Source organism: Nyctereutes procyonoides, unplaced genomic scaffold, assembly GCF_905146905.1.
Source record: "Nyctereutes procyonoides isolate TBG_1078 unplaced genomic scaffold, NYPRO_anot_genome, whole genome shotgun sequence".
NCBI lineage: Eukaryota > Metazoa > Chordata > Mammalia > Carnivora > Canidae > Nyctereutes > Nyctereutes procyonoides.
Window position 1 is genome coordinate 5,456,380 of NW_026575119.1, and position 72,089 is coordinate 5,528,468.

At 41.5% G+C, this 72,089-nt stretch overlaps 2 protein-coding genes across 2 annotated transcripts; one reads left to right on the plus strand and one right to left on the minus strand.

Moving 5' to 3' along the window:
* Positions 1–12,044: 12,044 nt before the first annotated feature.
* MFAP3L (microfibril associated protein 3 like) lies at positions 12,045–50,555 on the minus strand. The gene is made up of 3 exons (XM_055334517.1): positions 50,298–50,555; positions 29,117–29,541; positions 12,045–17,753 (listed from the first exon to the last, which is right to left on the minus strand). The coding sequence occupies exons 2-3, from the start codon at positions 29,409–29,411 to the stop codon at positions 16,822–16,824; spliced, it is 1,227 nt and encodes a 408-aa protein (XP_055190492.1). The 5' UTR covers positions 29,412–29,541; positions 50,298–50,555; the 3' UTR covers positions 12,045–16,821.
* Positions 50,360–53,959, plus strand: LOC129515573 (translation initiation factor IF-2-like). Its single transcript, XM_055334494.1, has 3 exons — positions 50,360–50,492; positions 51,284–51,723; positions 52,108–53,959. The coding sequence occupies exons 1-3, from the start codon at positions 50,360–50,362 to the stop codon at positions 52,180–52,182; spliced, it is 648 nt and encodes a 215-aa protein (XP_055190469.1). The 3' UTR covers positions 52,183–53,959.
* Positions 53,960–72,089: the final 18,130 nt, after the last annotated feature.

Below are 72,089 nucleotides of genomic sequence, written 5' to 3' on the forward strand. Positions count from 1 at the left end.
CTTCATTGTTTTGGGGACTTTTGAACAACAGTTAAGACTTCCTAGGAATTAATAAGTCAAGGTACTAAATAGGATGAGTTTTTATTTCCTATGGAAGACAAATCATAGATTCTATTTTTAAATGCTAGAAAATTCATTGTTGTTTGTATTTTATTTTCAGTATACAAAATGCCATTGCATATTCTCATAGCACAGCGGGCTCTTCAAGTCCTACTATGTGAGGGAGTCCTGTTACCCATGAGAGAGCCCATGTGATGTGTGAATGGAAGTCTTGGTTCTTGAATTCCCCACAAAAGGTTTATGCTCAACTAAAGACAGACAGAAGGAAGGTAGCAAGCACAAAGCAGTTTACAGTACACTCTCAACAACAGAGAGCAGGCAGGCCCATGGGTGTCAACTGCCTGAGGCTACAGAGGTTTTTTTCTTTTTATGTGAGCAGGATATTGGGTCATGGACAGGGGTGGTCTCTAATGAAGTCTGCTTCCAGTCATTGGGGGATGAGGACCTTCCACAGGTCAGGAGGGGGAAGTTCTTGACCCTCTAAGGTTTGTACCAGAACTCTCTGCAGCATTCCCCCAGGGGAATGGGAGCTAAAATCATAATACAAATGCATGATGATGAGTCTAGGGGTTACCCTGGGGCAGAGGTGGAAGAGGAGAGCACTTGCTCTGTGCCTGTGCCTCTTGGTGTGTTAACCCCTGGGGTCTTGGGAGCCACAAGACCAGGATGGTGAGTGGTCTTAGAAACCATAAAGTCAGGTTGTTTCTCCAGGTTTCTAATGTGTCACCTATTTATCACTGTTTTTGCCCCCAGCTCATATCTAACTAACTGCCTCCTCTCTCAGTCCAAGGACAAGAAGATATTTAATAATTCCAAGTGTACTGAAAGAAAACATTTCTGTCAAATTGCATGTTTATATGCTCATATACGTCAGCTTTGAGTTACTAAAAGGACTTTTAAAAATCACATTAATAATTATAATTGTTCCAAATGTTCTATTTTCTTTATGTTCTCTTTCCTATTTCTGCTAATGACACTGTAATTCTCTTAGTCATCCAGACTTAAAATCTCCAATTTATTTTTGGCTCCTCCTACTCTCTTACTCCAGAAACAATCTGTTGCCAAGCCCTCAATAATGCCATCTTAGAAATACTCATACATCCTTTCCATTTAACTTAGTTCATCTAAAGCCTTCTGAATTTCTTTGCAGAGAGCCTCTGTGTTCTCTCCATTTTTCTTTCTTTTTGTTTTTGTTTTTTTTAAGATTTTATTTACTTAGAGTGTGCAAGCAGGGGGAAGAGCAGAGAGAAAGGGAGAGAAAGAATTTCCAGCTGACTTGCTCAGAGTGTGGCGCCAGATGCAGGGCTCCATCCCACAAGTCTGAGATCATGACCTGAGCCAAAATCCAGAGCCTGAGGCTCAACTGACAGAGCCACCCAGATGCCTCTCCATTCTTCTTTCTAAAGCAGAGATCTGTCACGCTTACTTTCTTCTTAGTGAGTCCACATTGCACAAGGATAAGGTCCAAGCTCTACATGCTGGCATTCAAAGTCCAAAGAGCTGGCTCCAGCTGACCTCTCAACCATCCTTGTTACTGTTGTCCTCTTCACATTTTATGTTCTAGTCTGAGAGAAGGTTCTTTATTGCCCTTTTTTTTTTTGACGTGACCTTTCATCACACATGAGTTTCTTATCTTAATTCATTCAAATCCTAACTACCCATCACAGGTTATCTGAAATTGCCTTTTTCTTTATAAAGATCCCCTGATTTCTTCCAGTCAAAACTGTTATGCCCGTCATCCCTTGGATTTTACTGGGACTTCATTTCCCTATTAATTAAGGCATTTATTACTTTTTAACCATCTATATTACTATATATCTTATGTGCTTTTTACAAAGGTGGAGTTCTTGAGGACAGGAACCATTTCTTGTTCATTTTTGCGTTCATTTTGGGGCCTAGTATTTCCTTGATTGTTACAAATACCCAATAAATAGAGTTGAATTACTAACAAGTGACCAGTTTTCTGTTAAATCCTTTTCTTATCACTATCTGAACAATTAAAATATAATAAAGTTTTGGAAAAAAGAGAAACCATTTGGTTCAACCAGTCCGTAATGGACCACAAGAGGGAGAATTCTTTAAGAGTAATGAATTCAGGACTATATTAACTACAAACAGGATAGATTACTTAGTTTTTCATTTCAGAGATGTTCTTCATCTGGAAGAGAGCTTTAATAACATATATGCTTCAGCATTATTCTCCAGATTTATAAGTACTTTTTGGTCTTTCATCCAAATATGATTATTTGAATTTTACAAAAAGATGGTTGTTTTGTTTTATTGGAAAACACCACTTTTCAATGAGTCAAGAGTCACATGCACCAATACCAAGATGAAGGACACTTTTATTTTAAAAAATGCCTGGTTCTTCCCTAGGCAGACTTTTCTGTTTATCAAGGTTAGTACACTGTGTTTTACTAGTAGGTATTGTGATGAGATGCATAACTGCCTAGTTAACATTTAACATAAGGGAGATTTTATTGAACTTCTGGAATCTCTAATCTGCTGGTCTACAGAAAAACAATGCAACACGTACCCATGCTCGGGGGAATTCTGAGAAATATTTAGGATTACTCTCCACATATTCTCACCCTTAATTTTTTCCTGCTGTCTAGCTTAAATTTAATACACAGTGTAAAATAGTAGACCTAGAGGTTATTAGATCAGAGAAACTGTATGGTAAATGTACCCCATTCATTTCCAACATTGCTTATTGGGTAAGAAGATAATGTAACAGAGTACCACAGTAGGATTTATTCTGACTCAGCTTCCTGCATGCAGCCTGCTTCACCCTCCGCCTATGTCTCTGCCTCTCTCTATGTGTCTCTCATGAATAAATACAAATCTTAAAAAAATATTTGTCTGACTCAGTTTAAGGACAGATTACAAAGTAAGACTGTGATAATTGGTAAAATTAAATTCCTGAGTATTTAGCATGAACAATTAAGATTTTATTTGCATAATATTCTCATAAAAGTAAAAAGTAACTGGGCCCACCTTCAATCCATAGCTGGATCTAATAGTTCTTTTGTCAGGTGGTGACAAAGAGGTCAGGTGGGGCTCAGAGAAACACAGCAAATAAGTAGAGAGAAGTGATTTACAAAGAGAGTTCAAAAGGATTTCTACTCTGTCATTAAATAATATCAAGGGTCCAGCCTCTCATGACTCTGCAAATGCTAGAAAAGAGGATTTACAGTGAGATTGGGCAGACTGATGTTATATAAGAAGGCAGCAGCTGAGCCACCCTGCCAGGTGCCAGGTCAATGGAGCGCTCTGTGATCCCAGAACTTTCTCAGATTCATGTAGCAGTGATTATGGAACTAGGCCACTCAGAGGAGTGTGAAGAGTGGCCACGAATGGACTCTAGCTGAAACAAGTTTGGAATCTGTCTCTAGAATGTTATTAAACAAAAAAACAAAAACAAAAACAAAACAAAACAAAACAAAAAGAATGTTATTAAACTTTAGAACTGGGGATCCCTGGGTGGTTCAGTGGTTTAGCCTTCAGCCCAGGGCATGATCCTGGAATCCCAGGATCGAGTCCCACATCAGGCTCCTTGCATGGAGCCTACTTCTCCCTCTGCCTATTTCTCTGCCTCTCTCTTTCTCTCTGTGTGTCTCTCATGAATAAATAAATAAAATCTTTAGGACAAAAAATAAACTTCAGGACGGAGGGTAGTATTAGGACCAGGACAAATAACTGGCTGATTTGGTTATGATTGTGTTTCTGTCTGGATGGGGCATCAGGGAGGATGTGAGAGGGGATAGGTAGATTTTCATGGTTATAGATATCAGTCCTACTATTGCAAGATCACATGTGTATTGCATTGTGATGTGGTTCTGCCATTCTGAGATCTATCTTTTTAATGATCTATATTTACTGTTTCTGAGAATGCGCAGAATGGCTCACATCCCTGTTGGCACTTCTTTATCTTCCTTGTTTGCCTCTGGTTGCCAGTAGGGTGCTGGGATGTACATACATGTGTGTGTACGTACATGAATACATGTGCAAGTGTGATGGGGGAGATGGGGTGGCTAGGTACATAAGCAGTTAATCACATAGGGAAATAGTTCTGGGCCTAATAACTCAGGGCTTCTAAGACAAGTTTGCTCAGCATCCCAGAGAACAAGGATGAGCGATGATGATAAAATCCTGGAGGTGGTAACAATGTTCAGGGTGTGGGTCAGTGGAGGGTGGGCTCAAGAAGAGGAGAATGACAATGAATTTGTGAGGTCCAGGGATCAGGACAGTAAGGCGGAGTCAGGGTAGTGGAGATAAATGGAGCCTAATCAGTTAAGTTTGGAAAAAGAGGTGGGATTAAGGGAAATATGCAGCTTATCTTTCAAAGTCCTCTGTAATATATGGAGGAAAAGTTAGCCCACAACACAGAGCAATTCATGTTTGGACATTTTTATGTTGTAGTGGATACATATGGTGACCAAGAATGGGTGGAGGGGCCAGAGATAATTAAGGCGGAAATATGAGCAAATGCCCAGTACCTCTCGAAGTGTACTCAGGAGTCAGTCTCCTGTGTAAATGTGAGCAGCAGGCTCCCTGTGAAGCAGCTGGCTAACTTGAAGACAGGAGAAAAACAAAGGTGTTCATTACCCACTGGGGTTGAGGCCAGAGCTGGATAACTGGTCCAACTTGCAGTATAAAAAGACCAAGAGGCAGGGGCATAAAAAGATAAGGGGAAACTGGATTTCTCTGAGAAAAGAGAGGAGGTAGGGAGATCGTGGTGAGAAAATGAAGCAGCAGTGATCTTCGGAAGACCTTCATCTCCTCATGAGTGGTGCCATCCAACGGTGGCCCTTCACACAGACGCTGGCTGTGTATAGCGAGATGCATGTGGACAACACCAGAATGTACAGGCTCGGGATTTCAGAATCAGTATATGCATCAGTTGGTATATTGTGCCAGTTGTGTTTATATCCTCTGCCTTCTCAATCTTGAATTAGTTCCCTTACCTAATGCGTCAATTTTCTTGCTCCTACAATGAGGTCTGTGCTGCCCTGTTTGTGCCTTGAGGACAAATCGGGGAAGATAAACACCTTATCATTTAGGAAAGGAAAATTAAAAATATTTCTTTAAATATTTAATTTATCTATTCATGAGAGCCCTAGAGAGAGAGAGAGAGAGAGAGAGAGAGAGAGGCAGAGACATAGGCAGAGGGAGAAGCAGGCTCCATGCAAGGAGCCCGATGTTGGACTCCATCCCAGGACTCTGGGATCACGCCCTGAGCTGAAGGCAGATGCTCAACTGCTGAACCACCCAGGCATCCCAGGAAAGGAAAATTTAAACTCATCAGCTATTTGGGGATTATTTTTCCATCAGAGCTAGTCTGCCTTGGTGAAGATTTACGGAGGAGGTAGCACAAGCTCCAGGAGCTGGATTCTCTAATCCTATTTTTCACCAGAGCTTTATTTTGTTTTTTTTGAGGTGACAGAAATCTAGAGCAAAACCAGGGCAATCTGAACAGGTAATGTATTAACCTATAACTGGGATGCATTGACTGTCCCCACCACTCTCTGCACCGCAGAAAGGATATGGTTTTGTTCTGCTCTATCTTCCAGTGACTGTAAAGTTCTTGCAGAGAACAAGACGTGATGACATAGAAGTAATTTCAATGTCACAATTCATTTCTCTTGAATTCGTTGCAGATTTTTAATTGGAGAAAATTGTCTCACCATGACACCACTAGAGTGGACAAAAGACTTTTAAACAGCCCTTTTAAGTATTAAGTTAAAACATGAAAGAAGAGAACATGGGAAGAAATTTACAGCTGTATTCTGTTCACACAAAAAGAAAAAGAAATTTACCCAGAAAAACCATCCCGAGAACAGGGGAGTCTGTACAAGCATGGTTTTAGGTTCAAAGAGATTCTTCAAAATGAATTTTCACCCTTCACTGGGCCCTATAAATGAAGACATTTAATCCAAACCTAATAAATCCTAATTAGCTAGAAGACATATGAGTTTTTATTTGGTTAACATTTCCTAAAGACCAGTAATCCTTAAGGTTCTGTAGGAAGCATTGTGGCAATATGGCAATATGGGTGTGATTCCTGTTTGTATAGAGCTCAGCCTGAAGAATCTAGTATGGGCTTAGGAAAATTACTTTTTTTTTTTTTTTTTTTTTTAGAACACAGGATCATCTATTAAGGTAACTTGCCTGTAAGATGGAGGAAGGGTATGTATTGTTACAGAGGAGAACAGAGAAAATTCATTAGGATTTACCCTGCTTTATCTAAATGCTATGAAAAAAGAAAGAAAGGAAATGTTATATCCCACTGTTGATAAACAACTAGAAACAATTTCCTAAGACTGTGAAATCAAGCATGTGCAGAGAAAACAGAGTAAAATTTAGGTAGAACAGGATAAAATTGAACATTATGGTTAAAGTATTGTATGCAGATTCTGTGTCTAATCGTGGGGTTTGAGTGGAAAATACGGAGTAGTAATGTTACTGATCTGGCAATTGTAAAGAACATTCTTGAAATTGATTGAAATAAAGCATCCTAAATTAATGTATCACATTCAAAATAAACAAGTATTTGAAAGATGCTTTCATGTTGCTACTCAGCTGAAAGTTTGCCCTCCACTATCATTGAGAATAATTTAGAAACGACTTAATAACTTGTTGTTTTTTTTTTTATAACAGGACCCTACTGATTAGCCTAGAACAAAAATGCTTTAAGCACTGAGGTTCATGTCATTGAAGAGAGAACAAGGATTAAAACTGAAGGGGCTTTTTTTTTTTTTTACTAGACATTAGATGAGTATAATTTTTTATGATTTTAATGACTGATTTGTATAAGCTGATGCATATGTATTTGCCATATTAAAAAAACTTACTGGACATGGTTGGTCCTGGGGTAGTGTCAAATAGAAGTTATTTTTAGTTTTCTCATGCTTCTCTTGGGAAACTCCTCTTAGCTAGTGGTTAGGTAGAGTCATGGGATTAAATCAATTCCTACTCTGTATTCATGACAAAGGCTAGAAGTGATTATAAGCCTAGGGTATTTGTGTAATAAGAGAAACATGTTACTCTGAAGGGACAAAGTTTTCATGCTGCCTTTTCAGTGGTTCTGAGTGAGGACCTTTCAAGACTCAAGTGACCCAGCGTAGGAATCTGCCTCCAGCATGTTCCCTTGAGTTGGGTGGGCAGAGGATCTTTCCCTTCAACACTGTGGCCAGCTGTCTTCATTTCAGTACTTAAGATGGTAACTGGTCTTGCTAGGGTTTTACTAAGGCCCTTGATGCTTAATATAACATCAGAATCGATTTCTCATTATGGCCTAGGTGCTGGGCATTTAGATTCCAAGAGAGAAGAATACAAGGTTAACAAGACCACCAGTATCATAGAGGTCATTTGAATCTTTACTCATTATTTTCTACCTACTACCCTTAGTTTTAGGAAGTCTGGAGTGGTGGTGAGACTAGACATTTTCGATACTGGAGGGACTGCTTTTTCTTCTCTCTCTCTCTCTTTTTAAGATTTTATTTATTTATTCATGAGAGACACAGAGAGGCAGAGACATAGGCAGAGAGAGAAGCAGGCTCCCTGTAGGGAGCCTGATTCAGGACTCAATCCCAGGACCCCGGAATCATGATCTGAGCCAAAGGCAGATGCTCAACCTCTGAGTCACCCAGGAGCCTCTACCTTGTCTTCCCTTGAAACTTACCAAGACATGTAGAAATCATGCCTGTGTTCTATGTTCAGTGTCTTTTGGCTACAAGAATAGTTAGGGTGCCTATGAGATGTCCAAGAGTTCCCCCACCAACACACTGTGACCTATTGCTACTTCAAATTCCCAACTTCTCAAGAGTTTTCTAGAATTTCAAATATATGGCTATCCTTCCTTTGTGTTTCAGAAACCTCCTCTTTGTCTTCACTGTGTAAGTCCTTCAAAGGGGACAGGAAACCAGTTATCAAGAAACTGATAAATTTGAACGTATTTTTTTGGAAAAACACACTTATGATTGGTTCCAGACACATTTTGGTTATCAAATTGTTTACTGATTTAAAATAAATGTGTTCTGTGTTGGGATGGGGTAGCTGTGGTTGTAAGAGAGCAGCATAAGGGCTCCTGATGGTGATGGAACTGTCTTATGTCTTGGCTGTGGTGGCAGATCCAGAAATTACACACATGCAAATGAATACATGTGAACCTGGGAAAATTTGAGTAACACTGGGAATTATATAAATGTTGATACCCTGATTGTGATGGTGTACTATAGTTTTGTGAAATGTTACCATTGAGGGCCCTGGGATCTCTCTATATCATTTCCTACAACTCTAAGTGAATCTACAATTATCTCAAAATAAAGTCTAATTAAAATGTGTTTAATATTCTGGGCTCAGAGTATTTAGGAAGATAAAAGTCACACACGCAACATACAAGCAAACACACGTCACAAACGGTAGTCAAGGTTTAGCTTGCCATAGTGGGTACATAATATGTTTTTGCTACCAATTGGAGACAATTTTGTTTCAATAATTCTTGAATCTAAATTTGGTGTCATAAGGCATAGCCATCCTCTTTAGACATCACAGTCATGACTGTATTGTAATTTTCCTATCCTGGTGAATGCACATGTTTAATGAAGAAAAATAATCTGAAGCTCCGTAATTCTATATTTGTATTGATTTTTATAAGTAAGTGTTGAAAGAAACACTATAAGGAAAATGTTTGAATAGGCAATCCAAATCTGTATGTGAGGACTTGGAGGAACTAAGTGGCATGTTTTATATGTTCCTACATTGTTTTACACTATTTATCCTTAGTCCGTTCGGGCTGCTACAACATAAATACCATAGACTGGGTGGCTTAAACAACAAAGACTTTTCTTTTAATGTCCTGGATGCTGGAGGTCCAAGATCAGGGCATGAACCTTCCTGGTTCATAGACAGTTGAACTCTTTTGCTGTGTCCTCACATGGCTGAAGAGGTGAGGAAGCTGTGTGGTGTCTTTTTTATAAGGGCACTAATCCAATTCATGAAGGCTTCATCCTCCATGACCTTAATCCCCTTCCAAATGCTCCACCTCCATACACCATCACATTGGGGATTAGGATTTCAATTTAGGAATTTTGGGTGGACACAAACGTTCAGTCTGTTTGTAAGCATAGCTTAATAATGTCTTATTTTTGTGGTATAGCAGAAGGCCTTCCATTTTTAGCTTTAGATAAAGAGAAGCATTTATAGATCATCCAGCTGTTCTGCTTTTTAAATCATACTGTAAATTTCTCATTGACTCAGAATGATTAGGAGTAAAATGTTTGACTAATAAAGTAGTCCTGTTACTGAGAGATAGTGAGCTTGTATGAAACACAGCAATTTGCAATTTCAAAGGACTCAAAGAAAGTACAATATGTTAAACTCAATCACCTAAAATTCATTGTGGAATGAGAGAAGGTAACATAAAACAGTTAAATGTTACAAGAATAGTACTTATATGTTTTTAATTGGGGGGTTAAATTTTTATTCACAACCTGGCAGGGTTTCAGAAATCTCATTCATCACAGTAATTAATGTGATGACCAAAAAATTAGGAACGTCATATTCTGCACATCAAAAAATTTAATGATCACAGATGCTCTACATCAGTTGTCATTTTCCCCCATACAAATAGAATGTGTTTAAATCATCTGCGATTTCTAAGATCTTAACACTTTTCAAATTTATTTAGGTGAAGACGCTTCTAAAAAGATGCCAAGTCATAAGTTTTGTAATGTTTCAGCTTTAAAATAATTTCAAACATAACCAGCATTAACATTTACCTCTTTTATGTTAAACTGATGAAGTGTCTACTACATGGTAGATGAATTTTTTTCGTAGACCCTATTCTGTAATCAAGCATTTTACTTCAGGCATAGTAACTTGGTCTTTCGGCAGACCAGCGGAGGTAATGTGCCAGCAGGGACCAGAGTGCTACACATCATCCGACGATGGAGGCACTCTGTACAGCTAAGAGAGTTGTGCCTCTTTCTTTACACATGCTTGTCATTTTGTCCCTTGATGGTTAGAATTAGGAATCTTAGTTTGGGGACAACTTTGTTCATCTCACCATTTGCCTGGTTGGAAGAGGTGTGTAGCACCCCCAGATACGATAGTCAGACTTAAAACCAGAGGCGCCGATCACTTCAGGGGTCTCAATACCTATCAGCTTCATTTGAAGCACGAGGAATTTCAGGAAATAGATGCTGTACAGCATTTGCACTGAACACAAGGTCCCCTAATGTTAGGGTCCTATGTGTGGTGATTTTTCTACATAATTCACTGGGGACAGGATCCTATTCCATAATGAACTTTACAACATGAATAAGTATAAGGAAACCTACTCCACTGGTAGTAAGAAGTGTTTTTTGAAAAATTCATACTGTTATATCAATCTTCATTCATGTTTTTAGCTTGTTATTTACTATTTTAGCAGGGTTATTTTACTCTTGGTATCTTCATTTTACCTAATAGCATACATGCAATTGGGGCTAGCTCTAATTCAGTTGCTGTTTAAAAATACCTCAATATGCCTCCTAACACATAGACAGACTTCTGTCAGTAGTCTGTTCTGATAGTCCTTCAAAAGTATACTAATATACTGAGGCAATGAATCTGTTGTTTCACTTTTTTTTCTGGCTGCTGAACCATTCTTTTGTTTAGTGAACTTGTAGCCTTAGGACATGTCAGGAGCTGTGAGGGGGAGCACCCCATTCACCTGACTTCTGCCTCTACCACCCATCGGCAGAAACCGTTCACTCCAAGGGGTGTCTACCCCATGGCGTGTTAACGTAGTAGCATCAGGAGCACCCCCAATTTTTGTAATCCTTTTATGCAAATACATTTGTAGCTTTAGTTTTGTGTTGACGGTAAAAAGGCAATTTTATTGTGGCAGGACTCATTCACACTTTCAGCTCCAGGTAGCTCAAGGACAAGTGTGGTACCACTTTAACCGGCACTAAAACCCCAGCTGCAGTGGAAAATGCTACTGCATGAGGTAATGAACTCCCTATTTACCAGAAATTTTCAAGGAGAGCTGAATAGCTACTTGTAGGCACACTATAAAAAAAATATATGTACATCAGATAACTTCACATTTACTTTCCAACTCAGTGACTATATGCTTATTTGAAAATCACTGATTCATATTAATCCTTACATAGCTCCTTTGATTAAGGTCGATGACATTCCAAAACTTGCAAAAAAATTTGAGCAGCTCTTTGTTCTGGGTCTGAAAATATGTGCCAGTCAAAATAAGCTGGTTAGCACAAAACTTTCCTGTTTTCTCTTTCTTGATGACACAATTGTTAATTTTTCCATTAATGCCAGCATAATTCTCTTAGACTGTTTTTTGTTTGTTTTTTTGGGGGGTTTGCTTGGGAGAACTTGGGAATGGCTAGTTATATGTATAGTTTATTGGATAACTGTTATTTTGTGTGCCACCGTAGTCTACAGGAAATTACTTTCTGCCTTTTATATCTTGCTTTCCCATTTGGTAGTCCCCTTTCTTGTTTTGCTCACATGTCCCACATCTCATCTTGAGAGAGATTTAGCTTTAGAAGCTTACTGATTGCCAAAGGAACCTACTACTTAGCATGTTCCTAGATTTGGCCTGGGTTTGGTTGTCTAGGCGGTGTCTGGGCAGATCTATTACTCATACCTTCTGTGGAAACATGTTGAGCATGGGAGTTTCCTGATCTTTCTGGATTCTCTACAGAATGCTTGATGTTACATGTTAAAAATTATTTCTTGATATAGATAAAAATACATTGCTATAAGGTGTGTTAGGATGAAGTTAAGGTTACTGAATTTCGATAGATTTTGTAGTTTTATATACAAATTATTTCTTTTTTCCTTTTCTCCCGAGATATGTCGTGGATGCAAAAGGTAGGGAAAAGAATCGGTGACAGGTGTCCTATCATTGGAAGGAGTAAATCAGGCCACAGTTATGTGCCCTTTAGGAGGGACAGGACACATAATCCACACACCTGCGCAAATCCTTTATTAAAGCAACAATCAAAATACAGGATGGAGCACGTGGTTTTCTGTTTTGCTACTGTAACATCAACTTAAAAGTCATTTGTATATATCTTTAACGTATTTTTAAAAAGTGAACAATTGTAGTTCACAAAATAAACAATTTGACATTTCTGCCCGGATAACGTTTTTCATCTTATTTTCCAATTTTAACAAAGGACATTCAAAACTAGAGAGATAGCAAGCCAAACATAAGTGCAAGCAAGCATCTTCTTTGACCCTAACTCACTGTAAGCAGCTCTATGGTGTCCGACAGATACATTAGAAGGCTTCTGTTACTGGTTAAATAAACTGAATTTATGCCAGAATATTCTTAGAACTATTTGTTTTCTATTTTTACATTCTTTAAGAGCTTCACTTCTGATTGTGGTATTCTAAGGATTAGCTCCCTTAAAAATGATATCTCTAAAAAATTCTCAAAGATCATTATCACCCTCAGATGATACTTTCTTGTATAACAGACACACACTCAGTCCTTTGGAAAACATATTAAGCAATTCTGTTTTGATTTCCCCCCACACCATTGATTTGTTTAATCCAAACCTGATTAATCACTGTAGAAACTCTAAAAAAAAAGTCAGTAGGAAAATGAACTTTGTTATCTGCTGAGAGATTTTTAAATGAATAGGTGAATGTAAAAATGACTAGTGTCTTGAAGATATCAGGTGCTCAAAATATGTGTGTGAATATACAATGAGGTTTGGTAGGTTTAAAGAGTACCATAAATGAGTTTAAAAAGCAGGGGTAGAAACAGGGATTACACTTTTAAGGGAATGCCAAAAGGATCTGTGAAGAAGGGTACAGAATAGTAATGGAACTGCGCTGAGTATAAAATAGAGTATCTGAAAGATAAGCTAAACGCTCCATTTTCTTTCCACCTGAAACACTGAGAGGAAATCCCGTTTGCAGAATCATGGGGGGCTGCTATTACAAGACGTTTAGCACTGATCCAACACTGTATTTCAATCTGTGAATAAAAGGTGTCTGATTTGCCTTTCTAAAACTGTGTCTCCAGTGGCCGGGATGAGTGTTTCTATAATAGCTAAGCTGATCTATTTTGGCTGCACTACACGGAAAGGGTGCCTGCTCACAACATGCAAATACTCTTTGTGCCTTACATTTTCTTCATGTGCTGAAGAGCAGAGCAGGTCCTAGATCACCAATAAATAATAATCTAAGCATTAGACTTGAAACATATCATCAGTCTGTTAAATAATTTACATAGCCATAGCTCAATTCAGCCATAGCTCTTTTCATCAAACTGCTTTCTGATCTCACCTTTGCCCTTCAAAGGGACACTTAACATAGACTTCTGCAGTTAAAAATGAACCAAACAATAAAAAAGATGAAGGAAGGAGATTCCAGAATCCGTTGTGTGGGTTATCAGGCCTTTTTGCCTTACTTTTGAAAAGAGGAATGCTCATAAGCATCTGAGACAAACCATTCCAGATATAATGGCACAATAATGCTTGGAACGGGTGAGAACATTCAGATATTTTTAAAGCAGATTCTATCCATTATAGGTCATGTTTGGTTCCTAGAGATTTTAGTCAAGTATTAGTATTTCTTTTTGCAAAGTATGATATACAAAAAGATGATAACAGTAGATGTGCCCTAAAGATATGAAAATATAATATATAAAACAAAACCATTATAAATTACATAGATTTTCAGTATAAAATTTTTTTTCCATTTAGAATAAATACCGTCCAAGTTTACAGGTCATCTAAGTGAATTAAATATGCACACATATCTGAATCATTTTCAGAATTTCAAGAAAAGAAAGTTGCTGTAGATATGACTCAGAAACCAGAAACTGATATTGAGAATGACTACATAAGACCCACAGGAAATGGCTTGGGATTTAGTGTTAAGCTTTTAAACTGCCCAAAGGAGCCTGATGTGCATTCGTGCACACAAGCACACACACACATACAGCCATACTTTTATGAATTTCTATGAAGCTGGAGTTTATTTTGAAAAATCAGCTGAAAGTCACGAGGTCTTCTGCATTTTATATTCTAGGAGAGCCTTTCTTATTTCATAAAGAAGCTGTAAGATTGATAGGAAGAGCGCATAATTTCTGGAAGGAGAAATCTCCATTGTAAGCTGACCTCCTTTTAGGTTGGCTATTATTATATCAAGAGCTTTTTGATGCCTTAGAGGGGAAAAGTTTGGAAAACCTATATAATAATCTCCCCAGTCTTAAGAAGCTAAAACCAATCTGGAACATTCTTTGATCGCACATTTCTGCTCCTGCTTCGTAAAAAAATCTGACTTTACATTTTTTAAATCCCTAATCAATGTCTAGATGGAATTGATGCCTTCTTCTGTAATTTCCATGCAGAAATCTGCACATGGGTTTGGGTGGAATGAGAATTGAACACAATGGGGAAAAGTTCGCACAATATCGTAAAATGAGCTTAAATCTCTGTTATTGTTTTGGCCATATAGATCCATACTAGGAATTTGCTGATCTCCATAGTGAGTGGAAAATGTTTATATTCTGAGAAGTGGAGATAAAACTCTTCTGCAACCTGAATACCTAAAATCCTGGTCCAGAGAGCCCATATAGAAGTCATGGTTTCTCCTGACTGCCATACTACTACTTGCTTTATGTAACCACCTGAGACACTTCTAACTAGATGCCAGCAGTTCATTCTGGCCAAGTGATGTCTGACCAAACTCCATGTCTTGTTAGATTGCCTCTCACACTAGTTATCTATGAATAAAGAGGCCTGTCAGGCCACCCTTAAAGGCAAACCCACTGCTTTCAGGCTGCAGAGCCCGATACATTTGTGGTAAAATTTGGACAGCAAAAGCAACCAATCTCCTGTATCCATTTTTGCTTCCAATGTTGTCTGTCTCTTGCAGTGGGGCCATCTTGGGAGATTACAAACTTTCCATAAAGCAGTAAATGTCTGAGTTGGTAGGATCTTGTGACTCTTCAAGTACAACCCCCATATCGTGCAGATGAAAAAGATGTAACCTCCAATGTCCTGACCCCAACACCTGATATAGCCACGACCCTTACAACCACTTTAAGTTTACTCCCCCTGCTTCTAAGTGAAAATGAAATACCACTAATTCTCACCATTAGATTAAATTTCAATTATAGAAGTGGTCTTAATAATGTTTTGGGAAAGAAGATCCACAACTTGCTTAAAATGCTAGGATTATTTGAAATTGATCCTCTTTGGATAAGTAATGCAGCATAAGAAAATGTGAGCTGAATCCAGAGAGACAAGTGAAAATCTGTTAAGTAACTGGACAGAGAGAAAGCATGATGATATCAGTTTGGCTCTGTGAGAGAGTGAGACTCTTTAGATGGTGCTCAGAGTCCATCTAGTCTGTCTCCTCTGACAAATAAGGAAACCGACACCCAGACCTGCCCAAAGCCAGGCATTGGTCATTGGCACAGTTGGGTAACGTGTTGGGCTTTGCATAGACTGACTTCTGTCTTCTTTCCAAAACATCATTCAGCCTCGCATCTAACTGCTTTCCTGTGAGGCTAAAAGATGATTCCACAATCTGGCATGAAATTTGATGACACAGTTCCCCATGCCATTTTTCTAACCCCTCAGTCTCCCCTTCAAGACCAATGGTTAGCTTTGTAGTTCACAACAGTGGACCTGGTTATAGGGCTTCACAGATCTTTATTTTGCTGACCCAAATCCAGTGTTTGAATCACCCAATGGCATATGGCCCTGCAAAGCTCTTCTGGGAAGCCAATATTCTACAACCCACAGGGATTCATCAAATGCCTCTGTCTTCAGAAGCAATACATTTTCCACATTAAGAATCAGTTTGTTTGTAGGATGATGTTACTTAAACATAAAAAGAGCGGTTTTCATGGGTAATATCGGTATATTCAACCTTTTACAGTCTCCCTCCATACTTCAGTTGGGCTCATCAAAAGCCTCTCAGAATTGGACAGGTAAACACATTTTTATTTGGCTATTAAAGTGCTATTTCTGGGCAAAGGTTTTCTCAGTTTCACAATAGCAGCTTCATTGGAAACAAACAAACAAAAAAGTGATGTATGAACATAAGCCTGAGAAGTGACAAAAATAATGAGCCTAGTAAGTACTCTGGAACATTACAACTGACTTGTGGATATGAGCCCCAGTACTGGTGACTGATACCAAAGCCTCTGAGGTACACATTCTAGGGGGAAATAAGGACAAAGTGGCTATAAGGACTAAACCAAAGAGCAATTAGTATTAACATAACAACAACTACTACATTATAAAGGAACAGTGACAGGAATAAAAACTGAGAAGAAAGTGCAACAAACCCATGTACGTGCATTTGCTATTATAGCAGACCTATAGTTGTTGTTTTTTTTTTTGCAATGCAGTGTGCATTGGACAGGGAGGGCTCTTGAGCTCAGAATATCTTACGGTAATATTCTCTTTGCCGAAAGGGCATCACCCATTAAGATGTTTGGCAGAGAAGAGCCTCTAAAATTCGTATCATGTGGACAGACACCTTCTGCCCAGTATTATCAGTTCTGCACGCTGATGTTTCTCACATCCTTTCCTACTGGGGAAGTTCCAGGCTTATAATAAACTGCACTCAGGTGTTTCCCCTTTGAAAATGGCATCACTCCTACCTAAGGGATCAGAGTCTCCTGGTAAGGCTTAGCGGCAAGTGCGAACTACATCTGCACTACAAGGAGCAGCCCCTGATTTTCATGATATGCATAGCTTTTCATAGTTGATATTAGACATGGCTTTCATAAATAATGCAGGTGTTTCTGTCATGTGCCACTGCTGGCTCTGGAGTTTCCAGGTGAGCTGGTGGCAGAACTCTATCTAGTACCTCAACAGGTGTTGGCTCTTCAGATGTTAGCTCTGTGGATGTTATATCTGTAGAAGGTTCTGCAGTTTCTGGGGAATGTTCAGCAGACGGTTCTGTCTCCTCTTCGTCTTTGACCTCAAATTGTACAGCTTCCTGGTCACCCATGTGATCTTTTTTGGACTGTGGGTGAACAGACACCTTGATGGCGATTTGCTGGGGCTGCTCATGCAGTGATGAGGCATCCGAGTCCGCGGTGGGTGAGTCACTTCTTTTCAGGGAGTTTGGGATCGTGTAAACCTCATCCCTGTCGGAAGCCTCCTGGCCTTCTGGAGTATGCCGCACAAAATTCTGCCCCTGCTCCTCAAGTCCAACTACTTCCATGATTTCCTCCATGATAGTCCTACAGTTCATGATGAGTGGAGGCAGAGGCACACTCCTGGCAAGCTCTTCAATATAGCGGGCAAACTCCATGGTTTTGAACTGGGTGACTTTGGCAAGCTCTAGAGTTTTGGCTGAGGTGATGATGGGGATCCGCTTGGCAATCTCAAATGCCTTCTGCAGCTTCTCTGCACCTTCTGTCCTAAAGAATTCATTGATGGCTTTCTCAGTCTTCTTCAGGTGGCTGCTCATCATGCACAGGCGGGTGATATTGAGGATCATGACAACGGTGAAGGCCACAAGGCAGACGACCATGTAGTAGACGCCCATGTCTCCAGAGGTAAAGATGACTCTCAGGGTCACTGTGTTGTTCACAGTGCCATGGACGTTAGAAGCAACACATGTATATTTACCTCGGTCTGAAAAAGACACCTTGGTGATGTTCAGGAGGCCACTGTCGTGCATCTGCCATTTTCCTGTTGGAAGGAAGAGTGGAGAATTCAACCAAGAACATACAGCTCCCATCAAAGTGTCTACAAAATCTCACGTTACTAAAAACATCTATTACTGCTACTACTACCACCAAGGATAATGACAATGAATACTTACTGTGTGCCAGACAGTGACACATACTAACTTATTTGATCGTCACAACAACTCTGCAAGGTAGGTACTGATACCAGCTCTGTTTTACAGGATGAAGAAACTAAGGCACAGTTGGATTAGACCACCTTCCCAAGGTCACTAGTTTGGAAGTAGTAGAGCAAAAAGATGAACTCAAGCTAAAAAGGCTACACTCTTAAAGCCATAAACCATACTACATAATTCTGCAGCCTTGTGAAAAATAGGAAAAATAAACGATCTGGAAAATATTGTGTTCTTATTAAAGAATTCCATAAACATAGTGTCTGGTTTTCTAACCTGCCTGGGAGCATGACTCTGTTGAATACATGTTCATTGGGGAGATTAATGCTTCTCAGAAAGTATTTCAGGATCAATGTAAAATATGGAGTAAGGCAGTTAAATTATAATTGTTTACCTGGGTTTCTCCTATTTGAGGTTGGAGTTATCTCTGTATAACCTCAGTTAATTAAAACATTAGATGTCATTAATTTTGAGAACTTATAATGAACTGTTTATAGTACTTAAAAGTTACAAGCTAACAATGTGAACATTCAGAGGCTGGGTATGAATTACCATCAATTTGCTTTAGCCTTGCAAATAAATTATAGATCCATCAAGTTGAAAGGAAGCTTCACATAATAGAGAATGCTTGTTGATAAGTGCAGTTCTTATTTCCCTCCCTGGCCTGGAAAGGATCTAGTGTTGCTCTGGCAATGAGGTTCTAAATCAGGAGAAGCTCTTTAGTTGGGATTGATTCTTAGTCTGTCTGTATACGCACAGGTCAGAAGACCCCTGGGGAACATGGTAAAACATTTGGCTTCCAGGTCTTGTGTCTGAGCCTTTCTGAAATCCTACTACCACCCTACATTGTCCTACAGGGAAAGAAGGGGTCCAGATCAGGCCTCTTGGGAGTTCTGAGGAGCAGGCAGGCAGATATTTCTCCATAAAAGCACTCCAGTTCCCTAAGCCATCTACAGGAACCTTCCTAAGAGATGGGGCAATGTAACATTTAGTTTTCCTTTTAAGTATCTATTATTGACTTGTATTTTTTTCTTGTTTCTTCCCCTCTGGCAGTGACTTTTCATTCTATTTAAAGTCTGATATTTCCCCAAAGCAACAAGCAATGTGTCTCCTCCCCATTTTTTTTTTTTTTAACTTGTGAGCACCTAAATGACTCCTATCTCAAGGAACTATGGAATGAGGCAACAGAGGGCCTTCTTTTTTTCTAGCATCTTCTGCTCCAAGGAACCTTCTTAAGAAAGCTACATGAAGTAATGAGGTATCTTCCAAGGGCCTACAGTTCCTCCTACTTGCTAGCCACGCTGGATCTGGCAGGATGCCTCTTGTAGATGCCATCCTATTACTTTGCTTTCTCAAAGAACATCTGTGAAGAGTGGTTCCTGGTGTCCCAGAGTAACCCTTTTCTAACAATTCAGCCAGTGTATTCTCCCTAGGAGTAGAAAGCACTGGTTTGGAAAATCTAGTGAATTTTCAGTTACTTGTGAATGTTTCCTAACAGACAAACCTAAGTACCCAGTCTGTGGCATCTCTTGTTCAGATTGGGCAGGGACAAGCCTTCTACCCCTTTTGTTCCCTGAACATGGATTTAGATATTTCAGCTGCAGATCAATCCAAGTATGGAAATAATCTGAGGCAAGGGAAATTATCCATTCATTTTCTTAAAATTTGCATGTTTCATAAAAGTGGACACCAATAGGCACAGGAAAAAGAATCTAGTTGATTGGAAGCTTATAATGGATATGGAAGGTATATGGTTCCAGACTTACAGACTATACTTGTAGTAGTTTCTCAAATTTACCTTTCTTCTTTTGTTGGAAAATAAAATAGGTAGGGACACCTGGTGGCTCAGGCAGTTAAGTGTCTGCCTTTGGCTCAGGTTGTGATCCTGGAGTTCCAGTTCCAGATCAAGTCTCACATGGGGGAAATCCCTGCTCAGCGGGGAGTCTGCGGCTCCCTCTGCTCCTCACCCTGCTTGTGCTCTGTCTCTCTCAAATAAAGAAAATCTTAAAAAGAAAATATAATAGAGAATAGGATGGGAGAGGGTGAGGTATGGGGAATAATTAGGGTCAAATTGTCACCTCCTAACAACCCATGGCCTGTTATGGAGGAATTACCTCCAAAGTAGTCTGAACCTGGGTATAGGAGATGAAAAGCAGAAAAGAACAGCAAACTATTAAGGCAGGCATCCGATGGTACTATAAACAGCTTTTTCCTCATACTGAATAATTTCAGTGATAATTGTATTTTAATTGTTATGGGTCACAAAGCAAGTCTTTGGTAGCCAATACACACACACACAAACACACACACACACACACACACACACACCCATACTAAGACTGTATAATTTCCTCTCAATCTCAGTTTGACTTTTGATTAGTGAAAAATAAAGATTTCTGCATGTTCTATTACCATTTGCAGCCCTGAAAATAAGGAAGATGGCACAAATTGCACTGGGAGGGTCCTCCCACATCTTTGGGCCCAGTCTCACAAAGAATCTCCATATGTAACCCAGCAGCTGGGATCATCTTGAGAAAATTTTCTATGCTGCACATTGCCATTCACCTCAGGCTATAAATCCTTGCCTAGAGACTCATTCTGGAAGGGTCCTTTGACTTTAACTTTAGTTAAAGAAACAAATATAACCCACAATGCCTGTCACTCGAAGCCATCAGTGCTATACATATAGTGGGTATACAGGGCCGTTCTCGATGTTAATTGAGTGGGAATGTCAAAGTTATGTGTTGAATTTTCATTAAGCTGCATCACTTCAGCACAAATAAAACCCTAAAATGTCAGCAGCTGATGCCAAGTCAGTTCTACATGCGATGACTTTGGAGGAAAGAAAGAGGCGAATGTTTAACCATGACTTTCTGAATATATTACCAAAGATGACGTGTAAAATGTTTCTCCAACGCCCCTGATGGTGATTCGTTCATTCACATCCTGTGTCTTGCTCAGAGCATAGCTCTCCCCTGGGAAACCCCTTCTCCCACTTCCTCTGGTCCCACTGTGGTCCTGGTGACCCTCACCCGAAGGCTTCATGCTAAAGTACTGCCACACGCGGTAGAAGGGCTGCTAGAGTCTATGCTACTGGAGACCAGAGTTTGCCCAGGAATCTGTCACAGTCTCCCCAAGAAACTCCAGGCACGTGAAAATCTCCCATGTGTGAACAGAAGTAGTGTGGTGACAATCTCTCCTTTGCAAAGAAAAAGCTAACAGATGTTATTTCGTAGCTGTGTTGCTGTGTATATTATGCTGCACACACACAAAAAAAACTTGACATTTTTAGAAGGGCAGTGATCTTTTTAAATTTTGTTCACGCATTTAGTCAACAAATATTATTGAGCAAATTGCATTTGCACCAAGTTCCACTCTAGACTATGCAAATACAAAGATGAGTAAGACAAGATCCCCAACTGAGAAAACCATCCAGCCCAAGGAGGGACACAGATTGCTACAAACAACTGTGGATCACTTGGCAAGTGCGTTGGCCCAGGGCAGTGGGGTGGAGCACCAGCTTCTTAGAGAGGTGTGGGGTACTAGGCCAGGATGAGGGCAGGCTGGGTGGTGCAGGCAGGGAGGGGATGCCGGGAGTGTATGAGCAAAAGAGGGAAGCTGTGCTGCTCCAGCTGACAAACCATGTATAACACCAAGAAGGGCTAGGGTAGAAACAGGGCTGAAGGAATGCAGGGTCAGAATGTTCAAGAGCTTCATATTTATCCTGTGGGAGAATGATAAACCCTCATCCTGCAGGACTACTTTTCCCTTGACAAGCTGGCCTTATTTCATTTCTTAGAGCTGCCACAGGGCCTTGCCACATGTTTTCCTCAGCCTGGAAAGCTCTCCTCCCTCCCCACTCCAAGCCCTTACCTCACACATTCTTAGTCCAGTTTAGACTCCACCTCACATCTCATCGTATTCCCTGAGAAAGCCTTCTCCCTCTGATTAAACCAGTGAAGACAATCAGACCAGAAGCGGATGCCAGTAGGCATGGGAATTTTAAAAATAAGGAAGACATTTCAAAGCAGGGAAAGAAAAAGAAAATAAAGTTACACTCCTATTTTATATGATAGGTAAAAATAAATTCCATGTATTCTGAAGATCTAAGTGTAAATTAAAAGTATAAAACTAATAGAGGATATAAAAGCATTTTTATAAACTGTGGATAGGAGGGACTTTTTAAGCATTTCAAGAATCCCAGAAACTATAAAGGAAAACTGATGGAATTCAAAGAGATTAATTTTAAAAAACATAATTTTTTAGACTTTCAGAATGCCAGAAAAAGCGGGAAGGCACCGATTAGACATGACGTTGCTGAGAGAATGGAGAAAGGATGCTCACACACTGCAGGTGGGAGTGGGCCTGGTAAAACCTTTGGGAGGTTGATATGGAGGCATCTGTCAAAATTCAAACTGAATGTGATCTGTGATCCACTTTTAGATTTCTTGATATTCTTCAAATCAGATAAGCCAAAATTGACTGGAAAAATATTAATGAATGTAAGAAAATCAACAATGAATGTAACAAAAAAAATTCTCCTTTTCATGATAGTTTTTCTTCCAGGGATATAGTTCCAGAGCTTTCCTCTCCTGTCAACATTCTCTGGGAGAAGCCGTAACCTCAGTCCCAAGACAGAAGGATGGGTGACCTGGTACCATGGTGCTCACTGTGGGGTACACGCACACAAACACGGGGGAAGTCGCTCCAGAAAGCACAATGTCTTGTCAGTAGGATGGTGTCAGTCAGGTAGATCATCCAGTAATGAAAGAAGATCAATGGCATCACATGGCTATAGTCAACCTGCAGGATTACTGTGGCTCAGAGTCTAGCCACTGAATGGCACCAGATCAGAGCTATAGCTCACGCAAACAACTTCTAACCAAATTATTGCTGTGGAGAAATGAGCAGCATCGATACCTCCTGGGTCTAAAGGACCATAAAACAAGTGAGAGCACAACTTAAAAGATACTGTAATTACAGCTTCCTTCAAACATCATGTCCACTACAACCCTAAATTTCTCCAGCTTTTCCTGAAGATCATGGAGCATTTGACATTAACAATTAATGCCCAAATACTAAGTTCTTAGAATTTTCCCTCAATTACTTATTAGGCGATAAGGATTTCTTTTTCTTTGGAGATATCTTTCTGTGAATGTGCAAACAAGCTGATATATGGCTTGTCTATCTCTCCAATAAGTAGTATGAAAAGATTAAAAGTCTGTTCACAATCCCATTTAGATACGTAGGTTCTTGAGCCTTACATGCCCATGCCTTTTAGGAGGAGGGTTCAACTGGCCAAAATAAGTAGGCTACTTTCTTGAAACCAAGTTTAAACATTTTTATGCGGGAAGAGTTCCAATTAGTGTTTATGCAAACATAAATGGGAGGATGAGGTTCACTTGAAGGAGTATCACATTGAATTGACATTCAATAGGAAAAAAATGCCCGTGTGTGTAGTTGTCTATAAACATGGCACTCCTTTTCCAATATGTGAAATATAGACCACTGAAGAAAAAGGATCCATGCCTTTTTTACAAAACATAATTGAAAACAAATTTAGCACTGCATGGCTGCACCTGTTCCAGGGCTTCTGCAGTAGATGACAGCTCCTTAAAGCTACTGCAAAGACTCTGGTCATAACATTGCAGGCTGCAAGTGCTCTTGTGCCCTCCCTTACCCCCCGCCAACCTTCTGCCCCAGTCCTCCCAAGAGACCTCTTCAGAGTGTACTAGGGCAGCTCTAACAAGCTATTTCCTACATCATGTGGAGCAAAGGTAGCCTGGGATAATACGGGCTTAGCTCAGCTTTTGGTGCAGGAAGGTGGGGGTGGAAGGCTATGCTGTTCACAGCCTCCAGTTACACTCTGCTTAACGGTATAAATAATATCTGAAAAGAAGCTACTGTCTTTTCATTTCCTGGCAAAGGAAACATCTGACCCTCTAGCTAATTTGATCAGGTGATCCTATTTTTTAAAAAAGTGCCAAGCATGTAATTCCACAGAGGCTAGCAATGGTCTTTTCTGAGAAGAGCTACAGGTGGTTTTCCAAGACAAGAGCGCCCTTCGCTGGGTTCATATAAATAACTTCCATCTGGGGAATCTCAGCTGTCATCTTTATCTGAGATGGATCTGGAAGGGTCTTTTCACAGCTAAGACTAGAGCACTCTGAACTCATATCCCAAATGGAGCACACCTCATTAAAGAAAAACAATCAATGGTGGGTAGTTATCAGCTTGGCTCTTGATATGGCTCAGTGAACCAAAATAAATTAAATTAAACCACGTTTATGGGGAAATATAGAAGGTTCAAACAACTGACCTGAAGATCTACTTTGGAATGCTTCTTTGAGTTAGATCAGGGTTTCCCAACTTTGACACCCCTGACATTTTATGCCGAATAATTCTTTGTAGGGGGTCTATCCTGTGCACCGTAGGGTGCTTAGCAGCATTTCTTCCTTCTGCCCACCAGATGCCAGTAGCACAATTCCCACCTGCCTTTCCCTCCTCCCAGTTATGACAACTGAAAAATATCTCCAGACTTAGCCAAATGGCCTCTGGTGGAAAACAGACCGACCCACTGAGATCTACTCAGTTACACAAATATAAAGTTTATCTTGTGTATGCTAGCTATGCTTAGTAATTGCCACATATAGTGCCTTTTCAGAGATAGAAGCATATTGGATATCAGTGGGCCCTTTGTACCCAAGAGCAATGTTGGGGCAGGGGCAAGCCTCTGATGCAGAAGAGGCTTCCAAACCTGCTGTCAGAGCAGGAACAACATGGTCTTGAAATTTCAAATAAATTTTAAGGGATATAAAAGTTCTTATATCAATTAAAAGCTTTTAAGGTTGAGAAACTGAGCTAGAGAATAAGAAATTACCCTGAAACTTACTTCCTGTCTTTTCAAAACACACTGGATTCTGACATAGGGATTTAAGCACTTGGAATCTGTGACTGTGATGACACAGGACAGTATTACAGGTAACAGTAACAGCAGCTGCCATTTATGGACAGCTTGGTATGTTCCAGGTGACTATCCAAAACATCTCATACACAGTGGTTTATTCAAGACTCTCAGTCCCACCTGCTAGTGAAAAAGGATTGTCTCTATTTTACAGACATGAAAACTGTGGCTCAGGGAAGTTGATGCACTTACTCAAAGAAAAGACTCTTGTGTGGTTCTTCTGAATGCCCCACAATGCTGATCTTAGAGGCAAAGGATAATTTACATTGAATGTGGGAACTGACCTTCTCATGCAGGCAGTAAGTGGAGAGGTCATAAGCTACGGTCTGAGAACTGGGCTGGCACAGTGTGTTGTCCCTTGCAGAAGTACTTAATAAGCATTTCATCGTCTATTCAAAAAATTTGAAAACTGGAGGTAAAAACAATGCAGTGATGTGAAGTAAATGCAAAATTTAAAGCCATGAACCCCACAAAGCTTCAGTAGCAGTAGTGATTAATTGTGAACTTTGTGCGGTCCAGTTTACTCTGTGCGTGTTTACTTTGAAAGACCATTCATAATCATTTTTGGTGAAAAAATGCTGCAAGGGTATAGAGAACAAACCCACAGAAAAATCCCAAATCTAAACTTGAAGAATTGCAAATGTAATTGCTCACAAGACAGACATGTTTACCAAGGCCTGTGCCAGCTAACTTTCTTGAAATTCTTGTTATTTATCATCTGATAAAGGTGCTAATGTGCATTTGAATGGCTTAAAGTCAGAGCAAGAAGACATGGCAAAAATACACTGGCTAATTCATACCTGAAATAACTGGTACTTTTTTCAGAATACTTTCTGACAACTATATATTTCTACTCACCTCTCACAAAAGAAAAATTGAAAACAGTGCAGTTTGTGGCCATTTGTGGTTATGCATGTTACTTGAATTCTGAGTTATTTCTGTAATGTGGTTGATGGACCACCCCAAACACATCCTTTGGTGAACTACAAAAAAAAAAAAACAAAGCCCTTCTCCAGAAATAGATTATGCGTTAGCCTCTCCTGATCCTGTGGACTTGAAGTAACAAGCACCAAGGAAGCAAAGCAAAGCAGCTGCTGCTCCTGTCCGAGACAGGAAATAGCCCCATTCTTTCTAGGACTGCCAGTACTGGAATGAATAATAGCGATCTCACTTTTTCAGCATAACCAAGCAATGAAATTGTTCCTTTCCATGTTAATCACACAGTAAACAGTGTTGTGCTCCTGGAGAAAGTGACCGGACGATTCTGATAATGTGTGTGCGTGCCATGTATACACATGGCAGTACACATTCTAACACTGTGACTGGGATGTGGGTGGTCATCATGCATTTTCCATCCAGGAAGGCTTCTCTCATTTGCTCAGTCTGGGTTAGATGCTCTTCAACATTCTTCACCTAGAAGACCCAAAGAATGAGCAGATGCTGATCTGACACAGAGGGAAGGTAAACACTAGCTGGGCCACACTGGTTGTACAATATACTCTCTATTCACCTGGTTCCTCATCTGTATATATTACGATTAGTAATATCTACCCATCATGCTTATGGTAAGAATTAGAAATAACATCTGCAACTTGGTCCGGGGGCTTACTCAATGGTAGGCATTGTGAATGAAAATTACATTGATGTTGTTAGTAGTCTTCTATATCTAGGTAATGTTTCCGGGGTATTAGCACCATTTCTCACACTGTATTCAATTACCTCTTTGCTGAGTTATAAATGAAACATGGCTCCATTTAAACTTCTAGGCTGTCAACCTAAAAATTGAAAGTTTTGTCTATGGTTTTAATATGGGCATTTTTTTCCCATCAGAAAGGAAGAGTTAAAGACTTATGTGTCCTCTAATAGGCCATGTGAGAGCTAAAATTCTATTTCATGACCAGGAGTCTCATTTCTGCTATTTCTTATGTCTTGCTAGGTTGTTAGGCACAGTGTTTTGTGTATTACCCTGTGTTACGTATGTTCTGAGATTACTATTATTATGCATCATAACACAAAAGCTGAGATAGAACATCAAGTACCAGTATCATGAGTTCTTTTTAAAAATCTGCAGTGCATCTTTCTTATGAGATTTAAAAACAGCTAACTGACTTAGCAAGACTGCTGGCAGCACACATGACGCAAGCGCTGGGTTCTGATGGAGCAGTTGTCTGCGCCAAAGGCTCTCAGTGGCCACTCCTGGTTCCAGAGTCCTGGGGTAGGCTGCTACGTTAGGGCCACCCAAGCACCCGCAGAACAAAAGGAAATTGAGCCATGGGGCTTCCATCTAGTCCAGCCTCCCAGGACACAGACAGAGATGGCAAGGTGCAGGCTGTGCTTGCCAGACTGAGTTAACAGTTATAAGGACCATTTCAAAGGAGGCGATGCGTGATCTCTTTGAAGCAAAAAGGTGGGACTTCAGGACTGCACTTAAAATGTTGTGCCTGACATGCAGGCCCCTGCACCGCATGGCTCCCACAGTCCTCCTCCTCTCTAGAATTCTAGTTCAGTGCCGCAGCCCCAGGTCCTCCATATTGGGCATGACCTGGGCTTCACTGTCCATGTGAAAGGTAGGTTCAGGTCTGGAGTCCATGCTCCCCTGACTTCAGGTACCTTGTTATTCCTTGCAGTGGCCCAGGCTACAGAAAGATCTGATGAAGCACAGGCACTTGAGAGTCTATGTTACCATGGTTACCGCCCCCTTCACAAGTGTGCTATCACTTCCTTTAGACTTGTAGTCTGGGAGGAAGGAACGGGAGGAATGGAAACCAACTATGGGCTAGGGGTGGTAGTGGCCTCATCTTACTGCCAGTAGTGAAGGTTCTAGTCACTGCCACTTAACAGTAGGATCTCAGGGAAAATGTGGGTAAGAGAGGGATCTGGATGATGTTGTCTCTAAGTCCCTTCCAATTAAACATTCTATGGCCCCGTAATCGTACTTGGTCGGAAAAGAGTTCCACTCTCCTAGGTTAAACTGACAGGCACACATAGGATACGTAATTTACAGTATTTTCATTGAAGGGAAGAGGCTTTGTCATATTGCACAACCTTGAATGGTTAACCAAAAACAATGTAATAAGAGCACTACAAGGAACCCCACATCCCAGGCAGCTGGACTGCCAGCGGCCTTAACTATGAGGAACACAGCTGTGAGCCAGAAGCATGTAATTGCAAGAAAACTCCACTTGCTCAGCTCTTGGACAAGACATAAGGCATTAGCCTCTACTCTTTTTCAGAGTTAAAAAAGATGAAATGAGGGAAAGAGGCTAAAAATGTAGGTTTTCTAGGAGTAGAAAGTCTCTGGGGTTTATTCATTGGTCGAAGGGCTGTGGGACAGGAAGTAGGATCTGAATGAAAAGTGACAGAACCTCACAAGCTGCTACTTTAGAACAACAGTCTTTCTACTCCCCCACCCCCAGCTCCTTAACTTCGCACAGTAAATGCTTCAGAAAGCACCGTAACTCCTTAGGTCAATTAGGTTTAGGCTTGGCTTTTAAGACGAGTAGCTCTCACATCAGAAACAAGAAATGTGTTGATTCACAATGACCAACCAATCTTCTCTCTGGTTGGAGACTTCCCTGAAGCGAGCTTGGGGCTTGGGTAGGTGATTCACATTTTTTGGCCAGAAATGCACTCATTAAAAACCAAACATTCCCCTACTGCCACATGTTATTTTTGCTATTGAATCTTCCCTCCCTCTTGGCCTCAGCTGTAACAGGACAATCTAGAAACTTCAGCCAGGTCTTCAGGAGCACAAGGAACAATCTCTAGCCGGTGGCTGACAACCTTGCAGAGAGACTTCCTTTAAGAAGTGTGGTCCTTAAATCCATGGTCAATGAATTAAGCTGACATTTAACCATAAACAACTGCTAGATTGTTTCCTGGAGCCAGCTCCATGAAACAAAATAAAACTCCCTTATAAATGGAACGTATACTAATGGAAGATCCATTTTATATTCATCCCTGTAACATTTTATATGCATTATATTACAAAATTCCAAGAGGCCTTTTAAGAGACTTTTATGTTTGTCCTTTGTCTTCTGAGTCGAAGAGTGAAAACTATGAATTAATTAATGCTTTGAATCCTTAAGGATATATATTTCTCTCTTGCCTTAGAAAAGACGACAGAATGAGATCTTCAAATGACTTGCATAAAACCAACTAACATTCTCAGCATGGGTTCCAGAGTCTGGGTTTCTATTTTATGACATTTGACACAACTTAAAAGCCTACCTCCTCCTCTCTCCTTCTCCTCATCTTCTTTCAGCAGCTTGCCAACGGAATTATACCACTTGAATTGTGGATCGGGGATGCCATAAACACTACAATTAATCAAGGCACTGTTCCCTTCCTTGACTATGATATGGTCGGTTCTGGCAATGATTACGGGCACAGAGCCCAAGACCACGTCACTGCCATTTAAAGTGCTATTAGTCACAGTCTTAGCAGTGGCTAGAGTGGATACTAGGACTACAAAGGGCACAGTAGGTAGAAAGCACACAGGCAGATGGTTCTTCAATCGATCCATCTTCTTTGCTTGCTCTATAAGGCAACAGAGATGGTTTGCCAATGAAATCTTCTATCGGACAACACGCTTTCAGAGCAGACCATGGGACAAACCTGTCCTGGATCCATAGAGTTGGTTCTTGATTAAGAACCTGTTAAAAAAAACAAACAAAACCCACACACATAAATATTAGCACTTATTACTTTAACAGTATTATTTATAAAATGTTAGAAACCCAGCTAAAATACACACCTTCATAAGTTTTAAACACACAAATCAGAAGATGTTCTGAATGTTAAATGATATTTTTCGCAGAAATCGTAACAATATAATTTTATCATTTTTGCTACTGAAACATAGAGCTCTCTTAGTAGGAACAAATCTATATTTTGGAAGGCAGCTAAGCTCACCACTATACCACCAACGCCCAAATCTATATATTTTTTTTAATTTTTTAAAAATTTATTTATTTATGATAGTCACAGAGAGAGAGAGAGAGAGAGAGAGAGAGAGAGAGAGAGAGAGAGAGAGGCAGAGACATAGGCAGAGGGAGAAGCAGGCTCCATGCACCGGGAACCCGATATGGGATTCAATCCCGGGTCTCCAGGATCGCGCCCTGAGCCAAAGGCAGGCGCCAAACCGCTGCGCCACCCAGGGATCCCCCAAATCTATATTTTGTATGTGAAATTTGTAACACACAACTTCAGAGAGTTCCAAAACCAATTCAGGCTTCTTTCACTTAGCATTATAATAAGGTCTCCTCTATCCCATCACCTGTTGCTATTGCAGATGACCTGTTGACCTGGATCCTTCCTAACCTATTCTCTTTCCTTCCAGTTTACTTCGGTGGTCATGGCTTGGGTGCCGCCAGCATTTGGAAGGGCTCCACCAGCATCAGTCTGGCATTCTCCTTGCTCCCTTTATGGCTTCTAGATACGCCTTCCCTGCTTTGAAGCTACTGCCCATGCTCCTTTGAGCTTTGTACCATTTAGCTCTCTCTGTTCCCCGTAACCATTATCTACCAACTTGGGATCGCTTACGGAATTCCCTTGTTTCCGTCTCCATCTGACTCCCGGAGGCAGGGGGACATCAGTGTGAATGGGGTGACATTATGGTGGCTGTGCCTCTTATATACAAAGATCTAACTATCACCTACATCTCTATCCTCCATTTCATCCACCAATCACGCAGCCACACCCTGGACCTCTCATCTCTCCGAATTCTAAATTCCCAAGTTCCATGTAATTCTGAAGTTCTACCATCTTTAACTGCACCCCACCATTCTTCAAGATCTCTTACTCCACTCTCGCTGGACTTTCTAGACCTTCTATTTCCCTCAGTCTCTATCTCTACCTCCCCCTCTCTGCCACCCGACCTGCATGCTCCACTTCTGTCTCAGTCTAGACCCAGTCATGTAGACCACAACACCCTTCTCTTTCTGCCACAACTACTCTCCAGTATACACCTGTGATCAAGCTGATCACTTGTCATCCTGGCTCTTGTGCCCAGAAGGCTGAGCACCTACTGGAGAGAATCCTACAACTATATCTAAAGGAACCATCTCCAACCCCAGCCGGACCCTCGGTGACATATGGCAATCTGTGTATCCATGCTGAGTCAGTTCAGCATCCTCCTTTCCCCAAGATCCTTAGATACCTTAAGCTTTTGAATCAAGCACCTTAGCCCAGTGGCATCCTTATCTTTCTCAAAAGATAGTTTTCTCGTCCGAGGGCAGGCTGCCATGAATTCGCGCTTTCCCACCTTTTGGTAAGAATCCCCTGCATCTCATCCTAACTCTCTCCCCCACCCCGCCACTCCCTCCTCAGAAGACTACATTCTGTATTTTGCCTGCTCTTCACAGATACAGCTCTTGCTCAAGCCACCCGTCCCTCAGAGTTGCCAAGTTTTCAGTCTTTCTCTTGCCAGATCTCTGGCAACAGCTGCTGCTCTTAACTTGTGAGAAAAGTTCTTCCGTGGCTTCCACACTCTGCTCCTCCTAACTGCTCTCATCATTCTTCACTGGTTCCTCTTCTTCTTCCCAGTCCTTAAGAGGTACTTGACCCCTAGAGTTTCATCATTGGGCCTCTTCTCTTTTTACCCTCAGCTCTTACCAAAGTGCCACTCCCATGCCTTTATTTACCACCTACAGCCTAATGACTCTCAAATCCATGTCCTCGGTCCTCTTTCCTGAATTGCTGACTGGCATTACTAACTGTCCACCAAACCACTTTAGCAGGATGCTTTGCAAGTACCTCAGAATTAATATTCCCAAGCCAAACTCATCTGCTAACTGTGCTACATTTCCTGCATCCCTTATTTCAGTTCAGGACACCACCATTAACTCAGGTATGCACAGATATAATCCTCAATTCCACTATGACCCTGGTCCCCTCAGAACTATAGGTTGCTGATACCACCTCTTAAATGTTGCTTGGATTGTTCCAGCCCTTGTGTCCTCTGACTGAGCCTCAGTTTAGCCTCCTTACTTTTCCTTACCAGGAATGGTGTGGTAGCCTCCTGTATAATCTGCCTGCCTTCAATTTTACCCCAGTTCCCAATCCAACAATCCAATCCCTATAACCATTCTGCAATACAAATTCTATGATGCCGTTTCTATATTTAACAACCTTCAGTGTTTCTGCACTATCTACATAATAGAATCTGAATTCCTTACTCATTACTTTATATTAATTTTTTAAAATAATTACTGAACATCAACTATAAGGCAGACATTATTGTAGGGCCTAGAGACAGAAGAGTGGACAAGACAGATCTTCCTTGTTATGTGGATATTACATTGTCATGGAGGAAAACAGACAATAAATACCATGTAAATAAGAATTGCAGCTAGTGACACATGTACTCAAGTGGTGAGTTAGGCAATCAGGGAGGACTTCCCTGAGGAGGTGGGAACTTCACCAAGGAGGTGGCCCCTGAGCTGGAGTCTTTGGGAATCAGCCACATATAGATCTGAGAGAAGAGCATTCCAAGAAGAACTACAAAAGCAAATGAAGCACTGTAAGATGGGTCACAGGAGTACACAGGTCCAGATCACCTAGGACTTTGGATTCCACCTAATGTTCACTGGAACATTTTAAACAAAGGGGTGATGGGATATGATTTCTTTTTTAAAACCAACTTTATTGCTGTATAAGTTACAAACAATAAAATGTGCCTATTTTAGGTATACATTTTAGTGGGTATTGACAATTTATATATTATGTAACTACCACAATAAACAAAATATGGAATGTTTCCATCATCACCAAAAGTTGCCTTGGGCCCCATTTTTACACTGATCCACTCCAGTATTTTTTTGTGTGTAGATATATGGCATGAGGTAAGGATTGAGACTCCTTTTTCCCCCATATGGATAATCCAGTTGTTTCAGTACCAGTGGATTATCTTGCCTTTTTGTCAAAAGCAATTGAGTCTACTTCTGAACTCTATTCTGTTGTACTTACGTTTATGTCTATCCTGTGCCAGGACCACACTAACCATTCTGTCTGCCTCATTCATCTTGGCACCTGCAGTGTGTGAAGCTGGCCCTGACAATAAGTTACTGAACAAATGATTCTCTCTCCAAAGGCAGAAATAATTATTCCAGTTCTGGAGGCAATGAAACTGAAGAGGTAAATAAATTAGGGGTGATAAATTAGCTTCAGACCATATACTTTTTCAGTGGAAAGGACAAAGAGTTTTCTTGGTACTGCAGGCTTCCATTACTCCCCCGTGGACTTGAGCACCTTCCTGCCCCAGGAAGGCCAACACATTTTTCCACCAGCAGGAATCGTGGTCTAAGGGAGATAGCATAGGCTGCAACAGCATGACACATACCCTGTTATGACTTTGTAAATGTTTTCTTTACTTGGCTAACTTGTGGTTTCCTTTTAATAGGGAAGTTGTAAAACTGACCTATTCAATACAGAATGGTTGTTTAAGAGCATGGCCTCGAGTTGTAGGTAGACTGGGCCAGGATCTGGGATCTGACCACCCTTACTGGCTGTGTGTTTTTGGCCAAGAACTCAGGAAGTACAAGATAATTATAAGGATTCATGATCAAATGTTCATAAAGCACTTCTATAACGTTCAGCTTGAAAACAAGAATTATCAACTATGTATAAGGCATCCTTTGCTGAAATCAGGCCTCTCAAATAGATTTTTACCAAAGCATTCAAAAGACATACCTTGTTTTTGTTTTTACTTAAGACAATATTAACTGCCTTCCCGCCACCAGAAGTAATCACAAGGGATTTTCAGCACTGGGTCCTTTCTCGGGGACTCGAGTTTGAAAACACACAAGGCCCCTTTGGGCAGACACTGCACTGAGCATCCTCAGGACAGAATCTGGAGTCACTCCTCTCTGACTCCCTGACGTCTACACCAGAGGAGATGCCTGACTAAATAGTTTGGGGAGAATGACAGTCGAGACAAAGTTCAAGGTAGGTTCTAATACATATATGTAGTAAATATACTATGACTTTTTTTTTTTTCACAACTAGGAAGAATGCAATCAATGGAAGATCAAACTGAGTTTTAAAATGCAGAACTCTAGAACTGTTTTCAAACAAAGGCTGTTGGTTTTCAACTTTAGAACACCTTGTGCTAGCAAGACTAAAGAGAATGGAACACTGCTGTTCTATTTTAATAATGTCAGTAGGTACTTTGTACTAGAAACACAGCAACTGTTACAGAACTTTTAACTAGTTCCCTTAGAGACTTTCACAGGTACAGAGGCAGAGATTTTGATTCTAATGCAGGCATTTCAGTTAGCAAATTCATTCCTCCCCCCTCCATCATACTCCCATCCTTTCACATTTTGAAAAGTTATCAAAGTACAGAAATCATAATGTGTAATTTGTAGGTTGTTTGTATCAATGCATTTTTACTCAAAAACTCTCTGTGAACATTTTAAAAAATATTATTTATTTATTTATTTATTCATGAGAGACACAGAAGGAGAGAGGCAGAGACTTAGGCAGAGGAAGAAGCAGGCTCCATGCAGGGAGCCTGATGTGGGACTCAATCCAGGAACTCCAGGATCACGCCCTGGCCCGAAGGCAGTCGCTCAACCGCTGACCCACTCAGGGATCCCTGAACATTTCTTTTTGAAAATAAAGCATTTAATTAATCAACACTAATGAATTACAAGTTTTTAGCAGGAATGCACCAAATCTCATACCATGATCTTTCAGTTCATTTTTTTTTTTTTTTTAAGTACTGATTATGTGCTGGCCACACTGCTAGGGGTCTGGGACAGGTTGGGGTGTGTGAGAAGAGCTCAATAAGCCACAGGCTATGTCCACTTATAATGTACTAGGGAGAGAGATACAGCTAATTTCAGTATGTGTTCTCTAGGTGCAATGAGCTTCAGGGTGGGTATGTAGAAGAAGCACTGGCTGGTCTGCTGACACTTGGAGGAGATGTTTATTGACTGCCTATCCCACATCCAATCCCAATTCTACCTTCCCCTTCCTACAGCCCCAAAGCTCACAGCTCACAGCCAGCCCGATCCTTGTAATCTCCCAGTGCACCTGTAGCTTGTACCAAACTTGTGACACTCCTCTCTGACATATGATTTTGCTTTTTTTTTTTTCTTAGCTTTGTGTTGAGGAAACTTCTCAATTACAAGGAGAGCTCCTTGATGGCAGAAATTCTGGCATATAGCTCTGTAGAGTTTCCTTAATAGTGAGTACCCAAAGTCATGCTTACACACTGGCTGTACGAAGCCTCACTTACGTGGGATCCAGTGGCAACTATAGTAAATTCACAGTGTATTGCCAGAAAAACAGAGAGACATCATGTCATTTTGGGTACTGGGGAAATATTCTACTTTGGGAAGCTTGTTGGATTTGACAGCACTGTGAAAAGTTCAGTTAATAACATTGTAACATTGTGAAAGACATTTTAGCTACCAAAGACTAAACCAGGAGTACCATAATCCAGCAGTTTAAAAGGCAGTCCTTCAAAATACAAGAACAAAGGCCATAGATTCCAAAACCAGGGTTTAACAAAAGCTACAATGGACAAATTGTTAAGCTTCATGTGTTTGTTCATGGCCCTTGGGAAAACTTTCAGAGAGTATTTTCTATAAATAAAAGAGAAAATATTTAGCAGACACCAAACGTCCTTTCTTTACCCAGCCTCTTCCCTATTTCCCAATGATTGTACTTTATCTTAAAAACATGTAGTAAGAAGCTTTGTTGGATCTTACTTTATTTTTGTTTCTTCACCCATAATAAAACATGACTATTGACCGTGTATTTCGGGAGTAGGGAGGAAAGGGCCCCTTGTTTAAGGGTGTTTTGAACTAAATGAATATACATTGTTGTTTTTTCTTGGCACAGCTCAAGCTGGCATTTCCCCATCAACTATGATGAGTAATTTTATAGTTATATAACTAGATTTTGTCACAACATCTACTGAGAGTCACCACTATTTTCATTTGTGCATAAATGATGCCACAGACACAAGTGCTGCCTTTTAGTTTAGAACATATTCTTGGATAGCTTTCTCCTCATGCAGCAAGGAGAAAAAAAATCCCAACTTCATGGGAAATGACAAGAGACACTAAAATACTCATTACATCATAAACACTAACTTTTTAAAACTGGGAGGCAACTGAGGCCATTTTAAGTTATGGCCCCATTTTGGACTCCCATGACTTCTTTTAAGATCAACATACATTGGGTTTTTAGGCAGGTAAGGTGGTGTCTGAATATCCCCCAAGAACGTGTAGAACGAGAATATTCCAGAATCAAGTAATTTAAGTGCTAAGTGTAATAAGTATAATCTCAATGTCCAATCATATTGCAGGAAGATCCATACTGTCTTTGTTTCTTCCTTATAAATACTCCAGAATCTATCCATGTAGAGATTCTTGATGCTTCTAGTAACACAAAGATAATTCCTCACTCGGATGGCAAATGTGATCATCACATGAAAGAAGGACAGAATACTGTTTTTAGGTCACTTTTAGAAGCACCCAGATAGGTCAGTTCAACCCGAATCAATACACAGTAAACAGAGAAATGTTTCTGGCCACACTGCCAGGGGTGAGGAGTAGTACACAGTCCTTACCCCTGTCACCCACAAACCTAGTAGAAGGAGTGAGAAAAGCAAAGCAACAACTGAAGACAATGTGACAACTGACCCATCAGAAAAAGGTCAAAGATCCACTAGGGGTACAGGAGAGGACACCCAAGTGGTCTTGAAGGGTTGAGAAGAACCTTCTATAAGAAGTGGCCCTTTAGTTATAAAGGATTTTACCAAATAGAGCAAGGGACTGGAACTGACCCAAAAGGAGGAAGAGCATATTTAAGGAAATGCTGATTGGAGGGAACCAGGCACAATTAGCTGTGTATGATTAGGCACCACTTTGAAGTATGTAGAAGGAAGGAGGAGGAGGAAGGCAGGAAAGGTAGGCTGGTCCCAACAGTGAAGGGAATGGTACATCATACCAAGGATGGCGTGCACTCACAGGTTTTGGAAGGTGGAAGTGACAAGGCCAGTTCTGTGTGTAGAACGATGACCTTTCTCAGAGTGTGAGGCTGATGATGTAGAGGCACCTAGAAGCTTCCTACAATATCCAAGAAGGAAAGAACAGGGGTATGAACTAAAAGCAACAGGGAAGCAAAGACGTGGGCAGGTCCAACAGAGGTACAGGAATTAGAACGTACAGGATTTAATGAGTGCTGACTCTATAACTGGTAGAAATAAGTCCAGACTTCTGCAGCAGCAGGGCCTAAGGACAAATGCTGGCACTGTGTGTGGAATACATATGAACACATGAGCCAGGAATTTCAACCAACAACTCCCTGGGGCTGCACTGCCCAGCTGCTGCTACACTTGGATGAAGGCCTGTCTGCTGCCCATGGGGCTGAGCAGAGCCCATGGTGGCTCCTGCCTGTTCCACTCACCTCTCTGGCTTCATTCTTTCCTTGCTCTGAAAGTCCTGGCTGATGGAAGGTTTGTGAGGACGAGCAGCAGCAGAGACACTTAAATTTATGAACTGTCACAAACTGAGAGCTATATGGGAGCATATCATGGGAAGAAGTAGGGCTGTCTTATGAAAGTAGTCAGCCCCTAGAAGGAAAAAGAGACTAAGAGCCCTCATGGCATTCTTGGCACACCCTTTGTCTATTAACTGCATGGTATTGGGATAAATTATAGCTACTTAATGGGCAGAACAAAATATATACCCTGACTTGTTAGACTGCTGTGAATGGCCACCAGATGAGCTCTTTAAGCTCACCAAACAATTTAGAAGGAGTCAGAACAAAAGGTCTCAATCTTACTTCAACTGCAGTAATGTTAAGGCCTCTACAAAATATTATGCTTTGTTATTTTTTCAACAAATGGATCTGTTTCAAATCACTGTTTTTAAAGCTTGAAAATGAACTCAGGCCCAGAGATGCCATCTTTGTAATACTGTAGTTTTGGTGGTGCACAATATTAAGAAACTATGCTTGGATCTTCATCACAGTTTTCCCACATGGAATGTTTTTCTGATTAAAAGTAACACTGATATAAAATAAAGCTCTCAGGGGCACTAGTGTGGCCCAGTGGGTGAGTGTCTGCCTTGGCTCGGGTACTGGGATTGAATCCCACATTGGGCTCCCTGCAGGGAGCTTCCTTCATCTATGTCTCTGCCTATGTCTCTGCTTCTCTTCATGTCTCTTATGAATAAATAAATAAAATCTTTAAAAAAATAAATAAAGCTCTCAAATATAATGTGTAAAAAAGGAGGAAGAGAAAAAGAATTATAGTAAAGGTTCTCCTCTACAATTATCATTAGGCAAGATAAAAACAGGCTTATTATACATATTTGTTCACATAACTAGAATATTAGAGAAGATGAGCAATTACCCAGTACCACACAATTTAGTGGCTTAGAACCAGGATGAAAAGCTTACACCCAGATTGGGCTTGAATTACATTACAACCTCTAGGTTCCATAAGGGAACTTGTGAGTTGTCCCAGTAGCTGAAACATACACTGAGGGATCTTCTTATCATAGATACACCTTTTGGAAGAGTTTACTGATTCTTTGGTGTGTATTCAGCTTCTTCAAATTCTCATTCTAAATGAATAGGCTAAAATAGTTTTAGGCCCAATTAATGCAAATCCTTAACTGATGAGAGAGATATTTCCTCCAGAATCTGATAGTCCAGGAAACAAACCAAACCTGGAAAATGAATACAAATGGGATAGATGCACTGGTGGATGGTGCCTTTATGTTACCAATTCAATACCCAAAACACATTACAATGCAGATTGAAAGGGTTAAGGTGCTGTCTTGGCATTTTTCTTGAATCTCTGACATCATTTATTGGATTCTCTACACCTGTAAAACCTAAAGCTGGTTCAGAAGCACCTCTGTTTATGCCTTTCTCTTCCTGTCCCTATCACAAGATGTTTTTTCCAGTATCTCCTCCCTTTTAAAAATGTGTCCTTTTAAAATATTTTCCCTACTCACTTGGAGTATGTGCATAGGGAGATTCACATTCTCTTTCTAACGCAATTAATTTGTATTACCTGCTAATCTATAGCACTACTTCTGCCAACTTTCATTTCTCATCTTCATTTCATCTCAAGCTCCATTTCCTCAGTTCTTGATGTGTTCAGTATATAAGCCCCTATACCCAGAGTGAAGTCAGGCAGGGGCTGACAGGCATCTGGAAGCCTAGACACATCAATGAGTAAGAACTCTTCTCTGGCCTGGAAAAATGGCCAGAGGACCCCATGGGATCAGGGAGATGTTTTATTGAGGTGCTGACCCCTAGCTGCCTGCCTGCAAACCCGGGCTGGCCAACACTCTGCCTGGAGAGTGGAGGCAGATACATGTCCACTGTGCAGCCTGCAGAGTATACTGCTCTATAAATCAGAAGCAATATTCTTAACACGCTTTCCTAAATATGATATATGGCCCAAGGCAACTGCCAACAGATACATTTTCTTGTGGATTCCGGTATACTTTGCAAACTCTTAAGGCCTTTGTAGTGAAAGTGCCTTTCTCAGTTTCCCCATTTGATTGTACACAGCTTCCCAACTGGCCAGATGCAATGCATTTGTGGGCAGTTTTCCATTGACGTGATGTAAGGGTGGTTGAATATTTTGTGCTTGGACAGCCTGTGATAAAGCTATTTCACTTATTTTGAGTATGAAGGACAGCATTAATAGTACCCAACCAAGACACAGAGTAATGTCTAATAGGAATACATCCAGTATTTCAAGTGATGGCCAATGCGAAGAGGAATTTGCTACTGGACTCTCTGCAGCCAGAGGAATCAGATAACAATACAGCAAAGGGTTGAAATCAGGTTCCTAGGATAAGAAATGCGGCATGCACTAGGGTTAAAGTCGAGAACAGGAGTTTTGGGGTGATCTGTGAAGAGGGCACTAGTTTATCATTTTAGGATTAAAACCCACAAATCCTTTCCTCAGTTTTGCCATTTACCAGTAGATGACTTCTGAGAGTCAGTTGATCCTTCTTAGCTGCACACCCAGCTGGTAGGTCTCTTCTGACCTACATTCTATGACCAGGATCAGTGGGAGTGTGACTGGGGCTGGCCAAGGGATGGAATGGTGAGTGGAGAAGAAGAGGGAAAGAGCAGGGAGTTTTTTCGTGTACAATGAAGATCCCATTGCAGGAAATCCAGTCAGGACAGAGAACTGTGACTGCCCCTCAGCCATTCGTGACTTGGTGATAGCCCAGGAACAAGCTTTGGGCATCATATGGCACATGGTACCTTTTTCTCCATAGGGAAGGCAACTTCTTGAGTGTTTCTCACATCCTAAGCGATATAATGAAAAAGAAAACTTACTCAAGCTCCCAAGGCCTTTAGACCCTCCATCCACACCTTCCAGACACCCTCACCACATTCCTGAGGTGAATCAGCTCATACTCTTGTGGCGCTGTACCACTGAGAGGCTGATCGAGGCATACTACAGTTCCTATCTGCGGCCTTGAAATCTTCATTTCACTTGGTAATTCACTACAGAGAGTTCTTGTGTCTGCTCTTACCATTTGGGGGTATAATTTTTATCATGAAATTCCACTGTGACAAAACGTGGTGGGTGCTCAAATATTTATTGACTATCCTAGGAACCATGCGTTCCCCCCTTTTTAATGACTAGTAACAATCTATGCATGGGAAAGCTTCAAAAAAATGAAAATAAAACACAAACACTTTAAAATTATCGCAATGTACATTTCCAGAGGTCCTTGGTTCAAGGGTAAAAAAGCCAGAGAAGGCCTTCCTGTGGACACAACAGTGTTTGGCCCCTAGCAGTCTTGCAATCTTCATTTCTGACCTCTAACCCTCTCTCGCTCCCTGCCAGCCACATTGGGCCCTGCTAATCCTGGAATGTGCCAAGTATACTGGAGCTCTTGTACTTACTATTCCTTCTGTCTGAAATAAGTCCCTGGGATGCCTGCAAGACTCACTCCCTACATTTCCTTTCTCAAATGTCACCTCATTAGTGAGGCCGTCTCTGGTTATCCGGTCATTTTACAAAAATAGTGCTCTCCAACCTCTATCACTTCTTGTCACCTCTACCCTGCCTTTTTCTTCATCCCATTAACTACCCTGCTCTTATTAAGATGTGAGCTACTGGATAGATGGACTTCTGTGGTTGACACTGTTCCTGTAGTATCCCTGTGTCTAGAAATATGCTTTGCTCATTGTGAGGGCTTAGATATCTGCTGAGTGAATTTATACTAGTTATATGCCCTCTCATTTAGATATATTACTAACTTATTCGGCATCTACATTTGCCCTACATATCCTGCAAATTCTACCCATTTCTTAGAAATTCTGGGTAACTAGGTCTATTCTTTACCACGAAACTAACTTTGAAATATAAACCAAGATTTCTTGAAAAGTCAGTCTTCAGAAACACATTCTTCCTCATAGAGAGCTCTGAGAGGTGTAGCTGCTCCTAATACAGCCTGGGAGCAGAGGCTTAGGGAAGTGGGTCTATCAGAGGACTGGGGTCTGCTGTCTGACATGAGTAATGAATCTGGGGACTATTCTCTATGCCTGAAACATACATTCTTTTTATTGCTGAGATGAAAAGCAACTGCCTACTTAATTTATACATCAAAAGTTGAAACCGTCCCTTACTCCTTATCTCTCTGCTTGTTTGACTAAGACCATTCAAATTCCCAGTGTAGGAACTGGATTACTGAGGGTTTCTTCTTTCAGCGGAGTAAAATTTCATCTATTTGAAAAAATATGCTCAATAACTGAAAAGGGTAGTTACAAAAGCCTTTCCTCCTTCCTCCTTTACCAGCTTATTATCACAAAGCAGAATTGCATAATGAATATTTCTCTGAATCACATATGCCGTTTTTCATAGACACTAAGAACTGGATCTCAGTGAAAAACGGATCAGAAGAGATCCTGTAATTCAAACTCTATTCAATTTGTTATTAAGAACTCAGTAACAACGTCCCTTATGCTCACCTAGCACTTATGGTTTATAAAACACTCCCACAGATGGTATCCCATTTGAGTCTCATACTACCCTTGGCTACAGGCAGGCCTGTATGGTTCTTTCTGTCCACACTGACAGTGGAAGCAGCAGAGGCCAAGGTGCCAACCTGAGAGCAGAAGCTCCTCACAGAACCTCGTCTTCTCTCACTCCCTATGCAGTTATCACCAAGTGAAAACCACGGCTTGGCCAAATTGTCTAAATGTCTGCTCTGTCATAATTGTCATTTAAAGTTATTTCAAAACATTGCTATCATTTAGAAAATATTTTAAAATTTTGGACATAAAATCGATATCTTTCAAAATTTGATTAAATCCAGATAATCTTCTAACTTGACTTTAGTGCATATCCTAAGATCAATCTTGCCCCCAAATTAAGTGTTTTTCAATGCGACAATACAGAATATTACTTTAACTAAAAAACAAAAACAGAAAAAAGTTGAAAATATGGATTCAGTGATTACTACACAGAATTTGGAAGGAAGCTTTGCTATTCTCTCAGCTTTGATGGGAAAGGGCTCTGAGTACACTTGCCAGATGTTCTCAGTGATTTCTCGCCTGTGCAGTTAGATGCAGCTAAGTGATAAAAAATTAGGAGCCAGTTATATCAGTTAAGCTGAACTCAAAAGTATTTATGAGGCCACTATTACCAGTTTACTACCAATTGCTATGGGCTTAAAAAAAAATTTAAGACCAGTTCTTTACCCTAATGGTGCTTAGAATCTTGGTGATAACTGCATACAAAGCAATATTTAATTAAGCACTAAACAAGGAAAATACCATGGAAATTCAGAGGAAGGCCAGCTGGAAAGGTCATAGAATGTTCCCTGGGGTTGGTCAAATCCTGAAGGATGAATACAGGAGACAGGATAGTTTTCTCAGCAGGAGTAATGGCTTAGTTTAGACAAGTAGGGATGGAAATAAACCAGCACGCCAATTAAAAATAAAAATCTATGTTATAGTATGTTTTTGCAAGTCTCATACAATGGATGAGATAGGCATCATCTCAAGAACTCTGGGATATTAGGGTACTCCTTCAGAAATTCTATTTAATAAGGGCTGCTCAGGAGAAATGATAGAGAGGATTCTGGGATGAACGATCCATTACTTAGGAAATAAAAACTAACACACCAGTGAAAGAAGGGGAGACAGCCATGACATGGAGGTAGGGATGAAATGCTGTAGGAAGGTGAGAAGGAAACAGACGGGGAGAAATGCTCTGCCCTCAGTGAAGCGAGACATTGATAATATTCAAATGTTTTCTAGAAACTAATTTCAAGTTCCTCAAAAATGTTTTAAGATGGAGAAAACCAAGTTAACTTTGGGAAGTCTAACAAGAGCAAGGCTCATTCAAGAGACCAAGTAATCTAGGGTTGTCCTAGCTCTGAAGGAAAAAAACCTTCCCTCCAACTTGGGACCCACAGCAGGAATAGCACAAAGGTGGGTGGGGAGAGGGCAAGAGTAGAAGCACAGGCATGATTAGTAAGGGCAGTGCAGCCCAGGGCCTGGCTTCCGGAATCCAAGCAGAAATTTACAAAGCGAAGTTAACACCAGCAGCTGAGAAGCAAGAAAGCTTAAATAGTTACTAGATGTTTAAACCATCCCCTGGCCATCCTGGAGTCTAATGACCTAGAAGAAAGTCCTGGGTGAAGCTTAGGGCCAAATACTAATGCAGTCTTTACTCAAATACCTCCCCATGCTAAGGACCAGGGAAAGTGGGTTTTGCATCTTTAAGAAAACCCGATCCCTACACATCTACTTACTTCTTTACAGGGGAGCTTGGCCATGGGGAAGAAAGGAATTCACTAGTCAATTTGGAATAGTTCCCACTTTCACAAATAGTATAGAGCTCTTGCTAGTTCCAAGAGGGTACAGAAAAGTACAGACCCCGGGACAGATGCATCCTATCTTGTCTAGGAGAGGTACTGCTCTAATAAGCCAATGAAAATGAAGTGAATTAGCCTCAGCCAGGGCCCTCCAATCCTAAACTGGGTGGGACCTGTCAATGAGTAATTCTGGAGCACTTTACTCCAACTCATTTATTTCCTTAAGGAGCAAAGCCTTCCTTTCACACTTCTGGCACCATCAGCCAACTCAAATCCTCATTGAAAGGAAAGATTTTGAATTATATTTAAATACCTGTTCAGCAAACTTCCTCTTTTCACAGATTACAAAGAGCCAATTTCAGCCCAACCTCTAAATTACCTTATAATCCAGAATTAGGGAAGTCTACCCTGTTAGCAATATCATTTCATCCTCACTCCATCCCCAAATACTTCTGCCCAGAAGCTGAAAAACCATTAGGGAATCAATTCCTTCCTTCTTTCTTTGATGCCTCCCTTACAGAATGCATGCCCAGCAAAGAAATTCTGATTTCCTCCTCCACACACAGCTCTGAGTTTGGGCTTTCCTACTTCTCTGCTGCTCTAGGTCCCTCTCATGAAGGACGTGCAGTGGAAGTCAGCATCTCAGGTCCTGCAAAGTCTTGTGCTCAGCAGAACCCTTGAGAGAGTAAGCCTTCCACATTCTACAGTATCTGACAGACAATCTGATTGCATGGGAGTTGCTTCAGATGCCTTCTCTCTTTCCCTGCCCACATGGCCACCACATCCCCGGTCTGTCCAGCTTTATGTACTCATCATCTCTGACTTGGCACCACTCTACTAGACCCCTTCCTCACTGACCTGCCTCTACTTCTTGCCTGCCTCCAATCCACAAGCCACACTGTTGCCAAATCAGTTGACTCTAAAAGATCTGACTTAAAACATATTCTGTCTTTGCCAGTAGTATAAAACTAAAGTCCTTGGTAGGACATACATGACATGATCTGACTCCTACTCACCTTTCTCACCTCATCTCTGGAACTTCTCTTGTCCCTCTTCTTTCCTGACTTCCCCATGTTCTCCACAACACTTCTGTGCCTCCAGCTGACCATGCTGCCTTGGCTTTCAAGTCTTGGTTCAAAAGCCCTCTAGGACTCTCCTAGGTAGCCCCAGACACTCTTTTTCTGATTTTTACCCATACCTTCATATTTCCCCTGCAATTACTTTTGTGCACCACCATTAAGCTCTCAGGTCATCAATATTTGTCAAATGGATTGGTGAATTAATTAATGAATGGGTGAGAGACACTTATCAGAAGATACAGATTCAGAGACATTGGCATGTGGGCTAGTGACGCAGTCATGAGGAAAAAGAAATCACCCAGAAAGAACAAACTAGACCACAAGATGAGAAGACCAGGTTAGAACTCAGAGAAAAGAGTAACAAACCCTCAGGGAAAGACCATAAAAAAAAAAAAAAAAAAAAAAAAAAGCATAGGGAGAACTAGGGGCAGTATCTCGGCAGACCAAGGCAGAGGAGATTCAAGAAAGAGGAATGGTTTGCACCAAGCTAGTCCTTTACAGTGGTAAACAATAATTATTCCATCATTTTATAAGGACATTTTGGGGAAAATCTTATAAAGTTATACAAACAGGAGCTATACAATATAGACAGTTTAGTTTTTATTAAAGTGATTCTTAGTCAAATCTTATAGTTTCCAATTTCAGATTTTGCCAGCCCAGGTCTTCCTTTACCATGTTGCCTGAAAAGTGTATTTTTCTCTTACCAAGTTTTTCTGACATATAGTATAGTTTCAATGCAGAGCCACTCTCATAACACTAAAATAGATTTCTTTAGGTTAGGTTTTCCAGACACAGAGATGTCAACTTGACCACACTATAAGTTTTTATAGGACAGAAATTAAGCCCTATACTTAAGAGAGAGTGAATAAATATGTTTGGAAAGAATGACGGAATTTCTTAAATTTTAACACAGAAGTTAGGTCATCTAGTATTCTAGCTGTCATCCATACCCTGGCAAATACGGGGCCCTATGGCAAACATTGCTAATTGATTTCGGCCATTTCCCAGCTGAGTCTGCACAAGCCCACAACACCCCACAAGCTACGAGCAACTGGTCAGAGCTGGCCCAGGTGATATTACATCATCTCAAGTTAACTGCATTAGATTTGAGCTTTCATGGCTCTCTGTTCATGACTGCATGGGATACAGCCAGCAGAGCAGCTTGTCTGCTAAGATGACAATGGGCAGAAACAAAGTAGTCAAAATGTGACTTAGCCCTTCTGCTTTATTGTTTATGCCCTTCTTCTATCACAAATTGTGAATAAGAGCTTCTTAAGCTATTCATTTCACAGATATATGTGAATGCCATTTCAGATCAATTCAGAATTGAATTATATACCATGAGGGTTCCAGATTTCTGTCACTAACCACCTCTGGCTGGACACCCTTTGTCAAACAGCTGTATGAAACTTGGGGTTTAGCCATACACTGCTTTTTTTAGGAAGATAAATCTAGCAGCAGTCTGTTCATTCCATGTTCCTGTTTAAAAATGCTTAGCTGGTTTCCCATCATTTATCTATAACAGGATAAACTCCAAACTCCTTTGCATGGCATCAAGTTCATCACAATGAAAGGACAGTTTCATACCCTTTCTCCTGCCTCTCCTCATTATTCCATCATACCAAGTCCTTCTTTGCATAACAGTTGTATTAGCTTTCTATCACTCCTTTCTATGACACTAAGTCAGAAACTTAGTGACTTAAACATACAAATGTATTGTCTTTCGGTTCTGTGGGTTAAAAGTTCAAAATGGATCTTACTAGGCTAATTGGAGAGTTGGCAGTGCTGTGTTCCTTCTGGAAGCTCTAGAACAGCATCTGCTTCCTTGCTTTGTCAGCTTCTAGAGCCTATCCACATTCTTGATTTGTGGCCCCCCTCCATCTTCAAAGCCAGCAATGGCCAGTCAAATCTTTTTCACATGGCTTCACTCTACCATGGACTTCTGCTTTCCTCTTTGACCCACACGGACTCCAGTGATTACACTGGACCCATTGAATATTCCAGATAATCTCTCCATCTCAAAATCTTCAACTTAATCACACTGGCAATGTCCCAGAGTGGACATCTTTGGGTGAGGGCTATTCTTCTAACTACCACAGTGGTGTTCCTTCTGCCTGGAGAGTTCACTTCTCTGCTTGGAAGACTTCTACCCAAATTCCTTGAGCATTCCTTAAGATCCTATGGACATGTCACTGTTTTCATGCTCCCCCCTCCTCCAACCCAAGGAGCTCCTTTCTCTTGTCTCCTTAGTCCCATATGCAAATGCCTCTCCTGGAGTACTTACCTTGCACTATAGTTTATTTGTCCTCAAGTATGGACAAGTAGATTCTGAGTCACTAAGTCTTATTCATTTCTGCAACCCTTGAGGCCTAACTATTACAGACTGTGGGGAAGAAAAACGAATATGACATTTTAATGAGTGAAGACCTCATGTGAAGGCCAAGGCAAGACAATAAATTCATAGGGCTTCTGTTTTGAGTGCAGTTTAGAAACTAGTTCCAACAGCTCTTCACTGGGTCTTATCACGTTATTAACCAAACCCCTTAATCCTTCAACCATTCCAGGGAGGCATTATAGCAAACTTAAACCATTTACATCTAAGGATATTTCTTTTCTTTTTTAAGGCTATTTCTAACTTTAATATGAGTTGCCATTGATCACAAAATGTCAGTTTTAAGTATCCCCCTGGAAAACTGCACCCCCAAGGCTTGGTGAGGTTAGCAAGTGATGCTATTGGAATGATTTCTGAATTCCAAAAAATGACACTCATCTAACAAATCTGACTATACTACGTTGGAGGTTAAAAGCGACTTTGCCACACTATGTATTTAGTATTTTAGTACCTGGGAGGTTGTCATTAAAAAAAAAAAAAAAAAAAAAAGAACAAAAGGTTTGAAATTAAACAAAATCTAAATAGTCTCTACTACTCAACTATTTAAATTGCAAGCCAAATGACACGTTAAATACATAATGGCCACATGAATCCAGGAAGATCTATTTTTAAAGGCCAATGGTTTGCTATGAATATCTAATGTCACTGCCAATAACATACAGTTTAGAAATTGGAAAACAAGGAAATAAAATGAAAAATTACATGCCTAGCAGTTGAGTTGAAAGAACGCAACAAGTGCAAAAAAGAAATGATCACCTGTTTCCTAATTTGAATACAGTCTACTTTGCTATTTTTTCTTAATTAGCAATAATGAAACCCCTCTTCAACTTAAATCCTGTCAGTTTGGGTCATTTTAGTTTAGAAGATGCCATTTTCTTGTGGAATTCCTGAGGCAGCAAGCAGTGTTTAAACATGCCTTTGTTAAATTTCACTGCTTTGAGACACCTGGGTGGCTCAGTGGTTGAGCATCTGCCTTTAGGGCAGATCATGATCCTGGGGTACTGGGATAAAGTCCTACATGGGGCTCCCCGCAGGAGGAGCCTCTGCCTATGTCTCCGCCTCTCTCTGTGTGTCTCTCATGAATAAATAAAATAAAATAAAACAAAATCTTAAAAAAATTTTTTTTCACCGCTTTTCCTAACCTTGAAAAAAAAAATGAGTTTTTTTTTTTTTTTTTTTTTTTTTTAGATCCAGAAGGGGGCCTACTGGCCTTTACTAAACCTATATGCACATATTCCTAGGCCTTGCAGCTTTCTTTAGGTTAAGAAGAAGCCAAAGCTAAAGGGAGACATTACTGCCTGCCACTTGGGAATGCAGCCTGAGAACCAAGACCTGCTACACAGGATAAGTTGCACAGGTATGCAGTACCTGGAGGCAGACTTTAAACTTGACACATTTTTTACAGAAAAGAGAAGTGCAATTTCTCAAATATTTACATGGATTTTTCTCAAACTTCTAAATTTTTCTATGAATGTACTTAGAAGTACATTTAGGAACAATGAACACCACCAACCAAACCCTTTGGCTAACATGGAAGACTTCAGGCCCAATTTGTAGAAACACTAATCATGCTGTTGCTATTGTTGTCTGGACATTTCAAGCGTTCCTGTTCTTAAATCTTGGTTATGTGCAGGCAAGCATAAAGCCCACTGGGGAAATCACTGAGTATCTGGAATTAGAGCTGGAACCATCTCAGGCCAGAACAAACATTAAAGGCTATTCACAAACCATTGAAAAGTCAACACATCTCCAAAGTCTATTAAGGTCTGTCAAGAATGCAAACAAGACGTTTTGTAATAAGCTTAATAAATAAAACAACTGAACCTACTAAGTTGTACTTAGGGAAACAGGCTTGAGGATATAGCCTTAGGGGTAGAACCGGTTCCTACTAGAACAAGGACTGTTTACCTCGCTCCTATTAAATCCAACAATCCTAAGAGTGGTAATGGTACTAAATGTTTAGGAAGAACCAAGAGCAGAAACCCCAGTAGGATCTACAAATTGCATTTTTCTGTAAAAGTAAAATACCACTAGGAACTACATCGTTCTAATGTTCTCTCTCTTGAATATAAATCCTCTTCCATCTTGTATTTCATCCTGAACAATTTTACTATGTTCAGCATATAGCAACTGAAATAAATGTGTTTCATCTAGAAGCAAAAGTGAGAAACCTTTACAAAAAACACTGAGCTTCTCCAACGCTAGATTTCCAAATTCTTCATATAAGCTAACACAAAATAAAGATTGCTACAGTAACCAAACTTTTCTGCTAGCAAGTTTCCCTAAAAACAATGAATTCGACCATAATAGATTATTTTCTACAGTGTGAGCAGATAATGGACCTACATTCTTTTTTTTTTTTTTTTTTGCTAGCCTGCTTTATAAATCTTGCAAGTTGCAAACTCAAGTTTTTTGGAGGCGAAGGCAAGTTAATAGCGAGCTTAAAATAAATCGGCTTTGCAATTACTCTTTTTTTTTTTTTTTTAAGTCGATGAAGCACGTTTTCCCCATTCCACGCCATGAAGCAATTCGATGTCAACTTGCTATGGAGTCAAATGCGACAAACTCCGCGAGCTCCCGTCGCGAGGCGGCGGCTTGCTGCACCCACAGCCTCCCGCACGCCTGCAGCACCAGGACGCTGCACTCTAGGCTCTGCACGCAGCATCCGAACTCAGGGCCTCTGGGCCACGGGACAGTAGACCCTACCCCCCCACCCCCGCCCCGGGGAAACTGAGGCACGCTGATCCGAGCCACCTGGCTTCCCCCGAAGGCCCCCGCCGCCGCTCGGCGTTCCCCGGCGCCCCGGCGGCTTGGGAGGCTACTCGGCAGCATCCTGTCTACACCGCGGTCTCGGCCGCAGAAGATGACGGCACAAGCCTGTCCGCAGCCCACCGGCCCCCGGGTCCCGGGTCCCGCCCCGCAGGGCCCCCGGGACCCCCGTACGGGGACCTGGCGGAGCCTCCAGTACCGCCCGAAAGTTCCTGGGCCCCAGCGGCAGCAGCCACCCGGCCGCCCTCCGCGCGCGGGTTCCTGCCCCCGCCGCCCGCCGCCGCCCCCCGCCCCGGCCCCCGCGCCCCCGGCCCCCTCCGCGCCGCCTCCGCGCTCCAGCTCACCTGACGCCGCCGCGCCGCTCCGGGGGCCGCCGAGCGCCCCGCGCCATGGCCCGCCTGTGCGGATGCCGCCGCTCCGCCCCGCGCCCGACCCGGCAGCTCCTACCGCGGGCGAGCAGCCTCCGCCGGCGCCGGGGAGCTCCGAGGGCGGGGGCGCGGGCGGGCGGTACGGGGCTTGCACCTGCGGCAGCCGGAGCGGCCGGTGCCGAGCATGCCCAGTGCGGCCCGCGGGGCGCGGAGGGGGCGCGGAGGGGGCCGGGGGCGCGGAGGCGGCGCGGCGCGGCGCGGGCGGGGAGTCGCCGCCGGGGTGTCGCCGCCGGGTTTTCGCGGCAGCCACGGGGAGGGGCGGGGCGGGGCGGGGCGGGGCGGGCGAGCCTGGGGAGGCGGGGCGGGGCGGGGGTGGGCGGGCTGCGGGTGCGGGTGCGGGGTCCGCCTCCAGCGGGCGCGGGCTCCGGGGCTCTGGGTCCCGCCCCCCGCTGGCGCACGCGGCTGCCGCGGGAGCCCGGGGCACCGGCTCTGACGCCGCGGGGCGGGGGCGGGGGCGGGGCCTCCCGGGGCCTCCGGGGCGCCCAGCGCACCTTCCCGGGGTGCCGCGGCGCTCGAGGCGCAGGGAGCCCCGGGAACAGGTGCCCCAGGGTCGCTCCCCGGGGCGGACTCCCCCGGCGCCGAGGCCACCTGGAGGCCTTCCCGGGGCTCCGCTGTCCGTGCCAGAGCCGCGCAGGAGCAGGTGGAGGAGGGCGCGGCAGGACCTTCTCCGCTGGCTTCGCAGCGGTGGGGTTCCAGGGATTTTTAATTTTCTTCTTGTTTGATTATTTACAGTTTCTAAGTGTTCTCTCGTGGACAATATGGAGCTTTTATAATAAGATGTATTATTCTAAAATTATTATTTAAAAACAGCTGCAGAACTTCGGCAGCGCGATCCTACGATGTAAGCAGCGCCCCCATCCCCCCCCCCCCGACCTTTTATTTATTTATTTATTATTTTTTAGACTTGGCGAGACGCTATTTGGGGCCGGGACCGGGCTCCTCCCCCCTCCTTTCGGGCCGCCCCGTGGCCCCGCCCCAGACCGACCCTTTTACTCCAGGACCGCCCCCTTCTCCGTTGGTTGCTGAGAAAACCCGGAAGGGTGGACTCTCAACACCTGCCGATCCCGGCGGCTCCGGTGCCCCCTGGGCCCGTTCCGCCGCCGGGTCAGGGCCGGCTCACCAGGAGCGAGGCGTCTCTGAGCCGCTCCCATCCTCTCCCCTCCTTCTTCCCGTCCTTGGCAAACCGAGCAAAGTAGCACCTCCGACCCCCGGCCCCGAGCTGGGACCTGCAAAGTGGGTCAGGACTGGACTGAGCATGCTCCGGACGGGGCCGGGATGCCGCACGCGGCTGCCTGTCGTTGCCCGAGGTGGATGGAGCTGCGCCCCCCTCACGACACTGAAGGTCAGGAGGCAGGTGGAGGCAGGGCCCTGGAGGTGCTGTAGCTTCCACACGTGCACAGCTCGCTTCGACCCAGGCCCTGGTAGGGGAGGCGAGGGCGTGGGGTCTGGCTTGTGAGGGACTCGAAAAGCCGGATTTTTTCCCTAAAATTTTGAAATTGGAACTATTTTAACATTGGCTTTATGGCATCTCCAATAATAACACATACTGGCTCTAAGAACTTCTCAGCCCGTCTTTCTTTCGAGAAACCTACATCTTTTTTCAAGTATTCTTTACATTTGCACTAGAACCCTAAATGTTAACTCTCCTTATCAAAGATTAAATGTTTGTGCTCAGTTTCAAATAATTCCACGGTATTACGTACCTTTTTTTTTTTCCTTCTTTCAGACAATTCACTGCGTCTCCTGTCCACCTCTCTTCAAATTCTCAGAGGATCAGCAGAATGCTCTCGTGCTATCTTAAACAGGCTTGAGGCAGGTGGGGGAAACTTGCTTTTAACGCTCTGTCACAGAAGAGAAGACTGAATTGGAGAAAGATTACAGGAAAGAGGTTTTACAGGCTTGAGGTGAATAAACCCAAGAACCCAGAGAGAGCCTTGCACTGAGCCCAGGCAGGTCAGTAGATGGATGTCCGTATTCTGTCTGAAGAGGAAGAAACTAGACAGATGGGTCAGCTGCCCAGTGACGTTTGGTATGAGAGTGGGAGATACCCTCACTAAGAGTTGGCTTCATTTCGACCTCTCCCTCTCATCCAGCCCAGGTTCAGCTTCAGCATGATTGGAGACACCATCTTTAGTGGAAGGTCACCCCTGGGAAGAGCTTGTGTTCCCCCTAGGCTCTGACTTGTGTTGGGTCACCCTCATCCCTTGGCTTTGAGACTCCATTGCTCTTGGTACTTCCTGAGCACTGCTCTTGATCCCTATAGACATCTACACTGCAAATTTCTGGCTGAGGAAAAGATGGGTAAGACATTTCTTTAATAGTTCATACTGCCTTTCCTTCTCATCTGAAGCTTCCTGGTCCCCAGTTTTTCTTAGTTTTCTTGTCTTTCTGATGGTTCTCATCTTTGGTTCTCATCTTCTCATCTTTGTTCTCCAGGTTCATTTCCTTTGCACCACCCTATCCTAAGTGTTCTGTCCTGTGGCACCTTCCCTTCTGCTTTCCCTTCTGCTCTTCCCATCCGATGACTGTCACTAGCAAGGTGGTGTTCAGTTGATGTGTGCACATGAGGCTGTGATAGCTGTTAATTGCTGCAATTCTTTCTGGTCCATCAGGCACCTATTCTGATTGGCCCATGTCTATGCCTGACCATTTGTCTCTACTGATTATTAATATTTTTGAATATTTTATTTGCCCCAGATATTATACTCCTCTCCAAATCTCCCTGAGTTCAGACTCTTATATGTAATCTACCAAGTATCTTAATGGCTGTGACCCTTAGGAAACTGGAGCCCAATATGTCGCAAACAGAATTCATGTGCTATAGCTGCTCTTCTACTTACATGTCCTAACGTGGTTACTGGTACTCCCACCTTCTCAGTTCTGCACACCACAAATGCGGATGCTATCCTCGATTCACCCATCTGCCTTTCCTTTGTCATCCAGCTGGTCACTGGTACTGTCCACCCTGCCCTGAGACATCTCTGCAAATGGACCGTCCACCTGCACTGCCTTCTTAGGCCCATCATCTCTTCCAAATGAATCTTCTCCTTCTGTATTTCCTCCAATCCAATCTCCATGCCTCCTCAGACTTTTCTTTTTAAGCAAATTATATTTTAGTGTCTTTGCTGAGCCCTTAGAGTACGGGTTCTTAGTGCCTTCAGGATAAAGTCCAAGTTTGAAGCATAGACTGGTCCCTGTTTCCCTCTCCAGATTAGTCTCCAGCCGGTGTCTGCTGGTGTCCCATTTCCTAGCCAATCTGTACTACTTGCTATGCATATTCATGCCTCCATGTTCCTTTAGTTTTTCTGTTCCTCTTTCCTCTTGTTCACCCCTTGGCAACTGTTAAGCCTTCAGGGTCCAGTTCAGGCTGGGTCCCCCGTGACTTCCTCAAGATGACCTCCTCCTGAATACTTCAACTGTATACCTTGTACTTTGTCTTCATTTTGACACCTAACCTTGGTTTATTTATTTATTTTTTTAACTTCTCCACTACATTGTATGCAATGTGACAGCAAGGGCTTGTCTTGATATCTTTGTATCTTTGTGTTCAGTAACATTTTACCTAATAAATGAATGATTGACATTTGTACCCATACAATATTTAAAGCTCATTAATTTTTAAAATCCTTCCTGAGTATTGTAAATAGAATGCAAAGAAAAAATATTAGAACAGTCACATCACATACAACCTGCTGAATGGTTATGCCTTTTTGAGGAATATAAGCAAAATCTCAGATTTGACCTTAAACCCAATGCATTTTCTTTGGTTTCAGAAATCCAGGAAGTGTGTTGTGAGCCAGATGTATTATCAGTCTGAAACTACACAAAGCTCAGCATTGTATTGCTAATTAATCCACAAATTCCATTGTTCTCTATCACTGTGTTTTCTTCCATGGGGCTGTTAAAATCCTCTAATTATATATTTAATCCTTAGAATAGATTTTGTTTATTTTTTTCTGTTGAAAGTTTGGCACCTTTGGAAAGCAGATTTACCCTTTAGGAATGAACATAATTTTTACAGTTTTACCAGCTCCCATTGTCTGCCCAGAGCACCTAGAGCTTCCTGTGGAGGGGACTGACCACCTGCTTTAGAAACCCCCCAGCAGATGAGGAACACATTCCAGACCTCAGGGAAAGAATGGTCTCTGGGGCAGCAATTTTAACAAGTCCTCAAGGAATTTCACACACCATATTTGAGAAATGTAGTTCTATGTCATATGGATAAAAGGAAAAATAGTAACTGTTAGTCTAGAACTTCAAGTAGCCCAGATACTGGTTTTCTTGGGCAGACAGATATATATGAGTGGAAAGGGTATCTGTCTGTTTCAAAAAGTGTCATCCTTATTTGTGCTTTTTAAATAGCCTTGACTTATTTTACAGTCTGGAGAAAATGGAAGAGCACATAGTAAGGTAGCTTCTTGTTTTTCTCTGTGCTGAAGCACCCAGGGATCTTACTCAGTGACCGTGTTGATCCACTTGTTATTCACCAGCACCTTAATCCCAGGTTCAGCCTCCTTTGACAAAAGGTGAGGAGGGCAGTGGAAGTTCTGACCTTGCCCTCTTCCTGGAAGAGGACAATAAGAGGTCTATGACTCTCCATTAGGCTTTTTCCTTGTTCCTGCAAGTCTGAAAGGGCACAATTAGGAAGGGGCATGAAGGAGGAATGAAAGAAAAATACATCTCTCCATGATCTTGTGATTTGCTGGCCAAGGAGAGGGAAGCATCTTGAGAAGTATGAATCAGTACTAGAAAAATATTCCCTTCCTCATTAAGGGTTTAGGCTGAGCCCTTGCGTCGGTCCTTTGGAGGTGTGTGTGTGTGTGTGTGTGTGTGTGTGTGTGTGTGGTCCAACCAGTTAGCCAGCGGCAGCAATCAAGAGAACAGATGGCGTGCCTGCAGCTCACGTGGGCCAGAAGCTTCAGCTTCAGGAGTCACGCCCTTCCTAGACTCCCTGTGAGGCGGCACCAAAGCCCTGCCCTCCTGGACCCTTTGCCAGTCTGGAACATTAATGACCTTTGCAGCCAAGCCTCCCAGTGGCCAGGGCCTCCGTGCACACAGTGATTCACCTGTAGAAGGAATTACTGGCAGGTTAAAGGATGAATCTAGGATTCGTTTCCTGTGTGTAGGAGCTTTCTGAATGGTAGATGGACATTTGCGCAGGAAGGTTAGAAGAGGGGACCCCCTTGGTAAGAGGTGCGAAAAGAGCCCTGGAGAGGCCAGCCGGGCAGATGGGGTGAGTCCTAGAGGGACCCCTTTGTAAAAACTTGACCTCACAGGTGCTTCTCTCTTAGATTCTAGGAAAGGTATGTTTTGCACATGGCTTAAAATTTTGTTTTAGCTTATGATTTCCCTGGGAAGGAGGGAAGGCCCAACATCCAGCTTCCCACCATAGCGGGGGAAGAGGTCAGTGTTGGGTGACCCAAAAAGCCAAACAAATCACTGTGCAACAAGTGGGAAAGCAAACATCTGAAGGAAGGCAACATATTCTCCAGGAGCCCCACAAGTACAATCCTTTGTCCCTGACACTTGACAGGGAGGTCACAGTACCAACTTCAAAATGCTGCTCAGGCCCGTGGGGCTCTCAAGCCCAGGTGAACATCCTCAGCATCACTGTGACCTCAGCTGGAGTAACCGGCTAAATCTGTACAACGAGAAATCCAAAATAAACTCAGAAAGTTGAGTTGTCTGCTTCTGAGCTGGTGATTTTTGTGCCTCTCTCTTTTGAGTAGTAAATATACTAGAGTTGAGATGGAAGGGAAGGAAATTCTACATTTTTTTCTTTTTATCTTGTGAAATGTGCCACCAAATGTCTCTGTGTAGACACAGGGACTTCTGTGAGGGCAGAAGCCAGGAAGAAGCCCCAGGGTGTGGCTGGGGCAAAGGGCAGAGGATGAGGCAGGTGATAGGGGAGTACAAGCTCTTTGGGGAGCTTAGGGAACTTCTAGAAGCATAAGAATGGAGAGAATAGGGGATGCCTGGGTGGCTCAGCGGTTAAGCATCTGCCTTTGGCTCAAAGCATGATCCTGGAGTCTCCGGATGAGTTCCACATCAGGCTCCCTGCATGGAGCCTGCTTCTCCCTCTGCCTGTGTCTCTGCCTCTCTCTGTGTGTGTCTCTCATGAATAAATAAATAAAATCTTAAAAAAAAAAAAAAAGAATGGCGAGAGTAAGATGCTGGTACGGCAGTAGGTAGAAAGAACTGGTTTTCACTTGGTAGGATTTGAAGGACACTGGAAGGCTAAGAAGGCCCTCATTATATGGATATCTGGTTTCCTTTCTGGGACGTTCCCCTCTGCTAAGCCAGGTTTCCCTAAAGCTGTGGTCCAAAGTCCAGGTGCTTCCTCGAGAGGCTTCATAGTGGGGAGCGTGAATGCTTTGGACACCAACAACTGAATTGTCACTACCGACAATTCGAGAGGATTGAGAGGGCTGAGAGGGTAATGAAATGTACTCTTGATGATCTTACAGTGGTGGTTTGAGCCAACCCTAGGAATGAAGTTTTCTAACAGATTGAAACTCTGTTCTTTCCCATCACAAAAGACACAGGGCAATGTCCTATAGTCTTCAGTGTGATCCCTGCGCTCCCTCTCCCAAGTAATAAATACAATTTCTGCATGTAATTATGGGAACCATAGTGTTTAGTTCATTCTCCACCATGGTCCAGTGTGCTTACAGATCGTTATTTTCACTTAGGGACATGTGGGGTTATGATATAACTGGTTGGGGTGCCTGGGTGGCTCAGTGGTTGAGTGTCTGCCTTTGGCTCAGGGAGTGATCCCAGAGTCTTGGGATCGAGCCCTGCATCAGGCTTCCTGCATGGAGCCTGCTTCTCCCTCTGCCTGTGTCTCTGCCTCTCTGTGTCTCTTATGAATAAATAAATAAATAAATAAATAAATAAATAAATAAATAAAATCTTAAAAAAAAAAAAACAAAACAAAACCTATGGTCATCTGGCTAAGGGAATAGGTCTCTCCATTTGGACCATACTTGCTTTTCAGGCTTGTGTAAGCTTCCCAGCTTCTCTTTAGTATTTCAATCTAATCTAGTATAGTTTCTGGCATACAACAGATGCCAATAAATTTGTTGAATTACATGCTGGGTATTGGTGTTAGAACTACACACTGGAATGTCTTGGAGGCAGGCATCTTAAAATACAAATACCATCAGTCGCTTGGCTGGCCTGAAATGTCATTCAGACTTTGGGCTCAGTCTGCATGATTCGGATTCTGCTTTTCTTTCTGATGAAGTGTTTCAGATCTGTTACCAGCATGTTTCTCCCTGATTTGGGTCAACTGGCACAAAGGCAAAGCTGCTAATAAATTGTGGGTGAGTGTAGGGTCAAAAGCATGAAACATTTTGAAGAAGGTTTCTGAGGAATAGTTAGTGGCCATTTTTCAGCATCGTGGTTTATGGGTTCTCTCTTGTAATTTCAGCTATTAATTATATGTAATAGCATTTCTGCTAATAATTTCAACAAGTCTTCTTTTTGCTTTTGTAGGAATTTTAAAGATGGCTTCATTTTGAAATTAACCAATCCTAAAACGTGAGGAATTCTGTGATTATATTTATGAACTAAATGGGCCAATTTCCTTTAAGTGAGCTGAAATTACAATTTGGTACTCACAAGGCTAGAATGCAGGGTGAGGTGGCTCAGAGGTACAGCTAAGAATCATTAATAAGTATAATGGCATTGGCTAGCAATGACAGTGAGAGAACAGAGTGGAGTATAAAAGCACTCTGCATGGCTGTCTTGATGTGATTGATTTCAGTGATTTATAATTCTGTCTGTGTGATTTGGCCTGTAGGACTAATTATTGAAAATGGACCAAGCTTGAAAGGGGAGTATCCAGCCCATCTTTAGGAATCTTCTACTGTTACGTGAATATTACATTTAATTACATTAAAAGTCCACTATTGCTTATTGCCCATAAGAGACACAGTAGGTAATGAGTTCACTCAGAGCAGAACTACCTGTCATCCCTCAGCCTTTACCAGCCTATAATTCATTTGGCACTGGGCCCCAATTCCTAAGGGTACCAGGAAAGCAGGAGAACCAAAGGGATTTCTGAAGGTGGTAGTATTACAAAAGAGCACCAAAACAGGCATCCAGAGGAAAATCACACTCCCTCACCCTGCCTTATGCTCATTTTATAGATTAAAGTTCAGTATTTTGAAGTCACTGGATACTCTTTTTGGAACTAGGGTGGTTTGCTTATAAAGGTCTTAATCTGCATATCTGTCTCTGTCTCTTATTTTTGTTTGTATTTACCCTCACACTATTTTTCTTGAGAGTGTTATTTGCCTTCCTTTTATAATATTAAGAGAAGACTCATGAGAAAACTAATGGGGAAATGGGAAACCGAAGACATTATGGAAAGAATCTGAGAGACCTCTCGGATACAAGCCAGGCTATAGTTCTCCAACCCCATTCCTGTCGCCTGACTTCCAGGACCATTCCCAAAGACCACGTGCTTAAATGGTTAGATCGATTTATTTCTTATAAGATTCTGGCTCTGGCATAGGTTTCCTTTAAATAGTAGTTGTTCTTGAACCTAAAATATTTAAAATGTGATATGATAGGCAAGTCAGGAAAATATAAGTTACACAATTCAAGGATCACTGGCTCTTTGATGCCAGTGTTTAGTACAAAAATGCACCTTTTTCAGTTTGTGAGACCTACTTATGAATGCATTTAAATTGTTAAGCAACTACAGTAAGAAAGTAGTATTAATAGGCAGCTTCAGAGAGGCTGCTGTTTTATCAGATCCTTTCTTAGGCTTCCCTTGTTTAACTTCCCCAGCTTCCCCTAAATCTCCCCCAACCCTGCTCCCCATACACCTGCCTCCTCCAGGGTCTCACTTCTTTAGGAAAGGGCCTCTCAGGGTGACCTCAGTGGCATGGTGGGTGGGCATCTGCCTCTGGCTCAGGTGTGATCCTGGAGTTCTGGGATTGAGTCCTGCATTGGGCTCCCTGCGGGGAACCTGCTTCTTCCTCTGCCTGTGTCTCTGACTCTCTCTATGTCTCTCATGAATAAATAAATAAAATCTTAAAAAAAAAAAAAAAAGAAGTGGACCTCTCTTCAGCAGTGCTTAGGGGCCAAGAGGCTGAAGTCCAAATACAAGGTCCAAAACAGGCTTCCAGGTGCTCAGGTTTAGCTTGGATGGGGAGTGTGGTAGGTCCCTGCTATGCTCCAGCTCTTTCTTGGCTCCTGTCTTCTGTCATCGGGTTGAGGGTGATGAAAGAATGTAGTTAGTAGTCTTTTGCCACTGCCCTTAACTACCCCTGCCCCCATCTCCCAATCCCTTGTGGTGGCACCAGATGGAAGCCTGGTGTTGGGGCCGAAATGATTCCCTGTGCTCTGATCATCTCCACTTCACCAAGCATGGGCTGATGACCTGGTAGTTTTTAGTGCTGAGGCACTGTTACACCTGACCCAGTCCTAGTAAAGGTATCTAGCATCCCATGGATCACTCCTGGGGATTTCCTCAGAGCTCCTCAAATACCAGTAGGACTCAGAGCCACAGCTCTATCTGGAGTTGTGGTTAGAGCTGTGAGTTTCTTTGAAGGTCTAGAGGTGGGGCCATGGAGTGACAGAAATGGGGATTTAAGAAGAGGGTATGTATATATATCTTCCCTTCATACCCTATCAACTGAATGCAACTTTTTAATGGAATAATGATCTTTAATGATCTTTAATATCTGTAAATGCACATTGTTTTAGAGTGAGATAATTTTTTTATCCTTTGCATTAACTGTCAAGCGTATCGTCCTAAACATTAAATATTAAGGTGACTGTGGCTCACCAGCACACCTATGATGATGTGGTAAATTGAGTAATTTTTATGAGTTTCAGTATGACTGGCTCTTAATGTCATCACAATAAATTAGCCATATAATTCATGAGTTTTATAATGAATTAGGTGTAATATTTTGGATCAGTGAAACTAATATTGCAATAAGAGGGGAAATCAAGTCTAATGCATATATTTTAATTTATTATAAAATAAATGTATGCCAGATTTGTCTACAATGCAGGAACATTGCATAATTTATAGTGACAGTTCATTTACAAAAGAACTAGACTGCCTTTTTTTTTGTCAGCTATAAAGCAAATTGGGAAGTGACTCTTATCCCATGAGTTATTTATAGTGGAAGATTAATAAAACCATTAAGCATGATGAATGAATTTTCAGTGACAGGCTTATAGCAAGAATAAATATCAGGAACAATAAAAATACAATGAATTTTATATTTTTAATCAGTCTAAAGAATTTTCCTAAACATCAAATGTGGTGATTTTATTTTTATCTAGTACAATATTAAAACTGTTTTATTGTGCAAGCTACATTTAATATGCATTACCTAGCCACCCAAACTAGTTAAAACTTCCAAGGATAGAGGCCATGTCTCATGTTCTTGCAGACTCTGCATCCAGGGTATTATCCGACACGTAGTAGGTATTTGCTAAATGTCTGTTGAATAACATAGGAGATTAATAGTGATTTATATAGTCTTCAAATAAAGTAGTCTATATTAAGAGAAGAGGTATATGGAAAATAGGCAATGACTTCATTTTGAATAGTTGTTTGCCTTAAAAAAAAAAGAATGATTATTTGGTTAGAAACAAGTTGGTATTTGGGGAGGTGTCTTCTCATGTAGAGTTAGATTCTAAAATCAGTATATAGTAAAACTCAATCTAGAAAGTTCCTTCCTTCAACCATAAAATTTAACATACCTGTTTGAGTATATAATGTACTTCCAAAGAGAGGGATGAAAGAGAAGTCTCTATGTAAACATCTGGGCATCATATCCATCTGTTTTGAAGATACCAATCAAATTCCCAGGTGAATGGAGCCTAGGGAGACACATGCAAAAGCCCTTGCTTGCCCACAGGAATGTCTGCATTCTGGCTTAATATTAAATCTCTGTAACTAATGCCTAAGAAATGCATAATACCATGAGGGTTAAACATAACAAAGATTTGTATATTCTGTATCTTACAGGGATTGGATGTTGACGTCAGAGGCTCCACTGCCTTTTGTCCTATAAATAGCGGTTTTGTGGTGTGAAGGAAAACTTTGGTTCTTTGATTCAGTCAAATTATTTGAGAGTTGCTGGGGCTCCATGCTGTTGCCATGCTGGATGGGGTTGCACAGAGAGGTTTTGATCCAGTTTGAGCTGTTTGATGAAGGCCTGTTTGGTTGATTACCGGTCTCAGATCAACAACATACTGCAGCGTGCTGGAAAAACCAAGATATCATTTATGTTTGGAATTTGATTTCACCTTGTTCTGGTTTTTGGAGGAGTGTCCAATGTTTTAAGAAGGTCACAAGAACACTGACACTCGCCATCTTGTTGATAAAAACTGAATGATGGAGAGCATGGATTTCATGAGCTCCATGAATCTTTGTGCTCTTCTCATTTAATTATGCTTAATATTTCCAACCCAGAGTGGAATATAATGAACCCCTTTCCAAAAGGCCTGGTATTCGATGGGGGCATAGTAGCTGGGCCTCCACATACTGAGTCCTACATGCCACCTTTCCTGCTGGCGTCTTCTGGCCAGCCTGCCACGAGTGCTCCTTTCCTCTCATCCGTGTGTCCTACCATTTGAGTTCTACTTCATGTACAAAATGTGTGTACTGATCCTTTCTTCAAGTGCTTGTTATCTGGTGTGGGAAAGTGGTGCCTGTCTATGGTGTTTTCCTGTTTACTAAGAAGCTGTAGATACACAAGTGTCCACAGCCCCCAGCACTTTTGAGTGCATGTGCTGCCCTGTCTTAGCCCAAATTTCAGGCTCAACACTCATTGGTTTGAGTTCTGCTGTGTTTGTGTACTGTGTGCAGATGAGTCATGTATGTGAGAGAGGACTTCAAAAGGTGAGCAGAACTGGAAAAATCCTGTGTGTTGCTGTGGACTCAGTTATGTCCTTCCCAAATCCATATGTTGAAGCCCTAATGCCCAACGTGATGGATGGTGTCAGGAGTGGGGCTGGAAAGTAGTTAGGTCCTGAGGGTAGGGTCCTGCTGGGATTAGCACTTTTATAAAGAGAGATACAAGATCTTTCTCCCTGACATGGGAGGACACAGCCAGAAGGCAGCCCTCTGCTGCCAGGAAAGAACTCTTACCAGAGCCTGTGTGGGCACCCTGGTCTCAGACCTCTAGCTGCCAGAACTGTGGGCAATAAATGTCTGTTGTTTAAATTGCCTAGCCTATTGTATTTCATTGTAGTAGCCAGAGCTGACTAAGGCCATGTGTTTCCAGAAAACATTTGTCTGGAACATAGTGTTATCCTTCAGGGTAATAGTCTTAATGCTGACTCATTTCTCCTTATATGGAATAATCAATTTACAGCAGGACAAATGAGTGACAATTTCGGAAGGGACCAACATTAGTGTCACATTGATGCAGTGTGCTTCTATCATGAGCGCCTGAGTTTTCTTTTTTGTAAGGATGCAATTAAGTTAATCTTTCAAGAGAGAGTGGCTGTTTTGCCATGCAGTCTGAGCGTGGCATGCAAGGGATTGGGTTTTTTTTTTTAATTTTTTTTTATTTATTCATGAGAGAGAGAGAGAGAGAAAGGCAGAGACATAGGCAGAGGGGAAAGCAGGCTCCATATAGGAAGCCTGATGTGGGACTCGATCCCGGGTCTCCAGGATCACACCCCGGGCTGCAGGCAGAGCTAAACTGCAGCGCCACCGGGGCTGCCCGGGATTGGGTTTTGAATGCAACAATACCATATGTATGTTTTCTAAAAAAATGGTTCTTTTTTGTTTGTTTATTTTGAGACTCTTCAGGATAATTCAAAACATCTCTTACAGTAAAGGTCTATGATCATTTGTTCTTACTAAAATTCTTGGATTCTGACTTTTTTCTTGAAAAATTTTCTAAAAACTCAATTTGTTACAAATTTTAAGTGTTGTCAGTCATTTCCCGCCCCTGCCTTTTTTCTGGAGCTGCAGTTCTCTGTGTAAAAAGATTTGTAAGGAGTTGTAGTGCTTGAATGTTTATTTCTCTAGAAAAAATGATTCAAGTCATTTTTATTTCTCCTATTTTTTACACCCTTCTGTTATATATTTGGCTCTTATAGTTTTTTTTCTGTCTCTTTTAGAAGTTCTGTCACCATTAGAGTATATACAAGAACAAGTTAGAAACACACACGCAACATTTTCCACAAAGTGAATATTGCTGCATGAGGAGTTTATTGTGTTACTGAGCCTATTATAGGGAAATGTAATCAGCAGATAATAAGAATGAGAAATGGGAATTCCGCCTACTTCTATGATTTACACTGATCCATTTACCTTTGATTATCTGTTATGGGTAAAAGGTAACATGATATCAGATAAAACATTTCAGAATAATATGAAAGCACACATCATTCTAATAGCACAGGCATGTGTTTCCATCAGGTGTCTGGGAAGCCCTGACAATTCCATAAAAATAGACTATAGAATGGGTGGCTACCCTGTCCATTTCAGATCCTAGAGTTCATAATATACATGTTGGCCAGGTGGTTTTGTTTGAAGTCACCTCAAGTTCTTTTGAGAGTTGGGGATGTCAGTTAATAAATAACTCACCAAATTAAGCAGAGATGTAGACAGTTTGTGTGTGTGTGTGTGTGTGTGTGTGTGTGTGTGTGTGTGTGTTTTCAGAATCAGCACAGTACTGCCACCAAAGATAGAGAGTCATAGATGTGTAGATCATGGTCAGGAGCATTCTGGATCATTTTTCAGGTTGGCAGTTAGAGCTGAAAGCCTAGTTCTACCATGCAAGGTAGTTCACTGCCAAGTGATATGCCATTAGAGCAAGAACAAGAAGAGTAACTCAAGGAGAGCAGTGTGCCTCACGTCAGGCTGTTGTTCCAAACAAGCTGGTGACCGATAGAGCAGGGGCACAGCCCACCTTCCACATGATGTGGAACCCATAGAGGAGCATCCTCTGGCCCCTCTTGGTGTTCCACTGGAAACAGAAGCCACACTTCATTTCAAATTGGCAAAGGAAGATTTATCCAGAGTGTTTGGATGTATACAGCCTCTGCAGGAAACAGTTTTTCTTCTGATATGCAATTCTAATAGATGCTACATCTGAATATTCATGCTGGATTTCACTGTATCCATTTGTCAAGGTAGTGAATTCTGGATGATGTGTGTGGTCAAGTTGCTCAAGGGTTGCTGTAACAAAGTATCACAAACTGAGTGACTCAAACAGAAACTAATGTCATAGTTCTGGAGGCATGAAGTCCAAAATCAAGGGGTTGGCAGGCCATTCTCCCTCTGAAGGCATTAGGGAGGGATCATTGGCTTGTGGCAGCCTAACTCCAGTCTTCACATGGTGTTCTCCTTGGGTGTGTGTCAGTGTCCAAATGTCTCCTTTTTATAAAGACACCATAGTGTGCCCCCCTACTCCATTGTGACCTCATCTTAAGTAATTACATCTGCAACCACCAAGTTTCCAAATTAAGTCACATTCTGAGCCAACTGAAGGTAGGACTTCAACATATGAATTTGGAGGGGGGAAATAATTCAGTCCATAACAGTGCGATTGGCATGAAGAAAATCAGCTTATGGAGGGTTAGCACTAGTAGGATCCTAGAAGATTAATTATGAGATACAACCTTCTTATGAGATTAATGGGGGAGTAAAGAACACATTATTTTAAAAATTAAATTAGGTGAAGTGTCTTCCAAATGTTCTATAATAATTAAAGCTCTTTCATGTTTTCTCACGTCTCTCTCCTAACCCAAATGACCCTTCTCTTCTTTCTCTGAGTCTCTGCCATCACCCCAGGTCCAGCTCACCTTTATCGCCATCAGGACATCTTCCCTAGCTATTCTCACAGGCACACTGTCAGCTCCGTACTTGTCATCTGAACTCCTAGCCTTCAGTGACTTGGTCCATTCTGTCTCCTGATTTTTATTAGATGACATTTGGAATGTACATACTTCCTTATGTTTTTATTATACCTTGTGTTTATTAGATGCTTGGCATTTGTAGATTGAAAATTTTCTGGTTCTCTAACTAAAAGGAACTCAGGTACCCAGACACTTGAAGCTTTTCTGAGATACAAATTGTAATCACCTGAATTTGGAAGTGTGGATGTGTGAATGTGAGGGGGTCGGGCTGTGGTGTGAGGTGGTAATGAGTAACTGGGTTAATGAGTCGACCATTCTTTACTCAAAAGTCAAACTGGCTCCCATTTTGCGCTTTGATAATGTAAGCCTTTTGAAGGGAATGTATATGCAATCATAATTTAGAAATTTTAGACGGTTCCCAGAAACATAAGGTTCTATTGGTCTTGTCTCTATAATATGGTTATATGCTCCTCAAGGGCAAGAACCTTCTCTTTTCCTTCACCCAACAAAACTGCTGGGTGACTGCATGCTTATGAACTTAATACATTAGTTAGTGAAGCCAGAAATTGTCTTAATGTAAATAAGGTAAAGAAAGAAAGATTCTTTTTGATAAAGCACAATGCATTATCTTACTGTGCTCGCCTCAACATATATTTTAAGAGTAAACATAAATTTACCATGGTTTTCTGATGGGGTTTGCCATTTTAATTTTGAATAGTGTGAGAAATATACTTTTAAATGTAGAATGAATGAAAACTTTAAACATTTTTTAAAAAATTAAGTGAAACAGGAATATGCAATATAAAATTATACAGGTCTCACATAGGAAGACAGAACAAATGAAATATCTTAATGAGAAACCAATATTTAAACATATTATTTCCCCCATTATAATTTAGAATAGTCTAGACATTTTACTTTGTGTCTAGTGTGTAGAAATGTCTTGATGATGAATACACTTAATACATGTATTCTCTTGTATTACTAAGTTGAATGAATAAACTTAGTCAACATTAGTCATGAAGTTACAGGACATAGCATGATTAAATAATGTTGTATTCCTAATTTCTGCTAAGTATGAGATATATTTGAATTTTCGTAATATTAGAATCAAGTTTACCGTAATCCTGTTGCAAGGTTTTTAAGAAATCATCATGAGGTGAGCCTGCCACCTGCTGCTCAAGGTTTGTCACTTCACTTTACATTTCATAATAACTGGCATTTTTCATTATAGCATAGGAATGTAATACAATATAAAGCAATTCTATATGCCGACTTGAGATTTCCTAGGTTGTCACAAATTATTGAAGCCTGGGCATTCTAACAATTTTCGCCCCCCAAAGGGTGAAAATTCTTCCCTTTTGACGACCATTGATAACAAATCTACAGCCGTGTATTTCTGAGTCTTTGATATAGATTCTTGCTTCTCCATTGAGCCATTGTGTGCAAGAATCTGCCTGTAGGTAAAAGGTCCCTAAATGCTGCTAACCATCCTGCAGAATTGCACTCCTCTGCCGCTATTTTTCCTGACCACTCTTGTACAAACATTGCAGGTAATGCTTCTGTGTCCCCTTGTGGGACCCCAGCCTGTAGCTACCCCCATTCATCTGGCTGGCCCTGAGCCCAGACTTGGAGTCATTCATCACTCAGGCCATCCAGAAACTTAGTTTCCTCATTTGTAAAATGGGGCTAACAATTCTGCTTCCAGTTGTTTTGAGCATTAAATTAGGTAATGCATGAAAGCACTTAGCTTTATTATTATTATTAACCTTATAAGATATTAATGTATGCCTAATATCAGTAGCTAGAGGATTCATGAAGATATAACAATATGACTTTTCACCTGAGCTATTTTGCCATATCCATTTTTTTAATCCTTGTTTTCTGCCCTTTTTACTTTGAAGACCCCCTTCATTGGCAGATGGACTTTGCAACCCCAGGGACTAGATATTGAGCACATCACCATTAACATGACAGGAATCATCTGGAGGCTGGAGAGAAATGCCCCCATGGGTCCTCCAAACATTTGAAGATTCTCTAGCTTTACTTGTATGTTAATTAGCCTGCACTCATTAAGCCTAACTTTGTATTTGCTAGAAAGAGAGGATAATCATTATGACTATTTCAGTAAAGGAGAGCAAGTGAGGTAATTAGTTCAATACATGTTAATTCAGTGCTAACCATATGCATTACTGGGAAAGGTGCTGGGTACAGAAGATCAAGAAAAGAGCCTTCGTTCAGAAGCCGTTCAGAAAAATTTCTCAATTGTTTTAATCCCAGTAACAGGTTAACACTCCTTATAAAATGTCACGTTTGGGTTTCCAAAGATTCTCTTTTACAGGCTTCACATGCCTGAAATTTCTCATATTTCCCTTCTCTCCTCAGTATAGTTGACAGGTGTATCTGCTAGATGGGTCTTTGGCTATCCTGCATAAATAGTGTTCACAGTGTAAATTAAGCACTTGGCAATCACATTCATCTTTTTAAATGCAGTGTTTTTAGCAAGTTACAGCTACATGCAAAGTGTTCCATAAACATTTATTTTAATTATTGAAAAGAATTTTGAAGTTGTAAGGGTACTATTTAATTTGAAAATGCTCAGTAATTGAGGTTTGGGAGCAGCAGACAGTATGTATATCATTTGGTGTCACTGGGGCTAAAGAGAAGATGGGGCAATGTCTGAGAACTGAGACTGACACCCAAGAACTTGTTTTTCTTAGATCTGAGCCCCCTGGAACTCAGGGTCAGCCCCGGGCCATGGCAGGTTGGTAGTTGAAGCATTTAGAGATAGATGTTGATAATAATTTTATTTTTACTTATTAGAGAAGGAGTCCATGTTCATTTCAGCTAATCAATAAAAAGATCTAAGGAACAAAAACCTTCACCTATAATCACATGACCCAGAGATACTGCTTGTCCAAAATTTCATGTAAGTCACCAGACTTCTTACAATGAACACAGCTGTGTGCCATTCTTCCCATTCTAAAACCCACTCTAGTCAGGGTTAAAAAAACACCCTCTCACAGAACTGCTTTTATCCAGGTCACCAGTGACTTCCACTTTATGTGATCCAATGGGTCAGTTAGTTCTCAGCTTTCAGCTAATCGACTGATCAGCAACACTCAAGCGTGGGTGGCCATTCTCTCCTCCTTGCTGATATTTTTCCTCTGGTTTCTGGGGTGCCAGGCTGGCCTGGACGTTTGTGCCTTATTGGTTCCTCTTCAGCTCACGTGGCCTGTCCAGGTTGGTTTGTTCAGGGTTAGTCCTTCGACTTATCTCTCTCTATGCTTGGTGATCATTCAAGCTCAAGATTTACATGCTGTCATTTGCTCATGACGTGCAAATGTCATCTCCAACCACAACTCCCCCCCACAGACTCCACATTGACATTTCCAACTACCCACTGCACAACTCCATTTGCATGGTTTATTGGGCAGGAAAACAGAAAACTATGCATGCTGATTATGAATTGGAAGTTTAAACAATGGATAGAAGGTTATTGATTAGAGAAAAGACACAAAATTGTCACTTGTGTTTCAGCCTGCAGCAAGCACAGGTCTGGAAGCTGTGGCAGATTTCAAGATCCTCCCACCAGCTCCTTCATGCTACATCCAGTTATGTCCTGAAGCTACTGTGAATCACAAGCACCTATCCCCATGTGGGCATTTTTCAGAAAGCTCACCCAGAAGCCACTTGGAACTTCACTGTGGCTGCACCACTCACATAGAACTGGTGCCTCAAAGCTCAGGTCTCTCATTGGCTGATTCTGAGGAATATAGTCCTAGCCTTTTCTGAGCAGATACGAGTAGAACGTGCCAGTGATGATCATTTGAAAATAATCTAGCACAGATGTTTGGTAAACGGCTCAAAAATAACACATCCAAAGCTAAATTCCAATTCTTTCTTTTCAAACTAGCCTTCATCCTCTGCCTTCATTTTTGTTATTGTCAACTCCGTCCTGCAGTTGCTTAGATCCCAAACTTTGGTTTTTGATTCCTCTCTTCACACCTCACATTCAGTCCATTGGGGAATCCTGTTGGCTCTATCTTTGGAAATCTGGACACTTAACTTCTTCTAGCCACCTGTTCTCTTCTTTCTTGACTCTGAGCCACCATCCTCCCTTGCCTGGATTACTGTACTAATCTTTAAATGGTCTCTCTGCTTCTCTCACTCAGCCCCATCCTCCACTCTCTACCCTGTTCAGCAGCCAGGGCCATCCTCTCAAACAGGGATCATCCTTCTCTTTGGTCACAGTCCCACAATGGCCTGCATGCCTCATGGAGTGAAAGCTGAAGTCCTGACAATGGCAACAGGGACAATGGCTACCACACCCTCCTCTCCTGAGGCACTCCCTCTTGTTTGCTTTGCCACAGCCATGCTGGTCTCACTGTTCCTTGAGCAGAAGAGGCTAACACTCTAAAACATGCTGAGGGCTTGCTGCTCTGTCATATGCCTGCTTGGCTAATTCTTTCTTGAGTCTTTGTTCACTTTCTCAAAGGATTATTCTAACTTCCCTATGATATGTGAATTATATATCAAGAAAGCTTTTTTTAAAAAGATGTCACCATCAATACATAAATTAGGGGGCACCTGGGTGGCTCAGTCAGTTGAGCATCCACTCTCGGTTTGGGCCAGGGTCATGATCTTGCAGTAGGAGCCCCAAATGGGCTCTGTGCTCTGTGGAGAGTCTGCTTGGGATTCTTTCTCTCCCTCTGCCCCTCTCCCCACTTGCATACTCTCTCTCAAATAAATAAATAAATCTTAAAACACACACACACACACACACACACACACAACACAACTGCAGTATGCCTCTCTCCAGCACTATCAAATCCTCATCTACCAAGCCCCTGCATCCTCCCCACCCCATGGCCTTTTTACCTTCTAACATACTGTATAATGTTCTTATATGTTATGTTTATTACTATAGCCAATCTCCCATGCCAGAATGTAAGTTCCACAATAACAGAGATCTTTATTTACTAGTATCACAAACCCTTAGACCCGTGTCTGGAAATATGGGCATTCAATAAATATTAGTTACATTAATATACATATGGGTATTCTTTTGTCAAGCAAAACAAGGAGATCATGTTGTATAAACTTTTATAAAACTCTTTGGCATAATATTTCTTAAATATTTTTCCATGTCAGTAGACATACAGCTCCAATACTTTTTTCTAACTACATTGTATGCCATTGTCTGGCAATTTTCATTAGTTTGTTTAAATAATTAGGTTCTTTTTTAAAGGATTTATTTATTTATTTTAGAGAGAGAAAGAACAAGCATGCAATGGGGAGGGGCAGAGGGCGAGAGAATCTCAAGCAGATCCCTACTAAGTGAGGAGCCTGACGCTGGGCTTGGTCTCACAACCATGAGATCATGACCTGAGCTGAAATCAAGAGTTGGTCACTTACCTGACTGAGCCACCCAGGCACCCCCTAATTTATGTATTGATGGTGACATCTTTTTAAAAAAAGCTTTCTTGAGATGTAATTCACATATCATAAAATTTATCCATTTAAAGTGGAATAAATATGTGTTAGCATTTATTTATTGAGAGCATACTGACTGCTGTATTTATTGAGAGCATATTGTCTGCCGAACAGTGATATACTCTGAGAATAGAGCTGTGAAGAAAATGGGCATAAGGTTCTGTCCACCTAGAGATTATCATCTGGGAAGAGAAAGGCACAGGAAACATTAAGAATTGCACAGAGTCATTAGCAGAATGCCCTAATCTCATCTTGGGGCTCAGGGCAGAGTTCTCTCAGAAAGTGGAATTTGAGCTGAGCCTATAGGATGAATAGGAATTAGGTAAGTGAAGGAAGTAGGGCCAAGTGGGGGCGCTAGAAGAAAGATTGTTATGGCTGGACTTCTAGGCAGTTTCATTCTTTCACAAATACATGCTATGATGAGGATCTTTAAAACATTTTCTTATGGTAAATTCTTAGAACTAAAATTGCTACATCAAAATGTATGCAGGTTCACCCTCCCTTCTTCCTGTCCCTCCTTCCTTCTTCCTCTTCTTTCTTAATTTTTTCCAGGTATTATGTTGCCGGAAGGGTGGAAGTTTAGGTGTCTAGGGATTCCAGGACCTCTGTTATTTTGTTGCTTTCTTCCCAAGATGAGGTTCAGATGGGGTTCAAGGAATCTTGGAAAAGAAAACCCCATGGCAAGTCTGGGAGCCGTGGTTGGCAGAAGGTTGAAATGCCACAAGCATGGAGAGTATCAAATGATCTGAACATTTGTTTTTTTGAATCTGAACTTTCAAAGCAGCTTCCCATATGTCTGAGTGTAGTAAGAAATGTTTTTATTTTATCTTTATGTAGTTTCTTCCTTACGTATAAAATTATTAAGGGCTTCACTAGGTTCTAATTTTGATTGCTTTTTCAATGACTCTAATGAATACATGGTTGTAGTATCTGGATAATGTAGCTATTTGAATACAAAGTGTTCTTGAAATTATGACCATATTTCAAGTTAGTACTTACATTTTAAACTTCAGTTGTAAATTCTAAGTAGAAGAAGACACAAAAAAGTTTGCAAAAGCAGTGAAATAAAATGAGAATAAAAAACTCTGATAGCAGGAATAGAAAAGCAAATTAGCCAAGTCAAACTAATAAGATTAATAAATAAGTTACATATTCAAATCATGTGAGGGTAGGAATCTTCTAATACTTATTTCACCTAAAGTAGCCTCTTTGTAGTCAATTTCTTTTTGAAAAAAATTTTTATTTCTTCATGAGAGACAGAGAGAGAGGCAGAGACACAAGCAGAGGGAGAAGCAGGTTTCCTGCAGGGAGCCTGATGCAGGACTTGATCCTAGAACCCTGGATTCACTACTGAGCTAA

Bases quoted from the DNA above. Each gene is read 5' to 3' on its own strand.
- LOC129515573 (XM_055334494.1), top strand. From the start codon at position 50,360: ATGCCGCCGCTCCGCCCCGCGCCCGACCCGGCAGCTCCTACCGCGGGC. The intron at 50,493-51,283 runs GCCGGTGCCGAG...ATTATTTTTTAG, and splicing joins CACCTGCGGCAGCCGGAGCG to ACTTGGCGAGACGCTATTTG. The intron at 51,724-52,107 runs GTCAGGAGGCAG...TCCTTCTTTCAG, and splicing joins CCCCCCTCACGACACTGAAG to ACAATTCACTGCGTCTCCTG.
- MFAP3L (XM_055334517.1), bottom strand. From the start codon at position 29,411: ATGGATCGATTGAAGAACCATCTGCCTGTGTGCTTTCTACCTACTGTG. The intron at 17,754-29,116 runs GTAGGCTTTTAA...TCCTTCCAACAG, and splicing joins GGAGAAGGAGAGAGGAGGAG to GAAAATGGCAGATGCACGAC.